The sequence below is a fragment of the Rhinolophus sinicus genome, chromosome 7 (assembly GCF_057876585.1).
Source record: "Rhinolophus sinicus isolate RSI-liver-muscle chromosome 7, RSI-T2T, whole genome shotgun sequence".
NCBI classification, from domain to species: Eukaryota; Metazoa; Chordata; class Mammalia; order Chiroptera; family Rhinolophidae; genus Rhinolophus; species Rhinolophus sinicus.
In genome coordinates this window covers 43,000,614-43,061,561 of record NC_142507.1, presented here as the reverse complement: position 1 = coordinate 43,061,561, position 60,948 = coordinate 43,000,614, and the positions used below count along the sequence as shown (strand labels likewise).

Here is a 60,948-nt window from a genome sequence, read left to right as displayed (position 1 = left end):
ATCTTACCCAGAACTCTGAAGTGTGGAGAGTGAAGGCATCGTCCAAGGTCCTACACATTCATTCACTCAGCAAACGTTTATGGAATATCTGCTCTGAGCTAGGTGCTGTGTCGAGTTGGATGGCCATCTGAAGATGAATACAGCAGAATTCTCATCCTCAAATAGCTTACATCCAGCAGGGAAGAACTTGGCCTAAAAGCTCTGGTTTGTCACTGCCTTGGACCAGTGACTTACCCTCTTTGGGTTCAGTTCCTTCCATATGAATCATAAAAAGAGCTACTTTACCAGATCGAGTGATAAAAACAAAAATGCAAGATTGATTTGTAATCTGTAAATCATAGTATAGGGCTGAATCTCAGTCTTTGCATAACCCTTCGTAAGCTGCAGATTTCCCTGGGCTTCCCCGCTCCTACTACCTTCCCCTTCCAGACGCTCCCAGCTCCTCATTAAGGTGCCAGAGTTGAACCTAGGCTGTGTGACTCCAGTCAGGGCTCATCTCACCATCAGTGCTGTCTCAACAACAGGCAGAGTTACAGGCTGGTCTTTAGCAGCCTTTTTTTTTTTTTTTCTTAAAAAAATGCTGCTCAAGTGAAAAAAAAATTATAAATGAGAAAGTCACTCTTTGTCAAATCATGCGAAAAATGAAGAGAATAGTTTCTGGGAGAGATGATCCATCATCGTGAGCCAAATAGTCAAATGCTGTTTAAAGTATGTTGTATTTGGATCTCTGCTGATATTCCCATATCAGATTACATTGTGCTGAAAAATTGGTGGAGAATGTTTGCACTGGAACAAAAGTCTCAGCTCAGGGTTTGGTTCCTGGTTAAAATTAAAAGGGAAATCATTGGTCTACAAGTTATATTTGTCTTCTCTCTCTGTTTTGTTCCTTTGAGCTCTGCAGAGGTGAACTGAGTACCTTCCCTGACCAGCTGCTAGCTGTGCTGAGGGCAGGCTCTGGGAATGGAGTTCAAGTCTGGTGAGGGTGTGTGTCAGCTGTGCTTCCTCCACCTCAGTATTTGAACTTTTAAGTTGAAAGGTTATAATTTTTAGGGAAAGTTCTAAAGCCCATTTTAAATCTCTCCTCCTCTGTGAACTCTTCCCTGATCATTGGCTAGGACGACTCTCTGCGTCTTTGTGTGTCTTTTTCTCTATGTCACTTTTTATGTCTCTCTGTCTCTCTCTCCCTTCCCCACACTCCTTCCTCCAAGGGTAGACTTCACTCTGTATCTCCCAGGACAGTTCAGATTTCAAATATTTTGCACCACAATCCCTACATTAGAATGTGCTAGAAATGCAAATATTTTGACAACCAAGCAATAGCTTCTGAAATACTTTTGTATCCCCAAATAAACATTTGCATAATGCTATTTTCTAGGACAGTTTAGAGACAGGTACTATTACCCTTCCCCCCCAATTTACAGATGAGGAAACTGAGGCACAGAGAAATTAAATGACTTGCCCAAGGTCACCTTGGTCAGATCTTGTGGACCAATTTTCAGCTCTGAAAATATAATCTCTACAACCACCCATCCTGTCTCTTCCCTTCCTCCCTGGCCTTGTCTGAAAGCTTTGTACATCTATGTTTTTCTTCTCCTCATGGATAGAAATGTTATAGTCACATGCCTTTGAACGCTCCCCCATACCCATCTTGTACATAGTGGAAGCTCAGTAAATAATTGTGGATTACTTAATCAGCTCAAAACCATAGAGGATAAAAGAATAAAAGGATATCTATAAAAAATTGTAAAGATGGGTAAAGATTCCTGATTATATTAAGTATAAAATTGATATAAAACTGTATATACATCATGATATTAACTTTATAAAAATATAAATACACTAGTAAATACTGGAAGGAAATACAATAGAACGTTAGCAGTGGTTATCACTGAATGGTGTGGCTAAGACTTAAGCGATTTTTATTTTCTTGTTTATACTTTATAAACAGAAAAATAAAAGTTTTAGAATATATCGTCCATTTAAAGGGAAAGAAGAATAACATGGAAGAAACTGGTTGACTGGCAGGTTGGTACAGTGATTTGTGTTAGCCCCAAGGGGTTGAGCTGTGTGAGTGGAATTTGGGTAGTAGTCTGTGTGTGTGTGTGTGTGTGTGTGTGTGTGTGTGTGTGTGTGTGTGTGACATCGGTGTCACAATCTGATGGTATACATGTGAGGCCATAATTTAAATGATTACTTATGAATAAGGAAACAAAAGATCTCTCTCTTTCCTTAGTATACTGCAAATGGCCCAGGGACTTTGAAACCGGTCCCAGAAAAGATTAGTTTGTCAGAGCTGGATAAGGGCCTCTGAGATCCTAAAATCTAATCTTCTTGTCTTGTAGATCAATATCTGATGCCTGCTTTGCACAGGGCATTGATCTGAGTTAACCTAGACCAGGAAGGAGAAAGTTGAAATCATAAATGGAATTCTCGCGTCTTCCTCTGTCTGGCTCTAACATGCAGACTGGTCCTGCTGTCCTGGCAGAGGGATCCTCCAGCTTGCCTCCGACAGTGGGCTGCTGCACCGTCTCGCTCTGCTCAAGGTTCCTGTAGTTGTCCCCAGTTGTCCTCGCTGCTGTGGGGATTGTGTCTCCGTGGCTGTGTGTGTGAGGTCTTGTGGTGAGTGATTTGGAGGACATGGGGCCATGGGACTGAGCTTTCTCAAGATCCAAGCCCACCAGCCAGGCCAGCTAAGCCAAAGATAAATTGTTTTCCACTCCTTCTAGGCCCATATGACCGGCAGACTGGTCTTTATGACCCAAATCACCATTCAGAGACATTAAACAACCAGTGACCAACTAGCAACTGAACAGTAATTTGTTCAATTGATCAAACTGCCTTGTATATTTAGATCTTGCCTCAGAAGGTAACATTTTGTGGTCCAGTGGATGACTTCAGGAAAATCACAACTTCACATACAGAAGTAGAAGTTTTACAAAATATTTTAAGTTATTTTTTCTGGTTATAAAAGTAATATGAACATTTTATGAAAAATTGAAAAATACAGAAAGACTAAGTAAAGAACATAAATCCTCCATAATTGTAACCTTTAATGAAAGCCTCTAATACCATAATTGTTTGTCCTTGTAATTAGTGGTTCCATCTACTCTTTTCCTTCCGTATTGATATATGGCATACTATATGTATTTTTTTATCCCTTCTCTTTTTTTAAATATTATATGATAACCATTCCTGATATTACTCAATATTCTTTGAAAACTATGATTCCCAAGAACTGCATAAAATTCCTCTGTAACAATGAACCACCATTACGTAATTTTTTCCCTAATATCAGACGTTTAAACTGTTTCCAAGTTTTAAAGATAAAAATGTCAGGAGGACAAATGAGACAATCAGTCCTATATATTCCTGATCAAATCACACAACAGCACCTATGAAGTATGCTTGTCAAAAAATTGAACCTGAACCTGTTCAAGTCTCCAGATCTAACTTCCAATTTATAAGAACAGAGGACACATTAGGGACACAATGTCACTGCAATCAGAAAATTCCAAATTCCGGGAAACTCTACAGGACACACAAACAAGCAGATAAACTGCTGCAGGGGAAAACACCAGGGGAGGAGAGATCTATGATTGAAAAGAGGCTTAAAAGGCATAGCTACTAATTGCAATGTATGAATGCTATTTGGGTCCATAGTCAAACAAACTCTAAAAAAATATTTAAGAGACAGAAATTGAAACACTAACTTAGATACCGGCTATTAATATTATTCAGGAACTATTAGCTTTTCAGAAGTGATAATAGTATTTGTGATTATGTTTTTATAATGAATCTTTACCTTTTAAAGACATACTGAACATTTCACATTTGAAAGGATATATTTGGGACTTGCTTCAAAATAAGGGAAGAGGGGCAGGGAATAGTGTGTGGGGATATAGATGGGTCAAGATTGGTCGTAATTATTGAAGCTGAGTGATGGGTACAAGAAGATTCATTTTACTATCTCTTTACTTTGGTACATGTTTGATATTTTCAAAGTTAGAAAAAGGAACGAAGAACAAGGAAGCCAGCCTCTCTGGTGGCCAAATACTGAGCAGAGTTATGGAGTAGAGAGCTGTGTACTTGAATAAAACAGATCTCATTTCAGTCCTACTTGTCACTGGCTGTGTGTCCTTGGGCTGCTTACCTAACCTCTCTGAGCCTCAGAGCTCTTACAAAACTGATCCCATAAAGCCTGTCTCACAGGGTTGTTGTGAGGACGAAACATAATCTTATTTGGGAAAGTGCTTGGCAAACTAAGGAGCATTGCGTATTTTATCTTAAGGGATGAGTAAGAGAGTGAGGCTTTCATAGAAAAATACTCAGGTATACTATTTTAATTCCCTTGTTGTTTCTTTTATATTTTTTTATGGTTGAATGGTTGCCCTGGGGATTACCATTAGCATCTTAAGTTGTAACAAGCAGTATAGATGAACACGAATTTCATATTGGGTATACAGGCTCTTTTCTGGATTCCTAATAGAGACAACCTACTCAGCCCCAGGTGGCTGTTGGCCACAGCCTGTCGGTGTGGGCTTTCCTGTGGTCCTAGACCAGGGATGGGGCCACAGCAGCCACAGGCCCTGCAGGGCCTCGGGAGCGAGCCTTTCTGGTTTGGGCACTTTGCCATGGGGCTTTCCAGGCTGGCGTGGTCCGCTGTGCTCACTCAGCAGTCCCAGCATCCAGGGCAGCAGAGCCCCATCGTGCCCCCTTATTGGAAATTGGCGCAGAAAACCAGGGGGCAAAAGTGCTGCACTGGCAGAGGGGGACTTCACCGGAGTGGGGAAACATGGGCTCTTTCCCCAGGGCTGCCCAGCAGCTGACCTGGGCCTCAGAGCTGCCTGGCCACTGCCCACACTCTAATGACTTTAGTACCTTGTTCAAGGGGTCCTCAGATACCCACCCCAGCCCCAGGCCCCCATCAACCCCTTTCTTACCATGGTCTGCAGTCTGCACGAGGTTAACCTCAGCCTTCTTCCTGGTTGCCTCTGATTCACTTTCCTGTCTCTGGCCAGGGCTCAGGGGTTTGGTTTGGGGTTTGGCTGGGCCCTTCTGCTTGCATATTCGTAGCCAGAGTTCCTGACCCTGCCTGCTAACAGGCACCCACTGCATCCCACCGCCACTTCCCTCTCCAGTCTCCTACTTGCCCCCTGCCCTCCAGCCAGAAATCCTCGAGCTACCAGGTCTCTGAATCCTCACCCTGGTAGGAAACGCCCAGCGCTGCCACCTTCCACTGAGAACCGCCAGCATCCTCGCTCCCCAGTGCCTGCCCCAAAGTGGCTGTGCTTGGCCTGGACACCATGGGGCCCGTCAGCACCGGCAGCAGCAGGACACACTTGATTTGGAGGCAGTCCTCTGGAGTGCACAGGTGCTTCCCTTCCTTTAAGTCTCAGACCAGGTGTACCTGGCTTGTGTTCTTAAATAAGTTCTATGGATGCCAAACCTGACCGGTTACTTGCCCAAGTTCACATGGCTAAGCAGTAAGAGATCCAAGCCGACTACCTAAGCCCTCCTGCTCTGAATCCCAAGTCACTATTGTACTATATATATATGACACTTCTCAAGCAGCCCCTGCGGCACGTGAAGCCCCGGAGAGGTTTGCTGAGATTCTCTGGCCTTTCGTTCTGGATACCTCCCAGGGCTTCTAGGAAGGTAGGTCAGGACAGGGTTCAGTTATTTTTACTTTTATTTTTGCCAATTCTCGCTTAAAGGCCTTGAAATATACATTCCATGCACAACGCAGTGATGAGTCAGAGTTCTAACCTAGCCCTATCTCTACCAGAAGCTGGAGAGACCCTTCTGCTGAAAATACCTTCTCTGCTTGGCTAATTAATTGTAGTTATTCAATACACATTCCATTGGCTAATACCCGTAGGCCCTGGCAAAGCCCTCCCATTAAATCAGGTCAGAATTTGCATGAGTACATTCATGCATTCAGTACTGCATTAATCTTTTGACGCATAGTTATTGAGTCCTTACTGTGTTCCACTTACTCGTAGGCACTGGGGTGCAAGGAGGAAAGCAGCACAGTTCCTGGCACAGTTCACAGCCAGGTGAGACAGACAAATAGGCTGTGTGGGAGCCGTGGGAGGAAGGAGCTAAGCCCTGGACGCCCAAGGGGTGTGGCTCAGGGCTTCTTAGAGGAGGTGACTTTTAAGTTGAGGCTTGAAGGAAAAAAGATGCAAGCATCTTCAAAAATCTTTTCTGAGGGAAGAGCTCACTTAAGGGATAAAGGCCTTTTGATAAAAAGGGAAGAACTTGCTTAAGGGAAAATGAGGGGCCAAGTGGTAATGGGGGTTAAGGGCCCAGAGAGGAACAGGGTGGTAGTGGGGGTTAAGGGCAGACAGAGCGATGCCTGAGACACCTTGGAACTTCCATCCTGGCTGAATTTGCTTGGTGCTCGTCCTTGCTGGTGCCCTGAGTTCGGGGACGTGCCTTTTGGGCAGCACTGACCAATAGGATTTCCATGTGATGCAAATGTTGTTTCTGGGCTACCTAACGTGGTAGCCACATGTGGCTACTGAACCCAAATGTGGCTAGTGCAACTGAGGAACTGCGTATTTACTTTTATTTCACGTTAATGAACTTACATAGTCACCATATCAGACAATGCAGCTCTCCATGCTTCTCACCCTGGTCACAGCTGAATCACGTGAGATGTCTTTAAACATTTCTGATGCCTGGTGTCTGAGCCTCACCCCTGATTCTGATTTTGTTAATCTAGGGTGGGGCTTGGGTATCCGTGTTTTTTAAAACAACTCAAGTGATTCTCAGGTGAGCCAGGAAGAACCAGTGATCCAAATCTTTGTCTACCACATTCTCAGTGGTGGGGAGGCCCCTGCTGTTACAGCTTTGCCTCCGGAGTGTTTGGGCTACCATCACTCTGGCCTCCCCAACACCCCTCTGTCCTTGGAGGGCTGCATCCTTGGTCTCCTCTCCAAGTAGGAAGATCAGGCCCTAAGTCCCCTCACACAGCCTGCTGGCTCTCCCCCTCCTGCCAGCATCACCCAGTTCCCAGCCCAGAGACAATGCCCATTCACCTCAGAGCCCTGCCAGGGCCTGGCCAGCTCCTCCCCTGGACAGCAGGGGTCAGTGGTCAAGAAACCTGGTCCTTGGAGGCCCCTGGGCCCTTGGACAGAGCCCAACCAGCCATTTTCCCAGGCTGGGCTAGGCTGGGCTGGAACAGGGGCTGGTGGCCAGGCCTGAGGTTTGGCTGGTTTCTGTCCGTTTTTCTATTAAACAGATATGCAAATGAGGGTGTTTGGGACAGCACTAATACAGGAGACTTTGGTAAGAAGGCTGGAGCTTGCAGAGAACCTTCTTTTCCCAGGTATCTTGGTAAAAGCTTTCTTTCTGATCTGGGGCTCATCCAGCACTGCATGAGCCCACTCCCATTTTTGCCACCCACACGCCAAAAGCAACTTTTCTCATGAGTCACACGTGGCAGCTTATGCACTTCTTTTATTATTAAATATATAAGCAGCTTCCTATTTTTTAAATAGATATTTAAATGACTTTATATAAAATAATTCACCACTTCCAAGTATAAAAACAAAATCTCACAGTGTGTGAGCCAATGTTCCCTCTCAGCTTTCTCAGAGAAAAAGATGGGGGTTCCTGTGCAGGTGGCCGGGGGAGACATCCAGAGGTGGCTCTGGGCCCCTCCCGCTCCTGTGTCAAGAAAGTAAATCCAACCCATTGCAGAAGCTCTTTGCTTTCTTGACTTTTAAAATACTATATGTTTGAGGGGTGGGGGTAGAGGAAGAATGACTTTTTTTCTGTGTGTTTTTTTCCTTCCATTTTTAAATACATATTTTCTAGTATCAAATATAGAGTCTGTGACTAGAAGAAGAAGCCCTTTGGGGAAAGGCCTCAGTTGTCCTTCCCTCAGCTGTTAGCAGCAGGCAGGGAGGTGGGGCCTGCAGAACCTCGCTTTCTAGGGCAGGAAGGGAAGGTCAAGGGCCCCAGCCCAATAGCCAGGTAGGGTGGGGTCTCCCAATGGAGAGCCCAGGGTAGTAGGAGAGGAGAGACACAGCAGCACAAAGGGACCAAGGGCACTTGAGAGCCCTGTCACCAGCTGCTCAGCACTAGAGCCTTAGCCATGGCAGCTAAGGTCCTTAAGGCAGACTTGAAAGCAGATGCCTGGACCCTCCCGATCCCTCTTCCACCCTGGCTTGCCTGGTCAGAGAGATGGTGGTATTGGGTAGGCGGCTGTGAGAGCTGGAGGGCTTCTAAGAGGGACAACCCGTTCAGCCCCAGGTGCCTGCTGGCAGCCGCCTTGCAGCTGTGGTTGGGGCAGGGGTTCACTACAGGGCAAGAGACAGGGCTGGGGGGTAAAGATGCCTCCCCCAACCTCAGGGCCATCCCCATAATTCCAAAGACCCATTTTCAGTCAGCTCATCCTGCCATTTCTCCCTGTGTCTGCCTCTGCTTCCCCTCCCTTTGTTCCTCCCGCTAGTCACTTCCCTGTTGGGAATGTCAAAGTGCAAAATGCAGAAACCTGGGCCAACAATACAGCCTAAAGACCAGCTCTGGCTGGAGGCCCAAGCAGTTCTCCCACTCTGATCCACCCTGGGGAGGCATAGGCTGGGTCAGCAGAAGGTCAGGGCTCAGGGGCTCCCTCAGTCGACAGGCGAGGCCGGCTCAGGCACTCAGTGCAGGAAGCTGGGGGAGAGGTTGGAGGGGCGGGAGGACGGACAGATGCTCGCTCACAGGGACGGACGGCAGGCCGTACAGCAGGCAGATTCAGTATTCACAGTGCAATGGCTTCCTTCATGAGGGGAGCCTCTGCGCGGCATCCGGGAGAAGCTCTGGAAGGGCTGGAGGGACAGCAGGGCAGAGGCCAGACTTGGTCTTCACCTTGGCATCACCAGCTCAGCCAGGCAGCTCCTGAGGGCAGGGCTGGCCTCCCCTGTCCACCTGGCAACCAGCAGAGGACACGTAGGCAAGTGGAGGGCGTAGACCCGTTTCGGGCTGTCAATGGAGACCTGCAGGCCTTCTCTTCCCGTCTTTCGGGCTGCACACCTTTCTGGGAATTCAGCCGACGCTGTCCCACCCTGCAAATGTCATCCTTCTCTCTAGACACAAGTCCTTGCTTGTTGGCGCAGGGATCCCTTGGCACCCTACCAGTGGGTCCTCTGGGCACAAGGGCTCTTCCATTCCTCAGTGCCCACACTGTTCTCCCACATCCACGGGCCTCTGGGTCCCTGGCCCAGGTGTCGGATGGAGGGGAGTGGGAGAAGAACACAGCCCCTGAGGGGCAGAGGGTCCTCAGCCGGGCTTGCCAGCCTCCCTCAAGTGGACGGGAGCCTCCAGGGCCCACGATAAATATCAGCAGCGTGGGGGGCATCCTCCGGCCCCCTTAGTGCAGAGTCTGAGGGTCTAGGATGGAGGCACCCCAGCCTGGTTGCTCTGGTCTAGTCCTGGGAGGCAGGAGCTCTCATGGTGGGCAGGCCATATTCCTAGGAGAATGGCTGGGGAGGAGGGAGGCGGATGCCCCCATAGTATCTCCACGGAGAGACTGTCCTGTGCGCCCAGCTGTAGAGGAGAGAAAGAAAGGAAGGTCAGCCAAGTGGGAGTGGAGGGAGGGGTCACTGAGGACATGGGTGGGATTAGCATTAGCGTTCCTGTGGGCTGTTTGGGGTGCTACAGGGAGGACTTCCTCCCATCCGTTCCCTCCTCTTCCCAGCCACCCCAGACACCGCAAGGGACCAGGCAGCTTTCTCTGGCAGTAGTCCAAGCCACTGGCCAGACTGTCCTCACCTCCTACCTCCTTCTGGAGAACCAGAGACCACAGAGGGAGGTAACGGGGCCTGGTGGAGGTCTGAGCAAGGCCGGGGGCAGAGGCCGTTGCTCAAGCAGTGGGGTGTGACAGGTAGGGAAGGGGGCACTGGAGTGTGGCTGGACCCTTCCTCAGACAAGAGCGTCTCGCAGGCCTTGGTCCAATGAACCAAGGGTGAATCCTGTCAACTGTAGCAAAGACGAGGAGTTTCTCATTCCCACCTCCACACTGTTCATCACAGAGGGTCATCACACACAATATTCAGAGGAGCAGAACAGTGGTAACTGAAGAGGAAGAACTAGAGGCAATTCTGGGACAAGGAAACTCCCTCCCTGCCGCTTGGCATACTCACTCCTAAACAAGCCTCCTTCTGGAGGGGCCTTCCTGCATCATCCATGGGAGTCAGGGCCCCGCTCACTCCCCACCCCTCCCCCGTCCTTGTCCCCTTGCCCGGCATCCTCAGAACGCTTTGTTCCCAGACCAGAAATCCCCTGGACTCCATCCAACCATCTGACTTTGGACCTTGTGTGGACCTCCTCTCCCTGACTGTCCATAGGCCCTCCTGGCAAAGCCATTGATGGGTAAAGAGGAAAGATGGGACCACAGCCTCTGGCTCCAAGCCCATTCCCATGCTCTGAAGGGAGAAGGAAGGGGGAGCCGTAAGCTGGATGTGAGCCATGCTGGGTACAGCTGGCCACAGGCCCTGCTGGGGCAAAGAGGGAAGAAGGACCAAGTGGGCAAGCTTCAGCCCACTGCCCTATCTCCTGGTTCCCTGGAGTGGAAGGGCTGGTGTCCGCGTTTTCTTTCTGAGGGTCCCTCTCTCATCTTTCTCATCAGAGCAGCAGTCAGTCTGGGGGCGGGCCCTGAATCTCCCTGAGACTCTGAGCACATGATCTGGAGAAGCCCTGAGGCTAGACCTACTGATCCAAGGAGGGGTCTGGATGTGGCCCCTGCCTTGGGTTCCGTCTGTCAGTGAAACCTTGAGGGGAGGAAGACGTGAGAGCAGGCATGCAGGGAGAAGAGAGTGGGAGCGTAGAAGAGATGGCACAGAGGCCGACCAGGGGGCAGTCCGAGGGTGGTACAGCATTGAGTCTTAGTCCATCTTCTGCTTACGAGTCCCACGGGGGTCTGGGCCATCCTCACAGTCCCGCCGGTGTTCCCGCTGATCCACTTACCGTACCGACAAACAAGGGCGACCCCAGGATTACAGATGTGTTACTTTTGCTCTTGTCTAAATAGGCTCCTCTGACTTTGAGCATTTGTCAGATCTCATATCTTCTCAGAGTGGCCCAGACATGTCACTCTACATGTGGGAAGGCCCTAAGGCACTTGCTGGCATTTGGCACGGGGGTAAGTGGAAACTAGAATGGGTCAGCCCAGCTAGTCTGCCAGTCAGCCAACCAGCCAGTCAGGCAATCAGCCTGCTAGTTAGTTAGTCAATAATCTCCCCAATCAACGACTAACCAGTTAGGCAGTTACCGGCCAGTCAACTGGTCAGTCAGTCACCCGACATGCTCATCAGCCAGTCAGTCCCAGTCCATTAGTTAACTGGTTAACTGGTCAGCCAGAAAGCTGGTCAGTTAGAGACAACTGGCCAAGTCAACTGGTCAGTCAGCCTTGAAGCCAGTCAGTCAACATTTATTGAGTTCTTGGCAAGTGCAAAGAAGCCATCTTTGTATTGGAACCCAGGACAGAAAAAGAAATGCCAAAAAAGGTGGAAGACACAGTCCCTGCCCTCAAGGGGCTTACAGCCTTTTTAGGGGTGCCAAATGTACACACGCACATAAAATAAGAATGTTCAAATGTATAAAAACAATATCCAAATAAGTGCAAATCGAAATGGTATTTAACAAATACAAAAGAGCAGAGGGGGATGAACTAAAGGAGCAACCAGAAGGTAGTGGAGGAAAACTTCCTGCCACTAACTGTGGATACAGGGGAAGGAAGGGAGGGAGGGCGGGGCCGCCTGGAGCCACCGGCAGGCGAGGCTCACGTCCTTATCAACAACATTGGCAAGGACCACAGACGGCATCAATCAGTGTGCAGGAGATGCACGTGGGAGGGCGAGGAAGCCAGAATGAGGACAGAAAACAATTTCCACAGGCTCAGGTGACGGGCAGACACCAACCGCGTGGTTTTCACAGGGGTGACTATAAACTGCACTTTGGTTGAAACAGTTAAGTTGTCCAAGTACAGGATAGACAGCTGGGTTTGACAGAGGTTTACGGGAAATGGAACTAGGGGTTTTAATAGACCACAAGCTCAACATATGACAACAATACGATGCAGTTGTTTGAAAAACAAAAAACAGAAAAACTAATGCAATCTTAATCTGTGTAAATAGCAGAACACTGTCCAGATCAAGGAAGGTAACAGTCCCACTGTACTCTGAGCTGGTCAGACAACGTCTGGAGCACTGTGTCGAGGGCTGGGCGCCACATTTTCAGAGGGACATTGAGAAACGAGTGTGTCCAAAGGAGGGCGACCAGGATGGTGAGGGGTCTGAAAACCATATCATATAAGGAATGTTTGAGGGACTCGGCCACACTTAGCTTAGAGAATTCTTAAAGGGGACATGGATAACTGATTTTAGATATTGGGGGGGGGGGGCTCTTGTGAGAATAGGAAGATGGTCATAGGGGGAGCCAGTTATGCTTCTCATGAGGAAGAAGGTCCTCACAGTGCTTTTGGGAGATGGCAGGGAGCTTGCCTGAGTCTGAGAGTGTGTAATTTGAAGCTGGGTGACTCCTTGTCAGGGATGCAGAGAGGGGAGGCCCCTTTGGAGTGGGACGCTAGGCCAACTGACCTCTGAGAGCCCTTCCAAGACTCTAAGATTCTATGGCTCCATGAATCTAAAAGCAGGGAAGCAGAAATGATCTTGTCTGGGGAGAAGGGTCAAATCAAGGTGCAAGCAGAGAGGAAGCTGGCAAGAGATGCACGTTAGGGGCAGCTCCTGAAGGAGCTTGGGAGCCAAGCTGAGAACAGTGTGTTGGCGATTCACAGCTACTGAAATACCCCAGGAGGGTAAAGACCTTACACAAGAAGATGTTGGTTGTTTTGGGTTGGAAGATGCCAGCAAGACTAGAAGCCCAAGGCAGAAGGAATAACCAATGCAGAGGTAATAGTGCCTGGCCTCGGATGGGACGGAGGGAATGGAGGTGCTGTGGGGAGAGCTGAGGACCCGGAAAGGAGAAGGTTGGCCAGCCCTGGTGATGGATGGGAAAGGGAGTAGGAAAGAGGGGCGCGAGTCAAGTCTGTGGGCCTCAGGGGAGCTGGTGGTATCACCAACAAGTTAGGGTGACTGAAAAAGGATGTAGCTAGTTTTAAGGGATGGAGAGAGATCCAAAGCAGAGTCTTACCTTAGAATTCCCTCTACACTGGCAGTTCCACCTGTCTGTCTTCATTCTGGGTCAGGGGGCTGTGGGCAGAACACAGGGCTGGCATAAGACTTCAGTAGCAACTGAGTAGTGAGGGATCCCCCTAAGTTTGCCTCCCAACCCCCTGCACATGTGCTCCAGCCCTCTCAGATTTAGAAGACCCGGAAATGCCTAACCCTAAGAAGAAATCAGGAAATATCCCAGATATCTAGGAAAGAAGAGACACTCTTCCTCCTCTCCACCCCTCCTCCTGTTCTGAGCTGTATTTTCTCAGAGCAAGTGGGAGAAAATCTCCCCCAAATCAAGAGGAAATAAACGCCAAGACAAGCCAGGCCACTAGTTTCTACAGAGCACCCACCCCTCCGCCCCCCCAAAAAACCCACAACTCTCACCTGCCCTCTGGTCGCTCCATGGGAGAATCTACTGTCTGAGGTGCTTGGTGGCTCTGGGGACAGAAAAGAGCAGGCTCACTGAGGAGCTAGGGTAGGCTGGGGGGACCATAGCCCCATCCCCAGGCAGGGCCACCCAGGGAGTCAATGAGACAGTTGCCAAAGTCTCCCCCAGGTACCCAGAAGTGGGGATCAGCCCGAGGGCCAGGGGAGCTCCCTGAAGCCTCTCTGCTGGCGATGCCCTATCTCCCCCACCTGCACAGGCTGCCTCCTACCCTAGGGTGCTTGGGCCCAGGCTCTGCAGAGCCCCCAGAGAACACCTTTCCCTGGCACTCACACAGCATCGCTTTCCTCCCATCTGGGTTCTCAGCCTGCTGTTGGCCTAAGAATATTCTCTCCCACTCCCTGTTGCTCCGTCCCTTCCCCTTGACTTTATAGCTTGAACCCTCCCCATTCTTAAAAAAAAATCCCTCCATTTCAACACCCCCTCCTCTGTGCTCAGACTCCTGTCTCAGGGTCTGAAGAACCCAGGCTGAACCCACGCGGACCTCCCACCAGCTGGACCTGCTCCTCCACCCGACCGACCGACCGTGCCACTGTCCCCAGGAGATGCCCTCCTGTCCCTCAGGCTTTCCTTACCCGCCGCCTGCACCTGTAGAACAGTAGGCCACCAGCGGCCAGCAGGGCCAGGATGACTCCAGGTACCAACAGGCGGGAGACACGCTCCGGGGTCTGGGGCTGGGGCGCGGGCAGCTCATGGCCTGCGTCAGTCAAAGGAATGGAGTTAAAATTGGCCGGGGGCCTAGCCGCCCCCTCACTTGCTCCTCCTTCCAGCTCTGTGATGCTCCTCCGGTCCCTGGTGCTCCTCTTGCCCTCCAGCGCCCCAAGAGGCAGCACATTGCCCCAGGAGTGGCTGCTGGGAAGCCTTGGCTGAGTAGAGAGGGTGGAGGGACCGTTGAGGCCGTGAGGGCGCAGTGATGAGGCGCTGGCAGGGGCTGGCTCTTGCTGGTCTCTGGGCGGGGCAGGCGGACGGTCTGTCTTCTCAGGGGTGTGACTCCAGGCCTGGCCAGTGGATCTCACAGGACCCACCTTGGGCAGGGCGGTGCCAGTTACATATGCTGGCTGCAGACCCTTTGCCAATCGGAAGAGTGGAGAAGTTGCTGAGAAACGGTTGCTTGGTCTGGTGATCTCTGCCTGGATTCTACCTTCTCCTGGCCTGGAGGAGGAAAGCTCTGCCCCTTGGGGTACAGAACCCTCACTAGCCTCTCCGGAGGCCTCTTCCAGGGCCCAGTTAGTGCCCAACACAGAGTTAAGAACGTCCTCCATCCCAGAGATGGGGGCACCGACAGAGGAGCGGGGCTGAGGTGAGTCTCCGGTGGGGCTGCCCTCGATGCCTGGGGTCTCTGGTGACTCAAAGCTCTGGCAGGTACTCCTGGGTGGTCGCTGCTTGGCACTGCCCAGGTCCACTGTGCGAAGGTGCTGCTCACTGGACAAGAAGGAGCTGTCCTCTGTCCCCTCAGAGTCAGCCCAGGTCAAGCCAGCCATAGGAGCTATGGAGGGGGCAAGGGGCTGCTGAGGGGAGACAGAGGCCAGGTCACTGCTAGGGGTGGCTTTGGGGTACAGGCAGTTGCAATCAGGCTTGGTCACCACATCTGAAAGAACCATAGAAAGAGGGAGAGAGAAAGACGGGGAAGAGATAGAGTCACCAGCCTCCAGAACAGCTTTCCCAGAGCGGGTTGAGAGGGGGATATGGGTCTGGGGGGGCCCCTCATCCCCTAACTCAGCCCTGGGACTGAGGAGAGGACAGGACTGGAGGCGATGCTCATGACGCTGGCTATAAGCAGGGAAGGTGCAAACTGCAGAGAACAGAGAGTGGGGTTTAGAGGCACAGGCGGAGGGTTACGGTCAGCGAGGACAAGAGAACAGCCCTTCCTGCAGCTCCAGCTGGCCAGATGCCAAGCCAGGGCTGCTGCCCAGGAGGTTGAGCAGTGGCCTCCAGGACTAACACAAGACACCCTCAAAGCCCAAAGACAATATGTTGGCTGGAAGCAGCAAGGTGGTTTCATGCACAGCAAGGGACCACACAGCCGCAGCCACAGGAAGAAACAGGCTGGGGCTGGAATGTGGCCAAGGCTTGAGGCCTTGACATTGAAGCAAAGACATTGGACTTAGCCACTGGCAGGTGGTAGGGCCTCAGCCTCTGCCTCGGGCAGCAAGGTTGTATGTAGGACGGCACACGTGGCACAGGACGCAGAGACGAAGACACGCAGAGTATACATGTGTGCACTGGGAGACTTTGAATGATGCTCAGACTTCAAATCCAGCCTGTCCCTTGAGGGGACACTCAAAGCATCCTGAGGACTTCTGCAGCCAGGGTATCCTGGTGGTTCGCAGCAGAGCTCCTGGAGCAAGGGCCCTGACTCCCAGATGGAGCTTCGGCTCTCTCCATGGAACCCCCCACACACATTCAGCCAGACTGTAGAGCTGGTGGGGAAAGCCTCGGTGCCTACAGGGCTCTCCAGAGGGGCCCCCTTTTCCATTCCCTAATCTCACAGCCACAAGCATGATCCTTCTTGATGTCTTGACATGCAGACATATGTAGGTGTGCATGCACACACATGTCAGAACAGACATGTGCCTGGGACCACCCAGAGGTACATGAAGCCACATATGTACACGAAACAAGCACATCTACACACACAGAGGCACGAGTAGCAGCCAGGCTGCCTCCCGGGAGTCCCTCCAGCCCCATGTCACCTCCCAGTCCCTGCTCTGCTCCACACACCTTCCCCCAGCCCACACTTTCTGGCCCCCTCCAGACTTACCTTGTCCGACGCATTCAGCAAAGCTGGTGCTGCAATTCTTGCTGAAAATGTTCTGGTCCTTTTTAAGGAGAGTCTTTGTTTCGTTAAAAACATTCTTGATCTTCTCCAGCAACCAGAGGGGCGTCTCATGGAAAGTTCGAACACAGGCCTGGAATGAGAGCAGGGCCCCCCTTCGTGAGGGCGAGGATTGGCCCCGTTCTCTAGATTCTTTGTCAAATTCCCTTGGCCTTTCTCACATCTGTCTTCTTTTTCTCTTTCATTTTCTCCCTCCTCTCTGCCCTGGTTTGCAGCAGAATCAGTCTGAGGCCATGAGGTATGTCACTTATTCATGGATCCATATATATATTATATATATATACATGTATATATATATATATACATATATATATGTATATATATATGTATATATAAATATATATATTCCAAGCATGTGGTAATTACCTGGGAATCATGCAATGAATGAGAGACGTGGTCCCTGGCCGAGTTGGACATTGAGTCCAGCAGGGCATGGGCACTAAATCCATTGTCACAAGTGCAGTGAGCCCTGTGAAGAAATACTGAATGATCCTAAATAAGAGCTCAGGGCAAAGATCCCCAAGGAACCAACTGAAAGATGATCAAGGGTTAACCAGGAAAGGAGACAGGGTTGGCAATGGGAATAGACTGTGCAAAGGTCCTGAGGTAGGAAAGAGCCTGAACTGTTGACAGACTGAAAGAAAGCTAGAGTGGCTACAGTACTGCCATACAGGAGGAGAGCGGAGAGAGATGCAACTGAGAGAGGTCAGCAAGGGCAAGGGCCTGCAGGGCCTTGTTGGCCAGGTCAAGATCTGCTAACCTGATCCACAGAGCAAAGAGAAAACATTTGAGAAGTTGTTGGGGAGGTGGGTGGGTGGCGCCATGGTGTAGCGAATGGCCTGGAGCAGGCCATGGGCCTGTGGGCCCCGCTCTGGTGTTGGTGTGTCTTAGAAGGAGGGCAGAGGCTACCCCAGCCCTGTCTGTTGAGCTACTTTTCTCACTTCTGCTCTGGCACCCAGGCTCCCCACACGCGCTGGAGCTCTGAGAAACTTCACACACCCCTGGTACTCCTCCCTCTCTTAAGTGGCTCCTTCTCAGTCTCCTTAGCAGGCTCTCCATCTCCACCTGACTTCTAAATGCTGGCATTCCTCGGGGCTCAGTCGTGGGCCCACCTTTCCTTTCACACCAGACAGTGCCATGCATGTCCATGGCTTCATCTACGGCCTACTTGCTGATAACTTCCAAATACCAAACGTTCCCTTAAACTGAGCCACCCGGGGAAGAACTAGGGGCTTTGCAAGGCTGTGAAGTCCTTGAAGGCATCTCTGTAGCCCATGGTCTGTGCACAGCAGGCCCTTAATAAATGTTTACCAGATAAATGATGAATGAACGTAGGGATGAGAAGGCCTGGGCCCGGCTCCATCACTCACCAGTTAGGTAACACTGGCCAAGTGAACTATCCAGTTTGGGCTCATTTCCTCATCGGCAAAGTCAAAACAATTTGTGCTAGCTTCCTGCAGGGCTGTTGTAAGAAAGAGATAAGCTGGCTGTCTCGCTTTTCTTCACGGGAAACCAGGAACCATCAGACAGAAGGTCCCAGATGCCCACCTGCCTCCACAGAGGCTGTGCCCTCTCTCCTCAGGAGCTCTTCATCCCTCCACAGCCATTTCCTCAGGAGACTAGCTCCTCTAGCTTCAATGGCTCCCTCCCTCCTGGAGTCGGTCCCCTCAGTAATAACCAGTGCCCACAGGGTGGGTGGCTTGTTAAAATACACATTCCTGGGCCCACCCACAGACCCAGTGAATCAGACTCTCTAGGTGTGCACACTGAAATCTGTATTTTAAATAAGTTCCCCAAGTGATTCTGGTGAACCTTAACATTGGAAAACAACAGCTTTAATACCTCTCTTATGAAAAAAAGCCTTCCTCTCTCAATCTCACACTTCCCCCGGCAATCTCTCCTTTTCTGCACCCTTTTGGAGCCAAACTACTCTACAGTGTTGCCTCCATTTCCTCTCTGTTCACCCAGATCTGCACCTGCTTCCAGCAGTGACCTCCACGTTGCCAAATCTAGTCTCTGGCTGGGACTTGCGCCTCCTGCTGGCCTCCCAGCCTTCCTACCTGCTCCCTACTTGCCATTCTCCGCACAGCAACCAGAGAGGAGGTCTCAAGCATTAAGTTAGATTAGCTCACTTGCCTGTTCACCACGGCTGCACCCGCACTTTAGACAAAATCCCACATTTTGGACCCCAGGTGATCTGGCTCCCATCTCTTCTCCTCTCTCCCTTTCTGCCCATCCTTTGGGTTCCTGAATGTACACGTTCCTGCTTACCTTAGGGCTTTGTGCATAGCATTCTCTGTTCTGGAATGTTCTGACCAGGCTTGTTGTTTCCTCACTTAACCCACCTATGGACCTCACATGAGTTTCTGACTCAGAAGCCTTCCCTGTCTCTCCCTCCCCACCCCCTTTTGGAATCCCGTTTCTCCCTCTCAGAGCCCTGTGTAGCTCTTCTTCATGGCTCACTGCCTCACCTCCCCCAGGCCTTCCCTCCCCTGGTTTTCTCTTCTGCAATGCAGCTATTGCCATCCGACAAACCACGTATTCTACTTACATGTTCTGTTAACTGTCTCACCACCCCCAAATGTAAGCTCCATGAATGTGGGGATTTTTGTCAGTGTTTGTTTCCCAGTGTCTAGAACAGTACCTGCTGCACAGTAGGCACTCATTAACCATTTGTTGAATGAATGAAATAGTCCTCAGGGTTTGTAATTCCTCTTATTTGTGCCCCTGTTTGTTTAATGGCTGCCAACCTCACTTCACTAGAAGCTCCATGAGGGTTGGAACTCTGTAGCTCTTGTTCATGAAGACATTGTGAAGGCCATGTTTCCCCCAAAATAAGAACTACCCTGCAAATAAGCCCCAGTTAAGATTGTCAGCCAGACGGGTGCATTTAGTACATTATGACGATGTTCCAGAAGAAGATGACATGACTGTATTTGAATAAATGTCAATTGTTGTACATGAAAAAATAAGACATCCCCTGAAAACACGCCCTAATGCGTCTTTTGGAGCAAAAATTAATATAAGACTCGGCCTTATTTTCTGGGAAACACAGTAGCACTGTGTCTCCTGAATGCTAAGTCCTTAGCAAAGTTTGTGGGAAGAAGAAAGGAAAGAGTGAGTGAGCAAACAGTGACGTGGAGTGAGGGAAGTGAGTGCACTCTGCACATGTGGGCAGGGAGGGGGCCCCCAGAGCCACCCTGTGCCTTTCCCCAGTGCTTCCAGCTCCGGACTCTCCTACCTTGTCCTGCTCTTCCCTGGGGAAGCAGTCCTGAAGCATCACAGAGAGTTCCTGGAGCGTTGCCAGGGCCTTGGCATTAGAGGTGTTGTCTTTGAAACGCATGGTGTCCTCCATTATGTCTTTCACCAGGAAAAATGCCTTCTTAAGGTAACACACCGGGTCTTTCTGAAAAAGGAGAACCTGGAGTTGATGGTCTGGCCAATGTGGCCTGGGAGTCCAGGCTTATGGCCAGATGGCCCCCATCCCAGGCAGATGGAGCGCTGCAGGCCGGCCACCCCCTCCCCCAGGGGAGGGCCCACACCACTCTAGTAGTAAGGAGGATGCTGCCCTCAGCTGGCCTTTCCTTCTCTCTCTTTGGGACCTGGTACTGCTGGGGAATGGGGTAGAGGGAAGGACATGTGGGTTCTGATTAGAGAGAACTTCGGGTGGCTGGGGGATGAGACTTTAGTCAGAATGGGAGTGCATAGGGAGGGTGGGTTCTGGAGAACTTCTCTCTCTCTCTCTCTCTCTCTCTCTCTCTCTCTCTCTCTCTCACAAAGAAAGTCCTTTACTATATGGTTCCTTCTAATCCTTCAGGCCGTAGAGGTACACCTCATGGTCCAAAGAATAACCTCAGTGTTTTGCCTCCCTGAAGACGACGGTGGTTGCCTCAAGAGAGGCTCTGCTTTAGCTCTGTATTCCCGGCACGTGGTCCAGTAGGTTCCCAGTAAATGCTTGTTAAGGTATGAGTGAGCGAATGAATGAAATACTGAGATTATTCTTTGGACTGAAAGCAGGGTCTCCAGTTCCAATGGAACTGTGTATGGGTCAGATGTGGAGAAACTCAGAGATGGGAGCAACCTCTGGGCATCATGGCAATTTTGTATGAAACACAAAGATGAACAAACAAAACAAGAGACAGGGTGGGGACACTTGGAAAGGCATTACAGGTATCAGGAAGAGCTTGTGCAAAGGCCTGGGAGCAGGAAGGAGCAGGGAATGGGCGAGTAGCTGGGGCTGTGCGTGGAGACTGGAGCTTGTAAACCCCAGGCTAAACAACCTGAGCTTTCTCCGGGAGTGAGGGGGGCTGCCTGACAGGTTTGATAAAGGAAGTGAAAGTAACAGGTTAGGGTTCCAAGAGGTCTCTTTAGTGGTGGGTTGAGGGGTGCATTGGCAGCAGGGAGCACATTTCGGATGTTCTTTAAATTGTCCAAGCAAATAATGGAGTGGGGCTGGGGCAGGACCCAGAGCTGCTGGGAGGCCAAACCAGTAGAACTTGGTGTCTGGTTGAGGGTGGGGCAGGAAGAGGAAGTAAGGGGCTAGACTGACCCCCTGGCTGCTGGCCTGCCTGCTGGATGTAGGTGACATACTTAAGCAAAGCATGTGACCCAGAAGACATATTGTTTTGCCTTAGGCTCTAGAGCCAACCTGCCCGGGTTCACATCAGGCCTTTACCGCTGTGCTCCCTTAACCTCTCTGGGGACGATAAACAAGATGAGTGTACCACACAATAGTTCATCAGGATTAAATTAGTGAAGTGCCTGGCACATAGTAAGACCTGACATGCGCTAGGGACCAGGAGAGGGGAGCAGCACGGGAATTGAGCCCCTCACTCTGCCTAGCCCTGGACCCTGGAACCCACAGGGATCCCCATACCCTCACCCTGCCCAGCTTTAGGATTTCTCCGGCCTTCACACTACCACATATACCCACCCTGGGAAGTGCATACCACTGCGCCTTGTAAACAGCCATAACTCACCAACTGTTCCTGGTCTACAAACTCAAAGTCAATTGAACACGAGGTCTCCATCTGACTGTCAATCTGTAAGAGAGAGCCGGCCAGTGGTAGAAGGGTGTCTGCAGCTTGACTGAACTTGCCTAACAATGGGGACTAGAGTTCCTGGGTGGACGAGGGTTTGATCCTTATCCACCTTCCCACCAACCACACCTGGAAAGACAGGGCCAACGCTAGGGGAAGACCTGTGCCTCCCATGTGCCCAGCGGAGGGCTGTAGAAGAATAAGAAGTCTCTTCTTCTACCTCCCACTCCATGAAATCTGACAGGTGCCAGCTAGTTATAGGGAAGAACTATTTAATAAAGGATATGGGACAAAATCTCCTGTGGGAGGTAGTGAGCTCCCTGTCATGGAAGGAATTCAAGCAGAGGCTAGATGAGTTCTGGGGATTCAGGATCTGTAGGGGCTAGGGCCAGATGCCCTGAAAGCCCTCCTCGGCCCCCAGAGTAGTGGTTCTGTGATTCTAAGCCTCAGAGAGTACTGTGGCTCTAGGTCTACTTTGAGTTGCTGCGGCAGCTTCATGCAGGAGAAGTGTAGGGGTAAGAGAGGCAGGAGGCCCAGCCCCAAGCGCAGGGCCCTGGAGCTAGCCTTCGCCAATAGTGCCCCACCCTGCCTGGCTGGCCAGAGAGATGGTAAATTCTCTTCTGAGCAGGACAGCAGCCATGACAGCAACCTGATTCTGCTTGGCTGAGCCATGTTTGGAATTGTTGACGATTCTGCTGGCCCAATTAGCATGAAGCACAGGCTCCTTCACTGCCCTGGGTGAGCAGGCCATCTCAGCTCCAGGGCTCAGGCAAGAACCAGGGACGTGAGGGCGGAGGGCAGCGAGTTAGGCAGGAGCCTCCCCTCCAAATCTGGCTGAGGCCCTGGGTGACAGGCTGGCAGTACATCTGGGAGTCCGGGAGCTAGAGGCAACATCTGGACACAACAGGCAGCCTGGGCTGGCTCCTTAGAGGAAGCATCCTACTGGGGGACAGACGGCAGGCCTAACAAGCCTTTACATGGTCCACGATTAACATTCCAGGCAATCATTCACCCAGACAACCAGCTAGAAGCCCACTCTGTCTCCTGCCTGCAGGGGAGCCAGCCAGGGCTTCAGGGTTGGAGGGGAATGGGTCAGAGGCCCTGACTTTGAGAAGGTCAATGAGGGGAGCATCATGGGAGCTGGGTGGGGGCCACGAGCCATGTCCTGCACAGCCTTGTTTCTCTACCTGCCACCCCTCTCTGACCCTGCTCCCTGGCTTCTGCCTCAGTTTCCCTAGCAGGGAGAAGGGTAGGTATGGCCACACACTCACCAGCTGCTGCAGGAGCCGCAGGTGTCCATCCCCAATCATATAGCTACAATTCTTCAAGTCCTTCTCGGTAATACTCCTGCTCACCAGGAGACAGACCAGCAGCAGCCGGGCGCCCAGCCATGTCTGTGATAGAGAGGGTGTCATTTCTCCCCGTCTCTCACTCTCCCCAGAAACCCCATGCCCTCATACCTACAAGGCTACAGGCTCTTTTCCTCACCCCAGGATGCAGTGTTCCCCAAATCCAGCTTTCTCAGGACTGCCTAACAGCTATGACACAACCTTGCTCTCTCTCGATAACAACCCAAATGTCATCTCCTCCAAGAAGCTTTCCCAGATTAACCCAAGCCAAACCTTACTATACACTGAACTTGTAGTGAAGATCTGGGAGGTACACTACCAGTCTAAATTCCAATTCCACAGGAAACGCCTTGACTGCAGCACACATGTCTACCCATTATTCTGTTCTGACAACATCAAACACTGTGCTCAAATCCATGTTCATGTACCGGCTTCCAGACTTTGAGCCGGAGACATTTCCTGGCCCTTCCTCCCACCTGATTCCACACTGGTCTGGCTCTGCTACTGGGAAAACCAAGGGCCCAAACTCAGTTTTACTGGGAACCTATCCCATGCCAGAGACCTTTGGAGCCCTGAGTGTGTGTATATCAAAAGGAGCCCAACCAATTGACCAGAGGCAGGCAGCAGTACCAGCTCTCGGCCATGCCCGGCGGGCCCCTGCCTGTCAGAGGCCCCATCAGGCATCCAGTCAGCTAACTCTTTACATGGCAAGGACATTCCTGAGATCTCTCCCCTCTTTCAGCACCCACCTGGCCCAGTAGCTGCTCCCCCTGAGTGACAGGACTGGCTCCTGACACCCTGTCATGCCCCTTCCTTCCTCTCTTCCTCCTCCTCACCCCTTAGCCGTCTCCCTGGCCCTAAGTCTCCCCTTCTCCAGACAGAGGTAGAGAAAAACCCTTGGGCTTTCTTTCCCCAGCTGGAGGTTGCCTCCTGGCAGCTGATGCCCCCAGATCCAGGGACATGCTGTCAGGGTGGGGTGAGGGCTGGCACCTTCCTGGGCTCTAGGCTCTGCCTTGGTAATCCAGATGATGGGACAAATACTGCAAATAAATAGCACATTGGAAAAACACAGGGAGGCTGTGACACAGCCCACAACAACCTGCTGATTTATATATAAATAAAAGCCCAAATGTTTGCCAGCTCGTCCCAGGGAGGAGAGACCCTGGCCGGGCTACCAGCGAGGCTGCAGAGAGGAGGGACCTCAGTGAGACCTTGAAAGATGCGGAGACGTTGATGGCAGAGAGAGGGAGGGTGAGGCCGGGAGGGAAGAGGCACAGGATGGCCCAATGCCATTCAGCACTGGCATGGGTGAGGGTCCTGGCCTGACCTAGGGAAGGGAGAGTGTAGAAGGGGGCACCTTTGGGCTGTGTTGGGCAGTTGAGGAGGTAGCCCCGGGTGGAAATGACTGCCCAGGTCCTCAGGAACCTCTGGTTCAGGGCCCACTAGAGGAAACGGGAACATGCAGAAGGTATGTCTGCTCCAGGCTGGCTGCCACTGAGGCTCTGCGCCCGGTGTGACTGGTATGGAGGAAAGGGCCACAGGGAGGGGATGCTCAGGAAGACATCCTTGCCACAGCACTTCAAGACAGTGATGCTTCGGGACAGCAAAGGGAGGACAATGCTTAACCCCAAGGGCAGTCTGGTTTTGGAGCTATTTCAGGCTTTCGTGTGGGATGAGTGCAGCCCCCGTGAGGGACACCGACTTTAAGGGTGCCAAAGGGGGCCACCCCTGCACCTGGGTCCCAATTTTGTCTCAGAGGGGGATCTGGACTGGCACCAAAGTGTTAACATTCTAGCGTGTATCTGGCTGGGCTGTCTCTTCTCCTGCTTCTTTCTTCTTCCTACTCACACCAGTCTTGGCATCTGGGGCAGCCAGGAAGGAGACTCTGTTGCAGGCTCAGAGAGATGCTGGGACGTCTCAGCCTAGCTGTCCATCGTCTCCTGTCCCCATTCTGTTCCATCTTCCCCATCAATAAGGTCCCTGGAGAGACCTTGGCACGATGGGTCCTTGGGCTGCCCTGTCGAAAACTACCCCCCTTTTCTGTTTCTTTTTTACTTTCCACATGGTCTCACCTCCAGCTCCTTATTTTGTCCCTGCTGCTTCTCACCTTGCCCTCCAGGGCTTCCTCTCTCAGCTCTGTCTCCTCTCTCCCATTTGGGCTCTTCCTCCGCTGTGGCTCCGCTCTCCCTCTCCCCCAACCTGCAACTTCTTCCCTGCCCCTCCAAACATTTTTCTGCTTCACTCCCCCCCTATTTCTCCTGCCATTCTCCTCCAGGGTTCCACAGAAGCAAACCCATCGGGAGACCACTTACTGTTCATGAACGGTGCAGCCATGTACTTTCTAGGAGCTGCAGCAGCCGCTGCCCTCGGTGGGGGCAGGACTTTGCCGGAGCCGTCCTGAGCGGCCCCAGCCCCTGTCCACAGCTCCCCAGCACCAAACCCTCCTTCTACCTTCCTCTACCATCACCAAGCCCAGGATCTCTCCAACGGACTGCACCCGAGTTTGCAAGAAAAAGATTCAGCGCTAGCCCCAGGCAACTCTGGAGTCTAGTCCCCCCAAAACAGAATTGATCCAGCCACCCAAGTCCCCAACCGTTCCTGATTATGAGCTGTAACATGTAGAGGCTTGCCCAGCTCTTTCCTTCTGCCAGCAGTTCCTGGGCACAAGCCCTGGCATTCCATAAGTGGATGACCCTGAACTTTCTCCATCCAGAAGCGCCCACTCCCCAGCAGAGTCTGGAAGCATGTGCATGGCGGATGAGGAAGGTACCCACTGGGGAAGGTGCTACACTCAGCACACAGCCACTCCGCCTGTCCCTCAACGGTAGCCCGTCAGAAGGGAGAGAGGCAGGGGCCCCCTAGGACATGGAGCCCCTGCCCGTGGCTGCAAACCCCTTTCTCTCGCCAGCGAGTGGCTCAGTGTACCCCTCCGTGCAATGGGGTGAGTAGCCTTCCTTTCCCAGGGAAGCGCCGCAGCCCCAGGAGCAGCTGCAGGGCCGCCTCCGGTGTCAGCCCCAGTGCAACCCCGCCGCGCGGGCAGTCCGAACGCACGCAAAGATGGGCTGGCAACCGGAGCCCGCGGCCGCGGCTGGAGAGCCCCCGCAGCCTGAGTGCCGATGCTGTTAGGTTCAAGGGGCTGCGCCGGCCGCCGAGCTCGCGTCCAAGCCCACCCCGCGCCGTGGCCACAGCTTACCGTGGGAGGGCAGCGCCCGGCGGCGCCCCGCGCGGTCATACGGGCAGCTGGGTCCCGGCCCGGCGCGTCGGCCGCCCTTGCTCACTCGCTGGCTCGCTGGCCGCCGCCGAGTCCGCGCCCCGCCGAGGGCCGCACCGCTGTCCTGGGAGTGCGGAGAGCCGGCGGCGGCGTGGAGCGCACCAGGCTGACTTTCACTTTCCCCAGCCGGCTCCACCGGCCAGCTCCTCGGCACAGCCTTTTAAAGCGGAGTTTGGGGGCATGTGGTTTATGGGAAATCACCTTGGACAGGCGCCAGACACACACACACGCGCACACACACACACACGCGCGCGCGCGCGCGCGCGCGCACTGACAGACACAGACACACTCGAGAGGCCCACTGAGCCGCCTCCCCGCCCCCACCCTTGGGCCGGGCTTCCCCGCCAGTCTTCCAGTGGCCTTTTCTTCTGTGCTCAACTCCAAAGCCTTCGGCCAAGGAACGCGGGCTCCACCGCCTCGCGCCCCTCGGCGAGCGCGCTGCGGAACCGAGCCTTTCCTTTCCTTTCCTTCCGTGCTTTCCAGGCGGATCCGGTGCTTTCTCCCTCTTTCTAACATTCCTCTCAAGGGACTTTCCCTTTAGGCCTGAAAATTCCCATATCTGACCAGGAAATGGGCTGAGAACAGGGACAAACATTGAAGACTGGAGTCTCCCCGGCTGTGCACGAAGCCGCACCTGGTGCAGCCTGAGTCAGCGGGTTTGCAGGCAGTCCCCTCTTTCCTAGGAGCACTCAAGCAGCCCTCCTGGGGTCTTGTCTCCGATTCTTGGGACATGGTCCAGGCAGGGAGGCTAGCTACCTGACCAGGAGGGGAAGGATTGTGTCCTGGGATAGGGGGCTGGGAGGCTCTGCTGTGTGCCAAGAGGCACTCTGGGCACTTGACCTGCGGGTGATGTAAATGCTGGCTGGTACCCATGCTCCCTGCTGATTGCTAAAACATGGGGCGATTAGCACCTGGCCTCTAGATTTCCCTTGGAGCTTTTGGAAATGCATTTACTGAGAAGATTAATCACGTTTTGTCTCTACATAAAATGACTCTAACGGAGGCCTAATAAGATGAACCTATTAATTATAACGCCAACTTCAGGAGCTTTTTCTTTCTTCGTTATGATTCAATGTTTCTTTTCTTTTTTTTTACTTTTTTTTAAATATTAGTTTCACGTTTTTATGATTCAATGTTTCAATCCCATTGTGAGACCACCTATGCCCACCTCCTGGGAAATACATGATATGGGGCCTAGCCTGGAAGAGGCATCTCTTGTCACGCGTTCCAGCCCCAAGCAGTCATTTTATACTCAAATGCCCTTGCTCAGTACTGGTCCCTCTGCTTGGAATGCCCCTGGCCCCACCTGTGCTTAAGGCGAACTCCACATCCTTCAAGGTGGAAATCACACCACATCCTCCACCAGCAGAGCCTTCTTCAAGCCCCCAGCAGCTCAATGAGGCCTTTTCCTGTGTTTCCACTGGACTTGGCTCCTTCCTCCTTGCTGGCTCTGATAAGTTGTTTGCCATTCATTCATCCTCCACATTATTCTAAAAAATATGTAAGGTCGTACTAGTAGCTATATTCTGCCCCCACCCTGGACTGGGACTTCCCCCAGGTTGGTCTTACCTCCAAGTCAATAGTCCCTAGCACATAGTAGGTACCCAGCTAATAGTGATTGAGTAGAATGAGTGCATTCGAGAATCATTAATTCATTTGACAAATGTGCACCATGTGACTATTAAGTGGCAGGCACAGCACTGGTCCTGGGGGTGGGATAATGGACATGCTGACGTGGTCCCTACTTTCATGGGCTTGGGAGCAGTCAGAGCTAAGGGCTGTGAGGCAGGGATAGGGGCTCAGAGCCTTGAGGAAGGAAGACGAGACAGAGCCCAGCTTAGAGGAAGGAAGTTGAGAGTTTACAGCCTGCAGGCATGTTTGTCAAGTGGTCCCTGTACAATAACGATTTAAGATAACTTGTTAACAGCACAGGTCTTAGGACTGATAAACGTTTATAGGAAGTACAGTCATATGACGAGATAAAACTCTTGACTTGTTGGAAGGGAGTCAAATCTTACCTGCTTCCTCCTTTATCAAACCAACCCTGCCCCGGGCTAACGGAGGGACAGACACCTCTGCCCCTGGAAGGCATCCATCATTCCTGTCAGCACAAGGCTTGGGTCTTAAACCCTCCTCAGCTGAAATTCTTTACATACCCAGGTTTGAACCCTGACCCCACCACTTACAAGCTATCTGACCTTGGCAGCTCTGCCTTATCTGCTGTGTGACTGGACAAACCTCTCTCAGTTTCAGTGTCTTCTTCATCTACAAAATGGAGACGTTAATTTATCTTTGTCATTAAAATGTTCAGTAATGAATAGGGTGAAGTGTTTAGCACAGGACCTAAAGGTAGTAAGTGCTATTATTATTATTATTATTATTATTATTATTATCTCTCCACTCACGTGGGTCTTAAACAGTGACGCAACATGGTGCAGTGGATTTGGAAATTCCAATGCCAGGTTTTAGTCCCCGCTCTGCTACTCGTTTGCCGTGCAACTTTAGACAAAGCCCTTCCTTCTCTGAATCCGTCTTTCCTCATTTGTACAATGGAAATAAGCCCTTTCCTCAAGGAGTGGTGGAAAGGTCAAATGGATGACATATGGGGGTCCCCAGGGCAAGTAAGTACTTAGATATGAAAGAAAACTTTGGAATAGTAGGCTATGGGACGCTGGAGCTGCAGAAGAATGACAGGGCCCTGGAAAACCGTGCCTCCACAGTGGGACGTGCACCTGTCTCATCTCTGTTACATTAAAAGGCAAGGCTGTGTGTGAATCTGCTTGACCTCAGACAAGTTTTACCACCAGTCAGGGGGAAATTGAGACTGGAAGAGCTTGTGGAGTGCCTGCCGGGGCTCCCCGGGGCATCTCCTGTGCTTTCTCCTGCAGTGCAGGTATTCCTGACTCCTGCCCCTGGCTGGCTGGCTGAGAGACCGTGGGCAGGCAGGTCCTGGCTGGATCTCAGGGCCAAGCCAGCAGGATGGCGACATCTGCTTGTGGCTCCTTAGCTGTTCACACCAGTGCAAGCCTGCGTGTTCTGTGGGCAAGGAGTGTCAGAACCACAGAACTCAACGCTTTTCCACCCCATATTGCTTCAGATGAGTGAATGGAGATCCAGACAGGTGTAGCCCTCCCCCCCACCCCACCCCTTCCAGAGTCACACATGAATCGGCACCCTCTAAGGTGAGGGTCTCAGGAGAGAGGCCTGGAATGAACCAACTCTACGTCCCTCCTGTGTGCTCGCCTTGGTCGGATTAGCTGCTGTTCTCGCCTCTGACTACTGGTGGAGTCATGTCCGGAGCTGGGTCCTAAGGGACGCATTGAGGAATTTGGAACAATCTGAGATTTGGGGTTTCAATGATTTCCTAATGTAGCATCATCAAGAAGGCAGCGCTCAGCTGACCCCGGAGGAGGGCAGAAGGGAGTAGCAGAGGGACCCTGCTTGCCAGAATGAACCAAGTGTGGGAGGAGGGAGATTAAAAAGAGAAATGGAGATGGATGGCAGGAAGTGGGAGGAAAGCCTCATTTGCTGGTTGTCGAAATGTCATTTCCTTGAAATTATTTGACAGGCAATTTCCCCTCAGGATCTTTTTGAGGGAGTTGAATTCTATCACAAAGGGTTTCTTTTCTTTCTTTTCCTTTCCTTTTCTTTTATTTTCTTTTCGCATTCCCTCTCTCTCTCTTATACACACAAAAGTGGCCCATAGTCTTTGGGAAGTGGACTGGGGTGGATAGCAATGGCCTTGGAAGCCCGGGGCTGCAGAGGGCACACTGCTTTCCTGTCCCAGCGCTCCCGGCAAGGTGCTGCAGAGAGAGCCAGGGTGTGCAGAGACCCCTGACTCACCCATCCCCATCCTGTCCACTTTGGCCTTTTAGTCATGCCTTCTCCCTTTTTAAGGGGGGGAGAAGGTACAGCATGAAAGGACATGTAAAGCAGCCATAACGGAGGGGGCTTGAACTGGCTTTCTCATTAATTGAATAGGAATGGTAGCTCCCATCCAGCTGGCTTCACAGGGCCGCTGTAAAGACCTCGTGTTTGGTAAACTATCAAGAGCCAACACTCAGTACTTTAGGAAACCAGCGATTAATGTTGAGACCACACCTCCCCCTGGCTGGAGGAGAGCCAGCTGTCCCCTTTGTCCTAATAGCTGCAGAAACACCTGTACTGGCTTCGGGGCCATGCCGCCAGGAGCCTTCCCCCTGGAAGGCAGGCACTGCTGGGTGGCTGTCTGTGCCAGCAGCTCAGTTCTGTCTTCAGCCCTGAGCTTACTGCCACTGCCAGGTGGGGTACGTCTCCTGCACCAGCGCAGGACAGGCTCTCTCGGTGGGCTCTCATGGACTGACCTGTCAATCTAAAAATGAAGGAGTGATTTATCTAGAGTGAATTTTGGCTTCCCGAGTGCCTTCCCCACCCCCGAGAGTCACAACTGCCCAGTTGAGGACACTTCTCGAATGAAAGTTTGTTCTAACCCTCATCGGAAAAAGAGACTCACAGAGAGGATGAGATGTCTGCTGGTGTCTAAGCAGGGCCCACTTCCTATCTTTGGCCCTGCATGACTTCAGAGTTACCTGGAAACAGGAAGTGAGAACCCAGGCCATGTGTAGCCGTCATTCACGCAATAAGCATTTGTGAGTCCCCACTGTGTGCTGGGCTCTGTGCTCATCCTGGCGAGTTGAATTACATGCCCTCGCTGTTCACAGACTGCCAGGGAGACAGACATGTCAGGGACAGTCCAGCATTAGGCAGTGAGTGTAATGATGGGAAAATGTCCGAAGTGCCCCAAGGGCCAGAGTGGCATGGGTGCTGGAAGTCCCTGAAAGGGGCCAGAAACCTGGAGCAGAGAAAAGCAAGGGGGTTGGAAGAGCTCAGGTCCCAAATACCTGATGTGATCTAAGGTGATTCCTGGCCTGGGTTCTCTATGTTGGTTTGCCCAGTGCCAACTGGGAAGTCCAAAAGGAAGCTTCCTCACAGGAGTGCCAGGCTGGGCATGAATGGGCAGGGGAAGCCTTTCCAGGGTTGTCCTATGTGAGGAAAGGAGAGGCAGGAGGGATGCCCACTCCGGCCTGCGGGCTCTCATCTCTGTGGCTGCCCTGAGCACCAGGCCAGTGTCCCAGCCCAGCCCAAAGCCATCCAGACAGGTGGCAAATCTCCTTTCCATTGGCCAGTGCTGGGCACTTCTCCCCAGGGAGTGGGAAGAGTCAGAGCAATGGCATGTGTTGAGGAAGAGGGTCAGCTTGGGTTGAAATCCCAGCTCTGCCTCCTGCTGGCTCTGTGACCTTGGCTAAGTTACTTCACCTTTCTGTGCCTCAGTTTTCTCATCTGTAAAATGGGGATAATAACAACATCTTCCTCACAGAGCTTCTGTAAAGTCGAATTATGATGTGTAAAATGCTTAGAACATTGCCTGAAATACAGTAGATGCTATATAAGGGGTGGAGCTATCATTATTAAGGAACTAGTGAAGCTGGAGGGCACTGTCCCTGCCGGCTAGTCAGTGCTCCTCCAGGATCAGTTCAAAGATGACTCCAGCATGGCTGTGCTAAGGCCTCCTCAGCAGTGCCCTAGCCAGGGAATAGTGGGAGTGAGGTGGGGGGCATGTGGCCAAGGCTGCTTGCACTTCAGGAAAGCCCCTTTCCTGCTATGAGCATTCCTCTGGATCCTGTGGGGAGGGTCCTTACTCCGGGGGCCAGGAGGGTGTGGGGTGGGGGGCAGGCTTAATCCTGGAGCCAGAAGGGTGAACAGGGCCTGTGCTCACACATGGTCTGGAGCCTGGAGCTGCTGACAGGAGCAGGAATGCAGTGTGCTAAGGAGCGTCTTCCCTTCCCCTAACCACAACTGGCCCACATAACTGCCACAACCAATAGGTCCATTCATTAGGAAGCCTCCTGCTGGGAGCCCAGCACAGCTCCCACCCCTCTTCCTCACATTCCAGCTCCCAAGAGCTGCTGAGTTGCTGGCCCCAGAGCAGCCTGGCCATCGGGCCTGGGGCACCCTTCCCTTCTCTTCTTCCAAGGACAGGAGCCTGAGGCAGAGTCCAGGCAAGGACACAGTGTGGCACGAGGGCTCTGTGCGGCTGTTAAGAGAGAATTCTGTTCCCAGAATTAAGTTTCTTCTACGAGACTACAGTGCCCAGCTCTGTGCCAGAAGCTCAGAGGAGCCAAATCTAGATGGTCTAGTCCTCGACGTGGTACGTATAGTAGGAGGAACAAAGGATTGGCTGCAGCTCAAATCCTGATATACCATCTACCAACAGACATTTTGGCAACTTGCTGGAACATTCTGAGCCTCGGTTTCCTCATCTGTACAATGGGGGTTATACTTATTATGACTGCACGTCATTAGTGCTAGGATCAAATTAGAAATTTCCTGGAAAACACTCTGTACCCTTGGGAGACTCTTGCCGACGTTGGCTATCATTAGTAAAGGATTCTATGTTTGAAGTAAGAACTCTCCATTCAGATCTCAGATCTGCTAGTTTCTAGCTGTGGGAACTGGGGCCAGGTAGGAACCGCTTGTGAGCCCCAGGTTCCTCATCTGTTAAGTGGAACTAATACTGCCTGTGTTAGAGAGTTTGTGAAAAGTAATACCAGGCTATAACTGGACCCTTGTTTCAGAGTGGATGTCCAGTGAATATTAGTGACAATTACTCACAGAAGTAATAGTGATGAGATGGCCAGAATGAACCGGAAAGTCAACTAGGCTCAACGCATCTTCTGTTCCACTCAGCTACAGCTCCACATGCTATCATCACTCAATAAATATTTGCTGATTGATTCAGAATGATTGATCCTCGACTCCGGTGCCAAAATCCCTTGAAAAAGATGGAAACCCCAAGCCTCCCTACTCCAGGCCCTGAGCCTGCTCTAATGGGGGGGGGGGCTTGCTCCCTAGGAGCCCCTCTCCCCTCCCTTCACCCCATTCTTAGGTCAGATATTTGCTTCCCTGAAAGCTCATAAAACACTATTTCACTGAATTGTGTTTTCACTTACGCAAGAAGACTGTCATGCCAAAGTTATTTTATTATGAAGGAAGCAGAAAACCATAGAAAGAATATTTTTAGAACACCACAATAGAAATCATATTCCAGTTTTTCTTGAATTTAAAAAAAATAATATCATGGACTATACACCTAATTTTTTAAGCCAACTTCAAATAAGCGTCTTCCTAGAGCTGAGTTTTAGGGGATCCTGGACTGTGGGCTCATGTCAGCTTGGACACTCTGTGCCCCTAGGGAAGTTTCACTCCTCTTTGCAGGTGGGAGCCAGAACTCAAGAGGAAAACTGGACATGTACCTCTGAAATCACTAGCTCTTCTCCAAATATTAATTAACTTGTTCACGTAATGAACACCGAGCACCCACCAATTGCCAGGCCCTAGGCATTAGGGCTAAAATCATTGAACAAGACCCACCCCTTACCCTCAGGCTTGTAAACACGCTGCTCCCACACAGAGCAACAGTGCTGGTCGGGAGTTAGAAGGAAGTGCTTGGGTTGGGAAGAAAGTCAGGAAGGCTTACAAGAGAAGGAGACCCTTGATCTGTGTTGAGAGCGGAAGTGCCTCAGGTGCAGAAGGGACATTCTAGACAGAGGGAACAGCACGCACAAAGGCCAGGGGAGGTGAATGAGAGTGTGGTGGGCTCTGGGAAGTATAATTATTCTGGAATGACTGGAGTTGGGGAGGATAAATAGAAGTGAGAGAGGCCAGACCAGCCCCCTTCCTCAAGCACCTGTAAATCATTCATCTGACATTTGATTTCACTTTGAGGAAGCTGGGGGTGGGAGGTGGTGACAGGTTCAGAATCCATCCATTCAGTGAATGTTTTCTGAACTGAGGGCACTGTCTTTAGATTCGGAGGGACCCATGAAGAGGCACATATGGTACTGCATGGACTTTGGTCCTCAGGAAATGCAGCATCTAATCAGGAAGTGAGGGGATGTGGGGGTTGCTTGACCATGTTTAACAGTTACAGGAAAGAAGCCCAGAGAGTAAAAGGCTAAACAGATGGAGAAGCAGAAGCCACTGAAGGAGCAGCGTCCTGGGGGTGGGGGGGTTTAAGCTCAAGGATGCAAGGAAAAGTTTGTGGTCAGGAGAAGGGATGTTTTCCCTTTAAGGTCAAAGATATGGGTTTGGTAGAAGGAAAAGGGCCCAGGAGACTAAGTTGAGAGAAGCTTAGGTGCTCAGTGGTGGGTCCAGCTAGCAGGGAAGGAGGAGGAGCCAAGAGAAGTCCACTGCTTTGCCTCATTCAACAAACAAGATGAATGATTACTGAGCCCTACGAGAGACCAGGGAGAGACCAAACCCACGGTTCCCGCCCCAGGAGCTCCCAATCTCTTTCTGCCTGGCCTGCTGCTCTCACCCACCCCTCCCAAGTTCTTGTGTTGAAATCATGTCTTTTAAAACCATCTGAAATGTCCCTTCCTCAGGAAACTTGTCCATTGCAATCAACAGGAATGCAACGGACAGTCTCCTCCCTCCCTCCTCTGGACCCCAAGATGCTCTGGTCTCCGTCTCTCTCTTGTGTGTGTCTCCCTTTTTCTGTGCACACTTCTTACCCATCCTCCAACTAAACTATGAACTTCTTGAGGATAGAGACAGCTTTTTAGCTCCCCTAGAACCCAAATATACTAGTGTTCCATAAAAGTTTGTTGAACGGATGCATGAATGAATGAATGAAGAATGAATGAATGAATTTCAAGAACCCAGGTCATTCCCCCTGCTGGAAATGACCTTCCCTTGCCTGCGCTCCTTCCTTCCACCCCACTGTGGCCTGTCCTGGGCTGGCTGCTGGGTCACATGCTTGTCACAGGTCCTCTGCACTTGGGTGAAGCCAGGGGTTCTGGCAGGGTGCCAGAGCAGAAGGGTTTGCCCTCACTCTGTCAGTGAGCCCGGTAAGAGCAAACCTGGGGGTGGGGAGCGAGGGCTGTGCAGGTTCATCAAATGCTCTGGAGACCTGTGTGTCTGTTTACCAGGAGGCTGGAGCAACCCTCAGGCCTTCCTCCGCGTGGTCTCCCCTCTCTCTGCTCTAGCCCGCGTGTCCCTGCTGGGTGATCCCATCAGTGGGCACTGACAGCCTCGTGGCTAAAACAAAAGGGCTTCACACGCGCCCCTTGTCCGATAACAGGCCTTTCTCATGTTGGTCCCAACCTCTGCTCCAGCCTTATCGTCTGTTATCCACCAGCAGGCCCCACAGAAATTGGATACCCATACACTCAGTAAATCTTTATTCTACAGACTGGCTCAAGGTTAGTTGCTGGAATTTCCGAAAGAAAAGACAGTCCTCTCTCAAGGAGTCAACGGTCCAGCAGGGCTGGGGGCGGGTGGTGGCGGTTAGGCAAGCAAGCAGCTAACTACAGCAGCTGCCCATAGTGAGTGCCACAGCAAGAAGCCTAGCTTGCTGTGGGAGCCCCAGAGAGGGTGGGGGGTCAGGAAGGGTTTGCAGGGGAGGGGAGGGGTGAGCCAAGGGAAGGAGAGAAGGGGGAAAGGGTGGGCAGTCCAGGCAGAGGGAGCAGCAAGGGCAGAGGGAAGAGTGGTTTCTTACGGCCCAGTGTGGGCGACAGAAAGTTTGATGGGGAGGGGGCTGGCGAGGAAGGCAGGCGCTGGGCCATAGAACCATCTCTACGCCATCCCCACCTGTGGAAATAACCCTCCTTAAAGCCCGCTCAGCTGCCACCTGCTAGAATTCCTATTTCACCAACCCATATGGCTTCGTCTTTCTCAGAACCTGGTGGCATTGGTATTCCTCTGATGGCCCCTTGTCGTGTCCCAGCTTATTTTAGCCTTATGTGTGTGCCTGCCCTACCACGTCCCCTAACGGGAACTCCTCCAGAGAAGGATGTGTCATTTTGATACTCTTCAAAAACATTCAAAGAGGACCTACTGTGGGCCAAGATTGGGGTCCTGTTACTGCACGGCAAAGACTAAGAGGGACAAATTGAATTGAATGCCTAAGTCCTCACCCAGATCACCTCTGTCCCTTTCTCAGGCTCACCATGCGTCACCAGGAGGTTGCTCGATAAGCAAGGAATCTGTCCAAAGGGAGGGCAGTGGTCTGGTATCTCCTGCTGGATACCTTTCGGCAAATCCTGTACCTGCTCTGACAGGGATAAAAGTAACTCCTCCCGTAGGGCCTTGCCCTGAGCAAAGGTGATAACAAATGTGGAAGTGCTAGGTAAACTTTAAAGCAGGCTTAGAGGCCAGAAGTTGGGGGGCAGGGTACTTTTGCACTGCTCCCCACCAGAGTGCACTTCCAGAAGATTCTCAGTCCAGATCAGGCCTTCCTGCCTGGACTAGGCCCACCAGCTCGGCTCAGTTCACTGCTCCTCTCCAGCTTGCCACCCCCCACCAATGTTTTGCATTTCTTATCAGTAAGGAGAAGCTTCCAGCATTACTAGGAGGCCCTGTTGTGTGGGGCTGTGATTCCCAAGACTACAGTGTGTCCTCTGATTTTAGAGGCTCTATTTCTTGGTTCCTTTAACCTCCGGGTTGAACTGCATCCAAATTTCAACATCAGAAGAATGGGAGGTTCTCAAACATATTCAGAAGGTGGGGCCCCTAGAAGCCAGAGCATATTTTGTATAACTGAAAAATAAAAATAATGTGTAGTGTGTGTAATCTCAAATCACCCTTACCTGGGCTAAATCAGAGACCACTGGGTCCCTGACAAGCAGTAGCATTGGTCAAATATGTAAGGTTTGAAAAGCATGTCATGACCTCAAGTCCTAAGTGGAGAACAGTCTACACTCAGTCTTCAGATTGAGGGAAGGGGACTCTTTATGTATGTTTGGGGTTGGGGGGACTCCTGCTCCAGGAAACAGAATTGGAGAGCTCTGGGTCTCAGAGTTGGGCCAGGCCTCAAAACCAATGGCCCAGGGCGCTAAGGGCTTTGTTGACCTCCAGCTGTCCTGAGTTTCTCTGTTTTCCACTTTCCTTTCCTTTTTATAGGCTATTCCCACTATGCCTAAGACCCTCCCTCTCTTTTCCTGTCCCTTCCTAGAAAGGTAATAGAATGTGGCAGCTAGCTAGGAACATGGGCCTTGGAGCAAGACCATCTGGGTTCAAATCCAACGTCTGTGCTCACTAACTGTGTAACCTGGGACAAGCTGTTCATGCCTCAGTTATACTATTTGCAAAATGGGAATAATAATAGCCCTGATCTCAATGGTATCGGTGAGAAATAAATGAGTTAACAAAGGGATCAGCCCACATCATAATTAAAGTGCTAATGATAAACACAAGGAGAGAATCTTAAAAGAAGCAAGAGAAAAGCAGTTAGTTCCCTACAAGGGAGCTCCCATAAGATTGTCAGCCAATGTCTCAACAGAAAATTTACAGGCAAGAAGGGACTGGCATGAAATATTCACAGTGATGAAAACCGAGGACCTACAACCAAGATTATTCTACCCGGCAGGGCTATCATTTAAAATAGAAGAAAAGAGCTTCCCAGACAAGAAAAAGCTAAAGGAGTTCATTACCACCAAACCAGTATTACAAGAAATGTTAAAGGGACTTAAGAAGAAGAAGGAGAAGGAGAAGGAGAAGAAGGAAAAGAAAAGATTTTAAAAATATGAATAGCAAAATGGCAATAACTACACATCTATTAACAATTACTTTAAATGTAAATGGATTAAATGCTCCAATCAAAAGACATAGGGTGGCTGAATGGATAAGAAAACAAGACCCTTACATAGACTGCCTACAAGAGAGTCACTTCAGATTGAAAGACACACACGGACTGAAAGTAAAGGGATGGAAAACGATATTTAATGAAAGTGAAAACTAACAAAGAAAAAGGCTAGAGTAGCAATACTTATACCACACAAAATAGACTTAAAAAAAAAAAAGCTATAACAAGAGACAAAGAAGGACCAAATAATCCCACTTCTGGATATTTATCCAAAGAAACCCAAAAAACAACTTCAAAGGGACATGTGCATCCATATGTTGATTGCAACATATGACCAAGATGTGGAGGCAGCCTGGGTGTCCATTAATGGATGAATGTATAAAGAAGAGGTGGTGCATATATACAATGGACTATTACTCAGCCATAAAAAAAGAAGGAAATCTTGCCATCTGCTACAACATGGACGGACCTAGAGGGTACTGTGCTGAATGGAATAAGTCAGACAGAGAAAGGCAAAAATCATGTGATTTCACTTACGAGGTCTGACAATTAAGTTCATGAACTCAGCCTAGAAAAAGTGCTACATACCTCTTTGCTGAATATCAATATGGTCATCTTCAAAGTAGTCCCCTTGGGAAGCTATGCACCAATGCCAGTGCCTAGTCCACCCCTCAAAGCGACTTTGGAACTCTTTTTCTGGAATGGCCATCAGAGCTGTCATTGTATTACCCTTGATGTCCTGAATGTCATCAAAATGTCTTCCTTTCAATATTTCCTTTATCTTTGGGTAAAGAAAGAAGTCATTGGGGGCCAGATCAGGTGAGTAGGCAGGGTGTTCCAATACAGTTATTTGTTTACTGGCTAAAAACTCCCTCACAGACAGTACTGTGTGAGCTGGTGCATTGCCGTGATGCAAGAGCCAGGAATTATGGGCGAAAAGTTTAGGTCGTCTAACTTTTCCATGCAGCCTTTTCAAGCACTTCCAAATAGTAAACTTGGGTAACTATTTGTCCAGTTGGTACAAATTCATAATGAATAATCCCTCTGATATCGAAAAAGGCTTAGCAACATCATTGCAACGAGTCTGTGAACTTAATTGTCAGACCTCGTATATGTGGAATCTAGAGAGCAGGATAAATGAACAAGCAAAACAGAAACAAGCTCATAGATACAGAGAACATTTTGACAGTTGCTGGATTGGGGTAGGGAATGGATGAAGGGGATTAAGAGGTACAAATTGATAGTTACAAAATAGTCATGGGGGTGGAGAGTATAGCTTGGGAAATAAGTATGGTCAGTAGTATTGTAGTAACTATATATGGTGTCAGATGGGTACTGGATTTATCAGGGTGATCATTTCATAAGTTACATAAATATCTAATCACTGTATTATACACCTGAAACTAATATAATATTGTATATCAACTGTAATTGAAAAATAAAAAAATATGGAAAAAAACCCAAAACAACAAAAGGGTCAACAGAACTTTTCTGTAAAGGGCCAGATAATAAATATTTTTTACTTGCTAGCCACACTGCCTGTCACAACTATTCAACTCTGTCATTTCTATCGTAAAAGTAGCCATAGACAATACATAGACCATCCTGAGTGCAGACCAATAAAGCTATTTATAACAATAGATGGGAAGCCCGGTTTTCCCTGAAGCTGGTAGTTTGCTGACCACGAGTCAGCAAAAAAGTGCCTGGCGTGTAGTTAGCACCTAGTAAACGTTAGCAATTATTATTCATTCATGAATAAACTAAATATTTGAGCACCTATTGTATGTCAGGCACTGTTCTAGGTGCCGTGAGTATAGCTGTGAGCAACACAGATAAGGTCCCTGAGCTGGTGAAGCTTACCTTCTGGATGGGGGACAGGAATAAATGAGAAAACAAGTAACAGAAAACCAGGTAGTGGTCAGCGCTATTATGAGAAGGAATTAGGGGCTGTGACAGTGACAGCAGGGTGGTCTACATTTGACGTGCTGTCAGGAATGACTTCTCAGAGGGTGTGACATTTATGCACAGACCAGTGGGTCAAGGAGCCAGTTCTGTGACAACTGAGAGAAGAGAAGAGAATTATAAGGACACCCCAGCTCTGGCTCCCGCTGCTGCCCTGAGCCCAGTTCTGAGCCAGCAGCAGAGTCTGCACTGCCGGAAGGACCAGGAAGAGGGACGTGAAGAGGAAGGATAGGACAAAAGGAAAAACTCAGGGCACTGTGGTGGCCGTGGCACCCTGCTGGTCCTCAGTCTCTCTTCCAGGTTGTATTTCTTTACTCATCGTCCCACCCCTCAGCCAAGGTCCTCTCTCACCTCTCTCCTCCCACTGCCTGGCTCAACACCCTCAGCTCAGGCCTGGCAACCATTTCTGCTCTTCACACCTGCCTCTGGATCCTAGGTTTCCTAAAGCCAGCTCCCCACTTCCTGTACTACAGGTAGCCAGAGGTCTCCCTCCCACTGTCCAGCAAGTGAGCTGGAGGGTCTGGATTCTGCTTCCTCCTGTGCTCAGGAAGTTGGAACTCCAGACCCAGGGGTGGATTTCACTGGAGCCACTCTCAGACAGAAACACTGGAACTGGAAGAGAACTTAGAAGTCCTGCCTTCTGGTTCACGGTTCCCAAACTGTTTGGTTGAGGAAAACACCTGTGTGCATGTGGGTTTGAGACCCTGCTCCAAATCCCCTCTCTTCCCTACCTCCACACCCAAATTTGCAGCTGTCTTGTTCTTTTTTATTTTTTAACATCTTTATGGAGGTATAATTGATATAGCAAAGAGCCATACATATTTAATGTGTGCAATTTGATGAGTTTGGACATATGCATATACCCGTGAAACCATCACCACAGTCAAGGTAGTGAATGTAACCATCACCTCCAAACGTTTCCTTGTTTTGCTTTGCTTCGTTTTTGTGGTAAGAATGCTTACCATGAGGTATTCCCTTTTATTAAACACTGTAAGTGCACAAAACAGCATTGCAAACTATAGGCATTGCAAGCTTTCTGTTATCAAACGTTCTGGCTCACACAGAATTCTCTATGATGGCCTAGCCCAAGAACTAGGCCACCATGTATGATGTCACTCTTCCACAGAGAACAAATTCTAAACTCTGGCAACTTTTGGAGTGGCAGCCAGACTGCCACCGTGACAGCTACCGTAGGTCAACTGTTGCCAGCCTCTCTGTCAGAGGGAAGGGTTTTCCGACCTGGTCCCAGTGCCAGGTTACACCTTCTAGGCTCCTGCAGCCTTCCGCCCCTTCCAGTTCTCACTCCTTTAAGAAGACTTGTTAGACTTTGTCCCCAGCTGTGACTGGCTCCAGCATCATCCTCAGAAGGCGTCAGACCAGCCTGGGAGGGCTGAAATGGCGCCTCCTGTCTCCTCCGTGGCTCTCGCGGCTCCACAGCTAGCTGTCACAGGGTGTCAAGGGCTATGTGACTCACCAACAACTGGTACTGTCAGGCTGGCTGTCATGTGGCATGTTGGGTCCCGAGTGGGTAGGCGGGCAGCGGGGGTTGGGGCAGGTGTGCCCCCAGCCCCTTCAGGGGGCCTCCCTCTGCACTCTTTGTTGTCCTGTGTTGCTGTCTTGGTGCCCAGGAAGCCAGCGGGGGAAGGGAAAATCTGACCTCTCTTCCTGTCAACAATGACTTTCTGCTTGGAGCTGCCCCTTCTGGGATGAGTCAGCAGGAAGGGCAACGAGTCCCTGCCTGGAGGAGGAAGCACTGGTGTCAGAGCATTCCTTCCACAGACTGAGGCTGCCAGAAGCCTGGGCTGGGGGGAGGCGGTCTTACAGCTGAAAGAGGGCTCAGAACAGGCTTCCTGCCCCCCTCCAAATGGCGGTGGTCTCCATATCCTCCCTTCTCCCCTAGGCTTCTGCAGATGGCCTGCAGGCCACACCAGACTGATACTCTGAAATATGTCTTTGATCATGTCACAGTCTGCTTAGAATCTTTGGAGGCTCTTCACTGCCTCTAGAATAAAGTCCAAATGCCTTAGCCTGGCCCCGGCCTCCCTTTTTGACTTCCAATCAGGGTGGTCTCCTCCGCTCCTCAATGGGACAGGGCCTGTGCCTGTCTCCACACCTTGGCTTGGTTGTGACCCTCCGTCACTCCCTATGCCAGAATGCCTCGTCCTTTCCAGATGCTCCCATACTTTTCACCCCATGTTCATTCTCACATCATCCATCCATCCATTCAAAAAATACTTGCTGAGCACCTTCGACGCCGAGCCCTGTGCCAAGAGCTGAGGTTTCTACCACGAATAAGCTAGACAAGATAAGTGTTTGTGGACCACCTGCCAGGCTTGTGGCCAGTGCAGAGACCTAAACAGGCCCTCAGCAGTGCAGCAAGGTGAGCTCAGGGTGCTAAGGAACCCCGGAGAGGAGCGTCGCACCAGCCTTGAGAAGGTCACAGTGGGTTCCCTAGAGGAGGTGACACTGCTGATTTCTTGAGGAACAGATAGGAATTAGGTAGGCAAGGGGGAGGAAGGGGCAGCAAAGATGTTGGGACTGGAGGAAGCGAAAAGTAGGAAGGCCTGAGGCAAGAGATAGTGCATTCGAGGAACTGAAAGTTGGTTATAAAACTGGGTTGAATGGATGGACCTTGAGAGTGTAATGCTGAGCGAAATAAGTCAGACAGAAAAAGCATAGAACCATGTGATTTCACTGATATGTGGTATATAAACCAAAAGCAACAAAAGAACAAGACAAACAAATGAGAAACAGAAACTCATAGACACAGACAATGGTTTGGTGGTTGCCAGAGGGTAAGGGGGGTGGGGTGTGGGAGATGAGGGTAAGGGGGATCAAAAATATGGTGATGGAAGGAGAACTGACTCTGGGTGATGAACACACAATGGGATTTATAGATGATGTAATACAGAATTGTACACCTGAAATCTATGTAATTTTACTAACAATTGTCACCCCAATAAATTTAATAAAATAAAATTAAAAAAAAAAACACAACTGGGTTGAGGGCGTGAGTGGGAGTGACGAGAGAAGAGGCTGCGTTACCCAGTGGCCCTGCACAGTTGGTACTTTATCCTAAGAACCATGAGAAGCCGATGAAGGGTTTATAGCAGAGGCATGCAATGAGCAGATTTGTACCTTAAATGGTCCAGAATGACTGGAGTATAGAACACAGATTGGAAGAGGGCAAGTGGCAGGCCCAGGGACCTGTTAGGAGGCAATTTGGACTGAACCAGAGGCAGTGTTGGCTTGAGTCAAATGATGGCCGGGAAGCTGAGGCAAAGAGGAAAGGTCCAGAGCTCTCTCCAGCTAACGAGACTTGGCAATTGCCCAGGCACACGGGTGGAGGCCAGAGGAGTCAAGTGTAGTTCCCAGGTTCCTGATTAGATGGGTGGGCAGTGGGGCCATTTTACTGAGAGGGGCAGGTGTGCGGGCAGGGGCTTGATGAATGCAAACTTGGACATGTTCAGTGCGAGCTCCCAGAAACCAGTTGGAGGCAAGCAACCCAGGGGGGTAGACAAGGCCAGATCTCCGGAGAGAGGTCTGTGTTGTACAGAGAGACTTGGGGGCCCCAATTATATACAGTCATTAAACTGGGAGAGAATGAGATTTCCCTCTTTCAGGAAGCCTGCCCTGCTCCCTTCAACTTCCTGTACCCAGCCATAGGTCTCCTTTGACATATTACGTGTTGCCCTGTGGGATTTAGTTTTTCTCTAAGTATGTATTACTTTTCTGATCAGAGAATTATCACAGATCAGCCAGTTAGGAGACCCTTGCAATGTCCTCGTGACAAGGATGAGAGCCAGGAAAGAGAGGAGACAGATACAGGAAATATTTAAAGAGGGGGTTTAGTGGGACTTGTGATGGCTGGGTGTGTGGGGTCAGGGAGAAAGAGGAGTCGCAGCTACTCCCAGCTTACCAGCATGGGAGTCGTTTAGACTAGAGGCCAAGAAGAGAAGCGGGTTGTGGGAGGAAGAAAAAGAGTCAAGTTTTGGACCCACTGAGTTTGTGGTGATGCCTGCGGAACCTCTAGCTGGACGAGTCCCGTAGGTCACAGGACATTAGAATCTGAGGCTAAGAGTAGAGTCTGGAGTTATACACGAGGCAGTCTCATCCACCACCCACTCTTTACAAGCTCCTGTCTCACCTCAGGGCCTTTGCAGGTGCTCTTTCCTCCATCTGAGAAACTCTCTCCTCAGACATTCACATGGCTTGTGCATGCAAATAATTTAGTTTTTTATCTGGAGTAGCCCCTAATCCCATCATTCTCTATTTGCTTCCACTGCTTTAATTTTCATCATAGAGTTTTATCACTTCCAGCGTTCTATCATAAAGTTGTTTTATTTGTTTATCTACTTCCACCACTGACATGTGACCTCCCTCAAGGCAGAGATTCAGTCTGCCTGATTCACCTTCACCTAGAAGGTATTCAAGAAAGGCCCGGAGTGGGGACCTGGTGACCACTGGTGATGGAATTCCTCACCTGGGAGTGTTTGCAATAGCGGTGCCAGCAGCTGTGGCAGGAGGGTGTCTCAGTGGAACCAGAACTACAGCCAGAGTGGGAGGAAAGGGGGCTGGGGCAGCACCTGGGAGCCGCAGCACCGGTGCTTGAGGCAGGGGAGAGGAGTTCCCAGAGGAGAAGAGGCTGGTCAAGAGTGGACCTTGTAGAGGCGTTTGTGTTTGCACCTTGTATGGGCACACCAGCTGGTACGGGCAGTGCCAGGATGCCTGGAGAGTGGAGAGTCCCAGCAAGAGGACGGACTGGAACACCCCAGAGAAGTCTAGTCTGGCAAAGCCCCTTGGAGCAGGCCACTGGGGGCACCTTCTGTGCAGTGTGGGGACAGACTCCTGGCAGAGTGGGTAGTAAACTGGGAGAGAGGCAGAGGAGAGGAGGGAAGATGGGAGAGGAGCTGATACCACGTGCCAGGCTCTGGGACGAGAACTGGGGCTGGAGGTGCCGAGGGGTCATGATGCACGATAATCACAGCCTCCTAACTGCCCTCCTGGCCCCACTTGGCACAGAGGAATCTTAACAGCATACATCAGACCATTCGCTCCCCTGCTCAAACCCATTATTTAGAATAAAACCCAAACTCCCTAACATGATAAACAAAGCCCTCCAGGCCCTGGCCCTGCCTTCTTCTGTGACCTCACCCCCCACACTGGCCCTGTTCACTCCACTCTAGCCAAACAGGCTCCGCTGGTCCTTGAGCCAAGCACCTCCTGCCTCAGCATTAGCACTACTGTTCCCTCTGCCTGGGACATTCTCCCTCAGATTGTCACCTGGCTTTCTCTCTTATTACATTCAGGTCTCTGTCCAGATGCCACCTCTTCCCTCTGAGTGGCTTTCCTGAGCTTCCTCAGATGGAATTATCCCACCCTGTCACCTTACCCTGCTTTATTTTTCTACATGGCAGAAAATGATAATAGATTATATACTTATTTACTTGTTTGTTAGTTTCTTCTTCCTCTTCCCTACTAGAGTGTAAGCTCCATGAGGACAGCTCCATGTTTGTCTGGCTCGTTCACTGCTACATCCCTAGCATGTAGAGAGCATCACTGGGCACACAGATAAATACGGTGCCGGTGCCGAATGGAGGGAGGTTTAAATAAACAAATAACTGAATCTGTAAAGCTACCGTATTTTGCCATGTATCATGCACACTTGCCCCCCAAATTTGTGAGGGTAAAATAAGGATGTGCATTATACATGGGTAGTACTAATTCCATATCTATATAAATGTTTTTAATTCTTTTATTTATGCTTAGGAGTTAAAAGTGTAACTCTAGAAATCAATAACGATATCCGTAGGCAAAATAATACCCTGGAATACGATAATTAGGTTTTTTGAATTTACGACGAACTTACAACGACAAAGAGTTCTTGGCCTTCTATGATGCGTAAATATCATGAATTTGTTACTGGTACATAAAATTTCTTGTACCTTGTATCTGTTCTTGTAATTATGTGTTACATAAAACTTCTTGTACCATAATAGTGTTTTAAAAATGCCAAAATTCCTTTGTAATATAAAAAACAAGTACCTAAAAGTAAACAAGTAAAAATTTAAATTAAACAATTTAAACAAAAGATTTTTCCCCCCTGTAAGTTTGAGCCCAAAACGTGGGTGCGCATTATACACGGCAAAATACGGTAATCTGAAAAGAGCCCTTCTGTACAATGGCTCTTCACAGCAGCTTTGCCAAGGGGGGCACCCTCATGTTACAGAGGAGTGAGTCGTGGCTCAGAGCACTCGGGTGACTTGACCAGACAGAGCTGGAGCCCATAGACCAGACGCCAAGCTCTTCTTGCCTCTGAGGCCAGCAGACCCTCTACAGAGAGAAGAAACCTAGACCCTCCCTCATTTTCTCCTAGTCTAGTTGGGAAGATGAGAGGAAGATGAGGGGAATAAAGATGTGCCAGGGAGGAGGGTTGGGAGGGGAGGAGGAGGAAGCTTGAGGAGACGGAAGGAGAGGGAGGGGTTGAGGGTGGGACACCCACCCTGGGTGGAATCTGAGGACACTGTGTCTGGATTCTGCAAGAGGCACCTTGAATCCCCACAGCCATTTCTATCTCCAGGGGATAAGCAGGGACACCCTTGCTAATGAAGCCCTGGCCTTCTGGTGTTTTTCCCTTCTGCCTACCCCCCCCCCCCCCCAAACAAAAAGCTGCTGGGAATTCCCCACTTCCTGGTAGGAACTATAGAACCCTGGGGGGATTTTCCTCAGCCCAGGAATTCTGGACATTTTCCAGCTTTTTCCTTAACTTCTTCACCCTCTGCCTACCAACGCCCCCCATGCACACAGATGGGGGGGCTTTGGAGGGAGAGGGGAGAATCTCCTGGAGACCATGCACCTGCCCCAGGAATGACCCTCTCCCCCACATCTCCCCAAACTTAGGAACAAACCTTCTCTGTCCTCTCTTTAAGGTGGGTGACTCAATGGCTGACAGCGTAACTGTTGAACACACAGCCTCCAAAAGCAGGATGGGGCCCAGTCCACAGCTGGGGGAGGAATTTTCTGCTGGTGCAGCTCAGCATTCCTCTGCTTTTCTAGTGAGTCACTTCAGTACAGTCCCCATAGCTCCTGGCCCTGCCTCTGATTGCTAGAAGTGTCCCTTCCTTGCGCCTGGCATGTGCAAGGAAGAGTGGCTCCAGGGGTGGGCTGAGAGGTCTTGGTCAGTCAGCCAGCCAGGGGCCCCCACAGGGATGAGCAGTGACCCACTTGTGTCTGGCTCTTAACAGCAGTCACATGAATCGTGAGCATTTGTCTGGTCTGAGACATATCCCTGGCCAACTGTTTACTCACAGGTCCCCAGAGCACCTGCTACTTCCCAGCAACTCTTAATTCATTTCAGCAAATGTTGACTCTGCCCACTTAGTACAAGGCACGGGGAGGGAGAAGAACCAGAGAATGAAGAAGACACAACTCCTGCCTTCCGGGAGCTGAGGGTCATCCTAAAAAATGCAGAGGCTGCTTTTATAACATGTGTGGGCAGAGAGCGTGGACACTTAGAGATAAGTAAAACATCTTTCTGAACTCAAGGAACTTAGGTTGTAGCTGGGAAGACAGACATAAACTGGGAATTCCACTACACGGTGGAATTACCCGGTCCTTCGCCATGAATGGGGTCATGCTTTGTCATTGTCTGTCAGCTTGGCAGCAACGCCTCTCCCCCCGCCCCTCACCTCCTGCACCTCCCTCCCCAGAACATGAGCACCTTCTAGGCAGGGATTAGTCTTCTCTATCTCTAATCTCAGTGTCTCACATAACTGAGCATATTTGCAGAATAAATTTTACACCAACGACTTCTAAACAGTTAAGTTGCATTTTTTACAAGACTGAAAACATGCTAAACAGAGAGGCTGGCAATTTCCCCGCTTGTTGTACAGAAAGGGCTGATTCATTCTGAACGGGGATGATCAGATAAGGTCCCAGGGAGAAGGTGTGATTGCAGCAAAGCCCTATAGGATGTGGTGGAGAACAGGAAGAAGGACATCCCAGGCTGGGGGGACAGCAGATGGAAAGTCTCCGAGTCAGGAGAGAACATGGCTCATTACAGCCCACCCGATGCATGGACAGAGGAGTAGAAGATATGGTGACAAGGTCAAGTGCAGTCGTGAATACCATGTTAAGGAGTTTGATCTTTGTTCTGTGGACACAGAGAACCCCTGAGAAATTTTGAGAATGGGGGTCACATGAACTAAGCAGTGTTTTAGGAAGATGATACTAATGACTCTGTGAATGGTCTATTTTGAGAAAACATTGCTAGGAGTGTCCTCCCCTTGGCCTTGGCTTCTTGGGAAGTGGGGGAAGCTGGGGAAAGTCAGGGCGGGGCGGGGAGGGGGTGGGGGGAGGGAGAGAAATCATTTAGAAGCAATTATAATGCTAGGAAACAGATAACAACAATATGAATCAGAATGGGACAGCAGGAATAGAAAGAGACAGAGTTAGTGACCAATTGGCTATTGGAAGTGAGACGGATATTTCCAGGGGGAGTGGCCAAAAGAACACAAGAGAAGGAGCAAGCTCTGGGGGCTGCGGGGAGGAAGGTGAAGCATACTATTCTGGGTTGCTACCGGGACACCAGCTCCTTGGGATCTTGGGTAACATTGACAAGAGAAAGAATCAGAGAGGATTTTCTCAGTCCTGTTGCGCATGGACGACAGGCTATGGATGCCTTCAGTCTAAGAGGACTCATTGGAATCTTTGGTTCAAAGCTGACACAAAATCTCTTTGTACTATGGAAACATTTCACAGTCCCCTCCCAGTTTTAGCTCTACCACGTCCCTTCTTCCCACCCACCACCCTAGCAACCCACGTGGCCTGACACACTGGGAGGTGTTGCCAGGAGAGGAAAGATGTTTGGAGGACCCAAGGGGGCCATCCATCATTGTGGATGACTTCAGTGTCCATGACTGACCCAGCCCACACACTAGCCTTTCAGTTGCTTGGTTTCTCCATCTCTGACAACCTTCTTCTATGCTTGGCTACCCACTCCCATCACCACTCCCCAGACTTCATCAGTACTCAGTACTACTCCACCTCTGAAATGACTCATTCTGACATCCTTCTATTATCTCTGTTTCTTCACCCAATCACTTTGCCTACACCTGTCCACTGACTCCTCTACTTTCTCCCTGTCTGGCAACCCCCTTCTTTCTTCACCTCCCTCTCTCATGGCTTAGATCGGATGGCTCAGAATTTTATTAATTCTCTCCTAGAATGTAAAGCCTTTTTGTTGTAGCACCTGGCAAAACCCCAACCGTGGATGAGCCAGCTCTCCTTTTCCTCTGAACTATACCTACAATACCTACACGGTAGGTGATTTCTGCTGGAGAAGACCACATCAGCAAGCTGACTGCATCCGTCATCCTTGGTGCTCACCAAGCTTGATTGGGTCTTCAGCAGTGCCTGCTATGTTTTCCCTAGTTAACACCGTGTCAACTCTTTGTACCTCCACTTTTTTCAGCCTTATCCCTGTCCTCAAACCCTCAACAAATTGACTTCCATCTTAACTCTCAGCGGATGACATCACCTCTCCCTTCAAAGATAAAATAGGAGCCTTGAGGCAGGAAATATTTCAACGTCTGCCAATTTTCCCACCAACCTGCCTGTACCCTTCCTCTCTACTTTGCCTCTTGGTTTAATGGAAGACAAATATCCTTCTATCTAATCTTGCCACTTATATTCTTGATTCCAACCGTTGCTGGCATTTCAGGGACCTTGCCTGTCTCCTCCTTCATCTTCACCTTCTCCCTCTCTATTCATGTCTTCTCAGCATTTAATCAAGCTCAAGTCTCCAAAATTAAATCAAGCCCACCCTTGATCCTTCCTCTTCTTCCAACTACCACCTTCACCTCCATAGGAAGACATCTCAAACCCCTCTCCTGTTTACCCCTCGACTCATGGTGATACATTTTCCCCCACCACAAAACGTAAAGAAAATCTTGTCACCAAGGCCACTAATGACTCCTCCATACATCTGGGGAATGCTTTTAGCCCTTGTGTGCTTGATTTTTTCTGCTATGGATCATTTCTCCTTTCTACTATCGCTTCTGTGACTCTCTCTTGTTTTTCTTCCTTCTTTCTCTTTGACTCAAACTCTAAATGTTCGAGTTAATCACACTCTGCCTTAAGCCTTGCGTCCCCTAAGTCCCCCTACCATTCTGATACTTCAAGTGCTGCTCTATGCTGACAATTGTCAACCATACACCTCTGTCTAGACCTCTCTCTCTCTCTCTCTCTCTCTCTCTCTCTCTCTCTTCAGACCCATGTATACAGTTGCCTATAGGGTTGTCAGATTTTGCAAATAAAAATACAGGATGCCCAGTGAAATTTGAATTTCAGATAAACAATGAAAAATTTTTAAGTGTGAGTATGTCCCATGTAATCTTTAGGACAGATTTATGCTAAAAAGATTTTTGTTGTTTATCTGAAATTCAAATTTAACTGGGCATCTTATCTTATCAGGCAACACTGCATAAGTTCACATCATTATTTGAGGTCCCACAGTCACCTCCAAAATATCTTATTGAAATGCACATTTGTCATGGCTCACACTGGTTTAAATTCTAAAGTCTGCATGTTCCCCCATGTCCTGTGTGACAAGGCCTTTCTCCACCTTTCCCTCCTCTTTATGAACCACATTCTCAACATTTTACAGCCACCCTGAGCTTCTTTCAGTTTCTTGGAAATGCTGAGCCCATCCTTGCCTTGGGGCTTCCCACTAGCTATTCCCTGAACCGATGGTCTCTCCCTCTTTTCCTTTTAGCTCTTAATAATCCCAGCATCTCAGCCCCTGTCTTTCACTCCCCCTCGATTCCATGTTTCTCTTTTTGGGCACTTGTCACTCTCTAATCACCTGCTCTGTGCCTGGTCCTCTGTTAGACTGTGAGTTCCCTGAGAGCAAGACCCTGTCTATCTTCTGAGTTGTATCCAAGCCCTAATACAGTCTCTGGTCCACAGAAGGAGTTCAATTAATAATTTCAGGGCTAACTGATGAGTAACCTTTCTCCTCATTCAGCCTGGGAGGTCTCCTCTTATCTTCCTGCGAGCTCTCAGCACAGAGCACTTCCCAGAACTGGAATGGTTTACAGATGGATTTAGAATTTACCCACAACTATGTGCCCCAGTGGGGTGTCTCAGCCCTCCAGGCCCAACCAACATCGGTAACTCAGACCCCGTCAGGTTTGTCTCAGGCTTGCACATCAGTAGGGGGAAGCAGAAGGCAGAGTGGCCAGGGAAAAGATGGAGGGCGGGCGGGATGGTGACAGGCCCTGTGCTGATAAACTGAAGCAAAGACCCAGCCACCAGGGCTGCATTGTCTCCAGAAGTGTGGCTCCTGAAGTGTGGCCTCCAACATGGCTCTCCTAAGTCCCATGAGGCCCCCCAACAATGGATGTATTGAACTTGGGGATTGTGGAGGCTCCCAAGTGCACTTGTCCAGCAGGCTTTTGCAAATAAGGGCCTAGAAGTGAAGGAACACGTAGAGCTGTAGAGTCACCAACGAGCAAGTGACCATCAAAGCTGCATCAGTGGGGAGGGTACTCCTGGGAGACCATGGGCTATCCCAGGAGAGAAGACCAACACCTGGCTTAGGAAGGGACTCAGGAAGGAGAGTCAACAACACAAGAAGTGGAGAAAGAGGAACTAGAGCTGTAGAGGGAGAACCACGAAGGTTCAGAGGCCGGAAGCCCAGGGGATAACGTTTAAAGAAGCAAAGGTTAAGCAATGGTCGGCCGCCTCAACAGGGTGATCTCTGAAAAGTGGAAGCTGGGGTTGGAAAATGGGACGTCAGTGGTGACCTCTGAAAAGAAGAATGAGCTTATCTCTCTGGTCCCAGCCACTTCCACCTTTACTCTGATGACCCTCCATGGGCAGAGAGAATGCTGTCCGCTCCCTGTAAGTGGGAGAACTGTTCACAATTTGGGGAATTGTCGGAGAAAGATGAAAAGTCACTCAGTCAAGAAGGTCATGGGTAGCCCACGGTTAGTGTCCAGTCTCCAGAGCCTGGGACTGTGTGCTGAGAAATGTGGGGTATTGTCCCCACATTTCATAGGATGACCATCTAATGGAGGTGTCCAGAAACTGCTGCTCAGCTCTGCCCCTTCTTAGACCAGGGGACTTCCTGGCTGACCCCCTTTATCTTGAAAAAGCTCCTGCAGTCTGCATCTTTCTCTGCACCCCTTCTTGCCACCACTCACTCTTTTGCTGGGCATTTGCCTCCCACCTCCCCCTTATCAGAGCTCCAGAACCTGCCTGCAGAAAAAGCCACAGTCTCCCTAGTTCTCCCCTTCATCCTACCCCCAAGACAAGCCTACAACACACTTCTTTACTTATATCTACTTCAGAGAAGCAAACAGCAAACAGCAAAACAAGCAACCAGTCCTCCCTGGGTTGGGAGTTACAAGGCCTGACAACCATCCAAAGCTCTTATAGCTGCGCGTTATTCCTGCTCTCTTCTCCTTAGCCCTCCTGGGAGCCTCCATGGGCCTTGACCTCATGGCTTTGTTCCTGAGGTTAGGGCCTCCGTCTCCTCTCCACCCTAATTCAGATATGCAGACCCCCTTCCCAGTGGCCCCCTTGTCTTCAGTGGGTACTCTGTCCCTTGGAGCCCTCACCCCCCATTCCACAGAGATTCCGACTCATTCAGGAATGTCCCAATCTGAGGCATTTTCTCCCAGAAGGACACAGGATGGGTTAATTTTTCATAATAATATTTTACAAGTCACACTTTTTATCATAACACTCCCATGATTAAAGACCTTCCATGGCTCCCTGTGGCCTGGAAGCTGGGTGGGAAACCCTTCACTGGTGCTTCACTCCATCAGGGCAGGCTCAGGGGAAGAGAGTGCCTTCCTTTGAGAGGAGAGAGGTGAGAGAGAGTCCACTGGTTTCTGTGCCCCAGAGGCTCCATGGAACCTGGGCATACGGCTGCCCCAACGCTGTCCCACTGTGGGCTTCCAACACACAAGGAATGGACGTTTGGACAAGGAGGAGAGAAGGTGGGCTGGAGTAAAGAATGAGCTCAGAAGACCTTGGCCTTGGGCTCCTATGTGGCTGATTCCAGATTGCATAGGATTAGGTTTCAGGCTCAGCATCCGAGCATCCAAGGCCGGTCTGAACATCTGGCTTGAGTGCCACCTCCTCTGCCAATAACTCCCACAGACCTTGGGAAGGTACTGTTTTCTCTAGCCTTAGACTTTTAAGTGAACATGAGAGAACTGGAGTCAATGGTCCATTCCAGCGCTGCCACCCTACAACTCCATGCGTTTGCCTTTCCTCCCCCCATCTTCCACACAAGCTCCATATCGATCTATTTTCTTAGGCCTCTGAACACTTTAGGCCAGAAAGGGCTAATAGACTTGTTCCCACTTGCCAGCGTGAATCCATTGGTAATGGTACATTGAGAAGGCATCTATTAATACATTCCGAGTCAGTGGGTAACAGCGCTGGAGTCAATTAACAATGGCTTCCACGGACAAGGGCTGGAAGAGGGATGTCATGTATGCCATATATTTGCCAAACTTGATCCATGCTCTTTCAGCCTTCCCCTCTTTGACTCGAGTCACCCCCTTCCTGGAATTCCCTCCCCTCTTCTCTCCTGTCCATCTCTTTTCAGCGCCCATATTCTTCAAGAAGCTGGGGAACCTTCTAACCCTCAGAAGCCTCTCCTCCTCTGCATTTTTAAAAAACAGTGACTTTTGAGAGCCTTTTGGTTTGTTTCTAGTTTTTAGAGATGATGGATTGAGCTGCTATAAACAAAGAAACAAACAAACAAAAACGATAACAGCTCTTCTGTTCATTTGACATTGAACCCAGGCAGCCTTGTGAGGTTAAGTTCATCCTGGTGGTTTATGTGTTCTCTCCCTAACGAGAATGTGAGGCTCTGGGCAGCAAGGCCTCACTGGTACCCCTTTGTTTCCAGCTGATGTAGTCCAGAGCTAGACACAGAGCAGGTGCTAAGAAGAGTTTGCTAAGTGGAAAATGTTTATACACAAGAAAGACCAGATGGTCAGATCCTGACCCATACAGACTGACAATTGGGTGCCTGAGCTGAATATGCAGACAGGGGGCAGATCCCATGGCCTTAGTCAGATGTTGTGAGACCTAGAGACTGTTTCCCTAGAAGTCAATTTCAAAATAGGGGAGGGACTTGTCAGTGAGAGGAGGTGGGGGAGTTCCAACTGTGGGGAAAGTGTGAAGAACAGTTCTAATCCTTTCCCTTCCATACATGAGACAATTTTCACTTTGCCAAATTACTCTCTACTTTTTTCCTGCCTGTGTGCCATCTTTCCCCAAACCATGTGTGCTGGCTGTCCCCACTCTGATAATCAATCCATCAGTCAATAAATTTAGGAAATTGGTACCCTGAGGTTGGTGGCCAGCAGTGGGAGTACCCGGAGAGCTATAAATTCAGGATTGGAGCTCAGATGTTGCCTCATACAGTTGTGATTTATGGGAAGTTTTTCCCTAGCTATACTGCTGGCCTTGTTATGTAGGGACTGTCTCTGTGGCTCGGGTGGAGGTGGGGGTGGGGGGTTGGGGGATGGTAGAAATAAAGAAAGGAAATAAAAGACCAGATGCTTAATGTTTCGGCCCAGTGGATAAGGACCCCCCCCCCCCCCCCACTGTCTCCTATTGTGTTGGGTCACCCACAGTTTGCTATTTAATCATTCTTAACCACTGGCTGATTTGTGTGTGCTTGTTTACTCCCCCTGCTATTTTATAGGTCCTGGAAGGCGGGCACTGGCTTCTATTTCTGTTGCCTGCCCCCCCCCCTCCAACCCCACCCAGGCTCTTTGCACGATGACACTGGGCTCATGGGAAATCTGGATACAACCGGTTACTGGGCTGCCTTACTGGCTGAGGGGAGAGTAGCAGGGGTTAATTAATCCTAGAAGGATGGTTTCACAGAAGTCCCAGTCATCTGCTCCCCAAGGACCCACAGTCTTCTCTGTGGCACCCTCTGTCTGCTCAACGCTTTCCATGCCTGGTCCGACCACTGTTGGCTCTGGCTAGCTTTCCTCTTTCGGTCTCTTTGGGAAGACATCACTAGCCTTCAGTCTGAGTATTTCAGCTGGCTCTGTGAGCAGGCCCTGCTCCAAAGCCAATTTGAATGAATTTGGCCACCTTCCTGTTTCACGAGTCTTATTCCTACAAACATCTCCAAGCCTTCCTGCATAACTCATGGCTGTGTTCCCTCAGAGTGAAAAAGCCTGAGATGTCCTCAGCCTGTTTCTTCTCCAGCCATGGACCTCTCCCCTCTCTCACTGAGCAGAATTTGCTGGGCCTTGACTCTGGGCATGAGTGGGGTAGTGACCTGGACAGTGGTTAGAGAAAAATCAAGGAGGGCCCCTGACCTCCTGTAGCTCCAAATCCATTGGGGCGACCAGAACACAAGGCTCGTTGCGAAACCCTGCGAGGCAACATTTGTTTGATAAGCACCACATGTGTGCAGACAGCGCCGGTCCCAGCCCAGCCTGGGCTCTCTTGGGTGGGCCGGGGTCTGGGAGGGACCCATATAAAAAATGGAAGAGCATTCTTCCAAGAGCATGGAAAGCCAACCAGTTCATCTACTAATCAGCTGTGTCGCTTGGGGCGAGTCACCTAACCTCTCTGGATTCGGGTTCTTTATCCACAAACCAAGGCTGCCTGATGTTGTAGCTTTCTGACAAGACATGGCACAGAGCTGCAGCCCAATTGCTAGGCAGAGAGCAGGTGGAGGTGGAAGACCTGGCCAGCAGTGATGGGCATGGGACACGTGATCCTAAGTACCACTTCCTATGACCACTAAGAGGGAGGGGTCACACCTGAGAAGCTACCGGGGCCAGAACTGCACCTTCCTCTGGGGACCAGGTGCCTCAGGCCTGGGCCTCCCCTCACCCCTGTCCCTACAACCCCAATCCCAAGGCTTCAGTGGGCAAGGAAAGAACCATCGCTGGGGTGGGGGTGAGGGTGCTGCAGGAGCCACATCAGACCAGCCAGGACAAACAAAGACAGCTCTTCCCCCAGCTTGAGGCTGTTTATTTGCAAACAGCCGTGTTTGCACTGGCCATTGTTCTGCCACCTCCCAGGCCAACAGAGGCTGTCTGTGTGCCTGCCCCACCCCCGTCAGGGGCTCCATCTCTGGCCTCCACCGGGGCTTGTGCAAATCCTCTGACTCTTTGCAGGGGCTCCCCACACATGGAATCTGAGCAGATTCTGCTCCAAACCAGCGGAGTGGGCAGCAGCAGTTTAGGAGGAAGCTTAGGAGGGGAGGCTTCTAGCAGCGTGTTAAGCACAGAAGGTGTGTCCTGTGACACCCCAGTCACCTGGCTCTGGCCATGCTCAGCACATCCACCCCCATTCCACATCCCAAGGCCAAGGTTCAGAGGTGGCCCTGGTTATCACCCATCAGTGCTGGAGATTTAGGGCTCCACGTACCTCTGAACTGGCCTCCTGAAGCCCCAAATCCCTGAGCCCAGGAGATTAAACCTCTATGAAGTTTTGGCAAAGTCAGGGGCAGGCTCTATACACAGTATCCTGCTGTGAAGTCAGATAACTTCATTCTAACAATTCTGTCCTTTGGGATAAGCACCTTCTCTATACATCAGTCCCAACAACCACACAAGGTGTTTTCTTCTCCAATGGAGAAACCGGCCTAAGATGGAGGCTGGGCAGAGGGGAGACACTCAGGGGAAGGGAAAAGGAAGCTCAGCAGTGGGCTGATGGAGACATCTGGTCTCCCCCTTGCTGGACGTGAGCCCTGGCAGACAGGTGCCTGGCTTTGGAGCAGAAGCTTAGGAGTGGGACAGGGAGACAATAGGTCTAAAGATCTCAGAGAGACTAGAGGTTGCCCTGCTCAGTCCCAGAACCACCTCTTAAGGAGAGAGATGCTCTTTCTTTGCCCTCATGCTCAGTCTCTGTCTGCTCTCTGCCACAAAGGACAGGAAAGTCAGAAAAATTCCGAAGACGTGCCTGTACCACCCCCTCCCTCCCCATTCCCAAGGCTTGGGCCATCCCGGGAAGCTGACCCCCATTCCAGGATTAGCTGGGAGGCTCCAGAGAGGGCAAGGCCTCTGGTAAGAAAGGATGATTGACTCAGCACGGCTCCCCAGCAGACCTGTGGGCCCAGACAGGAAAGGGTTTGAGGGGGCTGAGGTGTGGGTGCTGGAGATTTCAAGGGCCTTGGGCCTCTGGAGCTTTGAAGTCAGGCAGCTGGGGGAACAATCAGACCTCAGTTGTGTGGCCTCTGAACCTCTTTTGACCTCTCTGAACTTTAGTTTTATTTAAGTGGGTATGATCCCTACTGTATAGTTATGAGAATTCAAGCAAGTAGTGTGTGCGTGCGTGTGTGTGTGTGTGCGCAAGCGTGTAAGTGCACAGTGTAAGTGCCTGCACATGTTCAAAGCCTCCCTGTGACTCGGGCAGGTGGCAGGGTTTTATATCCTGCTTCTTTATGGAGGACCCTACCACCCATCCAGAAACGTTAGCCGAGGCTCCTTGCTCAATTGGCCCTGAGCAGCCTCACGTGGAAACTTTTGCGCCCGGACAGGCCTGAGGTGGGCAGAGCTCTGCGTGGACGTGAAGTAGAAGCTGGAGCCTTCCTGCAGTCACCCTTCAAAGGAGATCCAGGGTGTCCCTGGACTGGGGTGGTGGTGTTCAGACCCCTGAAGTCATGCTATGCTTGTGGATTTCTACCCTCCCGCCTCCCTACACACGCACACACACACGCATGCATGGACCACCCCCATATCTGAGTAAGATCAAGGTCACCCCTCTGAATCCACCTGTTTCACTGTGGTTTGGAAGGGCATAAGGAACCCTGTGGGAAAGCAGCACCTCCAGTGTGGGTGCAGTGATGAGGGAGGGGTGTCTCAGAGCTGACGTGTTCACAAGCATCCCAGATTTTCACTGCGACAGCTGCTGCTTCTCCCTGCATCCTCCACACCTGTCACCTCCCTGACTCACGGCCCACTTGTCTGCCCAAGGCCTTGGCAGAACTTCCCAAACCTCTTAACCCTGGCCATCCCCTAGTTAATTTCAAATATCCAAATAAGGAGTTTTAACATGTCTTTAAAAGAAGTCCCTGGCATATATACAATATCCAAAGTCTCTAGTTTTGAGGCAGCTTGATGTCAGGGAAAGAGGAAATGAGGTGCAAGGTCAAACAAGGTCAGAGGAGTGAAGGAAGTGGTGTCCTGAGTCCTGGAAACAGGATGTGCACATCTGCCCTGTGGGGTCAGACCAGCCTGGGGCGTCTGGGTGCTGTACTTACCTACTGAGTGACCACGTCAGTAAGTTGCCCTCTCTGTGCTGAGGACTCCTTCCTACCTCCTGGGGCTATAAAGATTGAATGGGATCAGGGTGGGAAGAGGTTGACCCAGGACCTGGCTTGAAGCAGGTGATCAGTAGCTAACAACATGCATGATCTCAGTTAATGGAAGTTCCATCGTTTCAGGAGCTCAGGCCAAACCCTGGGGAGTCATCTTTGACTCCTCTTCCTCTCACATCGCCCACCCAAACTACCGACAAATCCTGTTGTCTTTCCCTACAATCCAGCATCTCACCTCTTCTGACCACCTCCTACCGCTTCTGCCCAGATCCAAGCCGCCATCATTCCTCCCTTGAGTTCTCACAGCGGTTTCCCAAGTCTCTCATTGGCTCCTTCAGTCTTTTCTCAACACAGTAGCTAAAGGGGTCAAACCCCCCATGGCTCTCTGTTTCTCACTCAAAACTGTGTAATTGCCAGCAAGGCTACTCGTGATCTCCTCACCTCTCTGACCTCTGCTTCCACCATGCTTCTCCTCACTCCTTCTGCCCCCGCCTCACTCCCAACTCCTGTTCTCAGCACTCGGGTCACGGTCTCCCCCAGCCTGGACCTCAAGACCCATGCGACTCAACCTCCCTGTCATGCGGGAGACCCTGCTCGCTGCGCCATTTGTCATGCAGGGCGTCCGGTGGGGTCTCTGCTCCCACTCCCCACATAATGCAGGATATGGTGAGGCCAAAAAGGAACACCCACGGAGCCATAGGTAGGGGAGTCATACCACTATATTCTCTCTGGCGGCACTATACTCTCACTGGAGGCTGGATCCACACTGTCCGCAAACCGCCATCCATGCTTGCCAGCCCAGCCGCCATCTTCTTGCTAGCCCCATTCTTTCTCTCTTCTCCCTCTGCTAGCGTAGCCACAGCAGTTATATTAGTGGCCAATGGCTCACTGGTTACAGCTAACGACCAACTAGCCACAGCTGATGGCCATGCAATCACAGTTGACGGCCATTTACTACCTGAGCCAGCACCTGTCTATGTGAGGCTGAGAGCCTGGAAACTACTTTCTGGGGCTCTGTCCCCACACTCCCCTTCCCTGTGAGGCCACTGCAGTTACCTTGCTCCCCGCCCCCTTACCCTGCTCCCACAGCACTTAACGCCTCTAGCATACCATGTGATTCACGGGCTTATTCTGATTAATGCCTGTGGTCTGTGCTCTCTCACTAGGACATAAGCCACACAGGAGATCTTCGTTTTGTTCAGTGATGTATCCTAGGCTCCCAAACTCAATAAATATTTGTAGTGTGAATGATGGAATCTCGCCACAACCCTGTGAGGTGGTTAAGGCAACAGACTTCTCTTAATGACAGAAAACCACAGGCTTTTCCACGGTTAAGTTCTGGAGTGACAGGGTAGAGGTGGCTGAAAATATAGCTCCATGTCCCCTCCCCTTGAGGCTTCTCCCACCTTGGGGTGCTGCCCTTTTCAATACTCTGGCACAAGCATAGATGCAAACCCATTCCTTTGGCTCCCTTCTGCACAGCTGAGGCCAACTGGAACTTCCCTCCGTTTTTACTACTTCCTACTATGGGAGACAATTAGGGGAATTAACACAGAAAACATAAGAATCATAAAAATGGTCTGGTTTATGAAGTACATAATTCTGGTCCAGTCCTCAGAGCATGTAGACTGTCTAGTTTCCAGTACCTTCTGTGATGTCTGCATTCTTGCTCAGTTGCCTGACCCAGACTCCCTCCTCCCTGGGTCCCACCTCTCACCTTCTCCCCGCCTCCCTCCTTCCCCCTCCTGCTCCTGCAGCTAGAAACCTAACCCAGCTATTTCCTAGCCATGACCTAGGGAAGGTCACTTCTTGGGGACAGTTTCCTCTTCCGTAAAAGGGACAGCATCGTGTCTTGACCTTTCCCCTGTAGGGGGATAAAGATGAAATAATGATATGATGTGCTTTGGGAACTTTCAAACTTTACACAAACCTGAGATAAACAAGAGGTGTACAGATGGAGTCCTCATGCCCCAGAGCCCGGGTGACAAAGGAACCCGCAATAGGGGCAATAGGGGCTGCTGGTACAGCTGGTGTCTGCAAAGGCCACCCTTACCAGATGAGGTCACCCTTGCCAGGGCCTTGCAATCTGATCTCAGACAAAGAAACAAAAACCCTTTGGTCTCCAAACTACCTGTAGATGAAGCTGGGAATGGGGGAGCTGAAACAGAGAGAAAAACTGAGGCTCAAAGTAGGGCCATGTTTGGAGGTTCCACCAAATCGGGTACAAGATCCCAGGAAAGCTGATGACCTGCGAAGGGCATCTCTGGAGGCAGAATTTTTATACCTCCTTGGGAAACCTTGCTTAGCATAATGAAATCCATAAAGCACCTACTATGTGTCAGGCACTGTGCTCAGAATTGGGAATACAGCAGTGAATAAGATGGACAGGGCTCCTGCCCTCATGGAGTGTACTGTCTATAGGTGAGACGGACATGAAACAAATAATGAGTATTAACCACAGAGGCAAGTGTTCAGAAGGAGAGGCACAGGATGCCATGAAAATGTCCAGTAGGGGAACTTGATTTTGTGCAAGGCTGTGGAGGGGTGTCAGGAAGGCTTTCCTGAAAGTGCCGTTTAAGGCAAGAACTACTTGCAAGGCACTGTTTGGTTATTTCTACCACGTCAAAATTGGGCTGTCTGTACATCCCTGCAGCCCCCAGGAAGCAGACAGAGAATGTTGCCCGGAGCCCCTTGGTGGAAGCTAGGATGCGGGGTGGGGGTAAGACCTGGCAGCGAAGGGGCAGGGAGGTACTGAGAGTGCAGCTTGGGCTCCGCAGCCCTTCTGGGCCCAGCCCATCCCCCAGCACACCCGAGCCAGCGTGGACTGCAAGATCCTGGCTGCTCAGCCACCCGTGGACGCAGCGGGGCAGGGCTCCATGACCTCACTATAATGGTGTCCTACAGACCCGCCAGCAGGAGGAGAAAACAAACACTG

General features: G+C 50.6%; 1 protein-coding gene across 3 annotated transcripts; it reads right to left on the bottom strand.

Moving 5' to 3' along the window:
* Positions 1-7,444: 7,444 nt before the first annotated feature.
* On the bottom strand, positions 7,445-26,243 carry CSF1 (colony stimulating factor 1). 3 transcript variants are annotated; one of them, XM_019730482.3, is made up of 9 exons: positions 26,032-26,243; positions 22,761-22,883; positions 21,430-21,492; positions 19,692-19,856; positions 16,376-16,523; positions 14,190-15,202; positions 13,554-13,606; positions 13,144-13,202; positions 7,445-9,540 (listed from the first exon to the last, which is right to left on the bottom strand). In XM_019730482.3, the coding sequence occupies exons 1-8, from the start codon at positions 26,068-26,070 to the stop codon at positions 13,157-13,159; spliced, it is 1,650 nt and encodes a 549-aa protein (XP_019586041.3). In that variant the 5' UTR covers positions 26,071-26,243; the 3' UTR covers positions 7,445-9,540; positions 13,144-13,156. The 3 variants fall into 3 exon arrangements, with proteins under 3 accessions (XP_019586041.3, XP_019586044.3, XP_019586043.3); XM_019730485.3 differs by having other exon boundaries at positions 8,318-9,540; positions 14,190-14,311; XM_019730484.3 differs by lacking the exon at positions 7,445-9,540 and adding an exon at positions 11,402-12,286.
* Between the last annotated feature and the right edge of the window lie 34,705 nt (positions 26,244-60,948).

Coding starts and splice junctions, on each gene's coding strand:
- CSF1 (XM_019730482.3), bottom strand. CDS start 26,070: ATGACCGCGCGGGGCGCCGCCGGGCGCTGCCCTCCCACG. Junction 21,493..22,760: donor TGCGGCTCCTGCAGCAGCTG/GTGAGTGTGTGG, acceptor TCTCTCTTACAG/ATTGACAGTCAGATGGAGAC. Junction 13,607..14,189: donor TCTACAGGTGCAGGCGGCGG/GTAAGGAAAGCC, acceptor TTCTGTCCCCAG/AGCCACCAAGCACCTCAGAC.